This window comes from Aplidium turbinatum, chromosome 1 (assembly GCF_918807975.1).
Source record: "Aplidium turbinatum chromosome 1, kaAplTurb1.1, whole genome shotgun sequence".
NCBI lineage: Eukaryota > Metazoa > Chordata > Ascidiacea > Aplousobranchia > Polyclinidae > Aplidium > Aplidium turbinatum.
In genome coordinates, this window is record NC_137472.1 from 8,537,831 (window position 1) to 8,607,931 (window position 70,101).

Consider the following 70,101-nt stretch of genomic DNA (forward strand, 5'->3'; position numbering starts at 1 on the left):
TAACATTTCATGAAACTATTAAAATAAAATTGACAAGGATTTTTATTAAAATTGATTCTGTAGTCATGAAAAAAACACAGAACACCAATTCAAAAGCTAACTTGATGTCCAGATCCATGTTTTGCGATACTTTGGCTTTCTTTCAAATAGGCTAGCTATGTGACTGAAGGACTGGGAGAGTCTTTTTTCGGAATGAGAAGGCATATTTGCAAGCTTCATCCTTAGCCGTTTTGCATACTTCTAGACTCTAGAGGCATTGAATCAGTGATGCAATCACGGTCACCGAGATTGCAAGAGCCAAGATGGTAATAATCTCATGCAGTTTAGTCCAGCGTAAGTTTGCCAGTTCTTTTAATAGGGCTTAGATCTCTAAATTATTGTTGTACTAACCTTTTTAATGTAGATATAAAAAATGAAATTACCTTCTTTTATCAAACAAAAAATAAAACATAATTAAAATAAACCCTAACGTTTTCGCTGCGTACTTGTGTCCTCATCAGGAATTACTTTATATCTGCAATATACCCTAAATCAGAGTTAGAAGATAAATCTGACTATGCACTACATTGCAAACGAAACTTTTGTAAGCTACCACAAACACGTATGTCTGTGGTACAACAAAGCAACTTCTTTACCAAACCTAATACCAAAAAAATATTTAAAATTATGTTTTACTGTTTTCCATCTGATATGCTATTTCGTATGCTAAAATCCCTACAGATATTTTTAGATTATATTGTATTTCATGCACAAGGTTTCAAATTTAACAAAATGGCTGTTTTAACTTCACTCACAACTTCATTCTTCTCATTTCAGAACTACAAGCATAAAGATCTGGATAGTATTTTCTCAGACAGCTGATTTTTACAGTAGTAAAATATCATTTGCATCAACTGCCTTTTTATCGTATCAACCGTTTGTACACAGTATGTCACCATTCTCTATATTCTCACCTCAATCGTATAAGATATCCGCCAACACAACAGATGCTTATTGTATGCAACGCTATTTCCGTTTTCGTGGAAAAGCCTTATTGTCGATGGCTCGTATGTTGAATAATATATTCAACACTGGAACGAATAAAGCAATGGAGAAACATCCAACACAACAACTCATGCACAAAAACATCATCATTTTCAAATAATCATTCACAAAATAGCAAATTTTAGAAACGTTTCACAACTTGCTGTTGCAAAAATGAATTTATTATATGATGAAATTATTGGTAGCACCACCCAGCACAAAATTTAGTGCCTGCAACGTTGGATATATTCCGCGCATATGTGCAACACTAATTTCAAAAACGCAATAATTTTTTTCCAATCAGCTTAAGTTTTCAAAGTATGATATGCCTCCTGTGAATTCAGATTTTGCATAGTTTACATATTGTTAGTTGCAAAGCAACTAAGCAGTCGATTATGTTTCAGCCCCAAAATAACTTGAAGCTTCATAGATTCCATAATTTCCATAAATGGAATTTTGAATGGAAGTCAAGTACCACCAGACTCTATTCGTTCATCTCCGACGCAAACACACGCCCCATCGGCCTGACACTACAAGAACAGGCGTGAGTGCGCCTCAAGCGTTTTCGAACGAGTGTCGGATTTTTCCGCTCAACCATGCACCAATGGCGAATAGCCTCTTCTTTGAGTGAATGTGGTGCCAAAGAAGAAACCACAGACAACATCATCAACGACTGTACCATCTTTAAGCCACCTAACGGAGTAAAAAGTATGCTCATCTGGGATGATAAAACCAAAGACAGGGTGCTCTCTAGTAGCCTTCCATTATAAACTGGGAACATCGTAAATCTGGGGTGATAAAGGATAGACCCTTTGCCCTAGAGGCTCACACGACAAATAAAAAGAACAATTATAAGAAGAAAAAGCTTTATAGATAAAGGCGATTACAACAAAGCTTCAAAGTCTATCATAAAAAATATCGCGTCTGGCAAGCACAACTTGGGGAGTAAATTTTGACACTTTGCGTACTGCAATCTTAGCTCTGGGTCTTCTCCGCAGCATTTTGGCAGAGGCTCCCTATCTCGAAAATTGACGAATCAGAAATCATATAGTTTTGTTACTTCATTTCACATACAAATTACGTTTTCCCATCTTGGAAAAACGGTTTATTGGTTTCCTCGCTGTCTAGCAGGTTGGGAGGTTAAGCTGCCAAATTGACCAATTAGCTTAGTTTGTTTAGTGATAACCTGCTAATATTGTACTAGCATAACTTGGGCTACATCACAGATCATACTCTTAAAATAAGTTTCACTTAGGCCGTGGAGTGTGGATATCAATTACAACAAGCAGCTGCACACACATATGAAAAAGGTCTAAAAAATTCTGGTTTTAAACTTGGCAAGTAGTCACCACAATGCAATAAAATGGCTGACAAAATTTTAATTATATTCTCCTGCACGGTGAACACAGATGATCTTTTAACAATAAGGCTATTCATGCAGAACACAACTCTTTGAAAGCGCGGTCTTATCTCGAGTGAGTCTTCTCTTCCTCACGCAATCTTGAGACGCCGCTTCTGACGTAAATCGAAGCGTCTTCTGATTGGTTAGTTTTCGAGCTAAGAAATCTCAAAAATAAAGAACTCTTGTGTAAATATGCACTCCGGCCACTTCAGTTCAACAGGCCCGAGCCCTAAGAAGGGCCGTATGCATTACTTACTGCCCATAAGAGAAATCATGGGCTATTTAGGCTATAAGTGAAAGGGAGGCACTCCATAGACGCCATGTCTTTACTTGTCATGCCAAAGACACAGCCACTTGCTTTTGAGCGGTATCGAACCGGTAGCTTTACGAATGTCAAACCTTATATAGAAAATCAATCGTTTCTTACATTGATTCAACGTCTGCAGAGGTTAAATAGCTTTATTAGGCCTAGTTGCTTCAAAAGCTGAAAATTATCCGGTCCCAATTTGGGCTTAATAAGCGGGGACGGCTGTAAAAAAATTGAATTGTATTGATGTTAAATTGCAAAGTAGCCTATTTTGCCCAAAATTATGTGCTTCTGAAAGGTTTGGGTTACGAAGATTTAGAAGGATTGTTTATTGAGTCGCGCCAATGTCGTAATTGTCGTATTTGTAGATCTCTGCCTTACAAGATCATGGAGTGCCTTCTTTTGACCACACTCAACCCTGTGATTGATGTACAGTTGCCTGAAGAGATTGCTGGATTCCGACACGGACGTTGTTCCATTCACCAAGTAGCAAGCTAACCAATGACATCGAAGACAGTTTTGAGATGGGTAACAAGGCAAGAGCGGTTCTGGTTGACCTCACTGCTGCCTAATACAATGTGGCATCAAGACTTAACGCTTAAGCTTGTCTAAACAATTTATGATAAACATATGGTGGGTTTCTTCACTAATATCTTGGCAAGCAGAACTTTTGTTTTGAAGAGTGGCAACGGACAATGTCTTCGTCCCCGTCACCTGAAAACGAAGTACCTAAAAGGTCGTATTGGTCACCAACGCCCTTCAATATTTACATTAGTGACATCCCGCAAACTAAGTCAAGCCAGTATGGTTATGCTGATAATCTCGCACTACTCTACTGAAACAAACAATGGCATGAGATTGAAAAAATTCCTACAGCCTATTTGGCCCTAATTTCAGAACATTTTAGGCTCAGATTGACTTTGGACAAATCCACCGTAACACCATCCAGACGGCAACTGTCTGTCCACATTAACGATAACCCACTCCCATACAAAACAACACCCACATACCCAAAAGTGCAGCTACTGTAGGTCGATCACTCACATATCAAAAACATATTAAAGCTCTCCGCGCCAAAGTGTCAACACGAAATAACCTGATGCAGAGCCTGGCTGGATCGTCATGGGAAGCTTGCACTGCAACACTTTCTACAACTGCTCCTGCACTTGGTTTTTGGCTTGGTTTTGAATCTTTATCCTCGGACTGACAAAGCCTTAATTGATAGGTTATTTCTGGTAGTTTCGCATGCTTGTAAAGGCTTTAGACGCAGGGCCGTTTACCGAGATTGGCAGAGTGAAGTTTCCGATTGTTGAAGTGTTGTTGCCGGGAATTATTCCATCCATTAGATGCCGCTGGATGGAGAGCAGTCTTGAAATGCGTTGCTCAAGCGCACACCCCGAGAGTCGAACCAGCGCCGCGTGATCGAGCCGGGCGCGTAACCACTGAGCTAACGGGGCGGACAATAGCGGGCAATAGCACTTGTCTATAGCACAGCCGAATATGCTGCTCCGGTCCGGTGTCGCAGTGTGCAAGCTACCAAGGTTTGATGTTACCCTCAATGACATCATGAGGATGATCACCGGTTGTCTTTGCCGAACTTCCATTGACTTCCTGCCTGCACTGTCAGGGATTTCCCCAGCCAACCTGCGCAGAGACAAATTGGTGCACCATCTTACAAAGCGAGATCTATTAGATGGAGATTATCCCTTGAATCAATTGGTTCTAAAGGAACAACTTAATTTAAAGTCTCAATTCTCAAATGTGTTTGACTTTTCACAAAAAGATGGTGCCGTTTATACATGCAAAACTTTCAGTAATTCTTTTTTTAATATTGGCAACACTTTTATATTGTCCACTGGGAAAACCACCGAACTGAAAAACCATTCAGAAACAAAATTACAATGAAAATAAAAAAATTCTCTGAAATTAATCTTGAAGGTAAGCTGAACAAAATATAAGTAACTGCAGCCCTCAAGTTTGATACTGCAAACTTCAGATTATTGGATGGTTTGAATCCTTACCACCAGCGAAGGTTTTACATTGTCGGTCTCAGTGATCTAGCTTGGATCTATAGTGCAAAGTCTCTAATGCGGACATTGCAAAGACGGCTCTCTGGGTTTCAAGATGAAAACTACCACGGCCATAACCACATAGCACATTTTCATGTTTTCATTATAGAAAGCAGTGTGTGTAGAATTGAATTTGCTGGTGTCGGAATGAGAACAATATTCACCATTACAATTCTAAAATGACGACATTGCAATAACGTTATTTTATTGTGTAACACTTCAAACCTTATCACTTCCCAGCACATATATTTAGATTTGAGATGGAACATAAAACTAAAAACATGTAACTATAGGCAATCTCTTTGGCAGAAAACTGATAAACACTGCTTCATTCTATTGCTACGCTATTGTCGAAATGAAACCATGAAATGAATCTCATCTGGGTTTTCATGGAGGACCAAGAACATTCACAGTGATGTTTGTGTATAGAATGTTGTCTTCTCTTTCCACAACCTACAACAAAAAAGAATTTTCACTTTTTCAAAAACTAACAAAATGACAAAAACGTACTAAGCCTAGCCCAGTGTTTCCCAACCGATGGGTCGCGACCCATTTGTGGGTCGCAAAGCTATTTCAGGTAGGTCTCGAAGCATTTCTAAACGTCACTGGATGTTAAAATTTTCTGAAAAATGCGACATTTACTATGGATCTCACAAGCCGCAGTTTGGTCTTACAGTAGGCTAAACAGTACTGCGCCTTCGCCACCGCTACTCTTCATTTGTTGACTTTCCATTTTTATGAATTGTGCACCCTGTTTATATTAGATAGGGAAATTATTGCATTATCATTACGTAACAATTATGCAACAGTGTAAAAAAATGTAACAGTTAGATGTGTTGTGTCGCATTAACTATTTCAGTACCTACGACAGTAGTAAGGTGCCATAATAAAGATGTCATATCTCGTTGTGGGTCGCACAATAAAACTTGCATTAACAAGTGGGTCGCAAGCTGAAAAAGGTTGGGAAGCACTGAAGATGGAAGGGCAGTATTAATTTAGGACTATCACACTGCAGCTGCATGCACTAATACTGTACTTATTTTCAATTTACGCAACCACTGATCAATCTCTCTGGTAGGCGAATTAGACTTTAACCTTAAAACAAAGAAAAACTTTTAACATAACTTTGTAACGTGAAATAAGTAAGAGTATCTATTTTTGAATTTAAATTGGTGCTCATAATATACTGCAAACACACTTTGTATTTGAGGCTATTCAATCCATCTCTTCGCATCTTTTGAGATGTTTTTGTAATGAGCGTCATTCTTTCAGGATTTGGTTCGTTTCCTCTGTCCATTCTATGCTGTATCATATGGTAACTGAAAATAAGAATTAATAATAATCGTTTTTCCTCAAATGCTGAGTCCTCAACCTACAGTAATGTGCAGTATTTTATACAAAAATACGTTTTCTATTACAGACCAAATATTTTCATGCAACCTATGGCTGCTTTGAGAAAGCACATTATTGAGAAATTGTAAAATAGTGAAGTTGTAACTTTTTATCTTTGTTACAAGGTTACAGGACAAAGTTTAAGTAAAGACATCAAAGTCGTGGATTTACAAGAACAAGATACACAAAATTAACTATTTTTGAAATGGAAACTTTGCATGGAAAACTTCAATTGTTATTTGTAAAAGAGTAGAACAAGAAGCCGGAAGAAAAAGTCAAACGAAGATTGGAAAAAAAAATTGCATTATTTTTCTTTAGCCCTAGAAATACAGAATATTTTTTCTTCAAGAACTACCAAAGGGTTCAATTGCCTCTAGCACTTAATATTGCTTGAAAACAATTTCCAGGATACTTTGCTGTTGAAATAATCCTAATTTAAGTGTATCTGAAATCAGTTGACAACAAAAGAATTCAATTATGTGATCAAATGATATTTAATTAACACTTTAGTCTAGGGATTTTTAACCGGTGGTGCCCGCACCCCTTTGGGGTGCGAGAGCTGTTCCTGTGGGATGCGGGAATGCTGAATGATTAGTGTTAGTTAGGCTTATAAAGGAATAATTAGGGAATCAGGATATTCCTGCCTGCTTCCTATAAAAAACAAACAAACGTTGATTCGATTCTTGACTTGCGAGTAGTAGTTAGCACAAACACACCACGGTTAGATGCCATCATCAACAGGAAACAACCGCAAAAATGTCGCTGAGCTTGTTGCTTAACCATCACTACGGAGAAACTATTTTGCATTCTTCACATAACTAGCAAAATAAAGGCAGTTTTGGAGCCAACTGCTGACAATTGATAAGGCAGAGTTCGACGTTGTTCTGGACTTTTGCTATCGTGGCATGATTAGCCAGTCGGGAGGCTATAAGTAGGCTATGTTATGGTAGTGAGGATGCAAATGGCCTGAAAGAGTTTCCGTGAGCTTATCCCTATTTTTATGGACAAGAATATTTCCTTCGGTGGTCGAGGTCACATGCATAATATGTATGTAAGGAATGTTCTACTGCATGCACGTGAGACATGATCCACCACTCTTGAAAAGCGAAATCGGCCATGTTGCAATGATATTGCCATGGAACGACGGATCTATTCCAAGTGCCTTTCTGACTGGATGGCGATGGAAGAGCTGAGATCCATTTTCTGTCATCAAAGTAAAGGCCTTCAGCTATTGTGCCGAGCGAACTGGACGCGAAGTGACTCGTCTGTAAACGTAACTGTTTTCGTGCACGAACGAGCTTGTTTTTGTCGACTATCATCGTCGGATTGAAATCATCTTTTGTGTCCAGGAATGTTGCGGTTGCAAGAGCAGCTGCTGCTAGACTCGGAATGTTTTACGCGCCCTCGGCGCAAAAAACTTTTTTTCACGGGCTCCCCCATCTAAGAGTACCCCAGGCCCCCATCAGTTAAACTCGCCCCTAGTTGTGCACCGTCTTTATGGCGTTCAATTAAAAAATGGTTTTCGATTTCGTCATTTACTCGACGAACCTCCTAAGAAACTCGAGTTGCTAAGCGATCTGTTTCCGACGGCCCTCCCTAACGCACAATCGCACATATACGTAGAGACAAACGGCAGGAGTGTGGTTACTGCTAACTAAGCCATAATAATGGTGTATATTCCGCTCTAAGTTTAGGCTAAGCCAAAAAGTGTGAAACTTTTTCCATAAAAGCAAGCCACAAAAATTTAAGAGTCAAAAGATAATTCAGCAAATTTTTTCTGAGATTTGAAAGAGAGGTGCTCGGTATTTTGTTTGTGCATTGCAAATGGGTTTTGGATCCAATCTAAATTGGTATTGTCTAATTCTAGAAGAAAATACTTTTTGAACTCTCACAGTCTTGACAAGTGTCGACAACTAGAGGATTAATAACATTTAATTCCACGCCATTATTAGCCAAAAAATGTTCAGTTAATGAGAATATTTCAAATAAATCATTATCAATCTTTTGTTTCCAGATGTTTAATTTTTTGATGAACGCCCCAACTTTAGATTTCAATGTAAAAACATAAATGTTTTTACCTTGGAAGGACAAATTAAATTCGTTCCCCTTTTTTAAGAAAACCTGACACATAGCATGATTTGAAAAGCGTTTCCAAAAACGTCTTTACAATAACAGCAGACAAAGTCTAAACTTTTTTTCGTTGGAAAAATCACGACTTATTTTTTTAACACTAATAACTTTTGAAAGCGTTCGCTTTAGTTTTGAAATCCACGTTAACAATGCAGCAAAGAAGGTTTTAAACTATTCTATATTTAACTATATAAACTTACAAAATACGAGCAGCCTATTGAGTGCGCGACTCTTAATAAAGGTTATAACTTTCACAGCATCTTGCACATTAGTGTTAATGTGCAGTGGTTTGTGTAAAATTTGAATAGACTACTTTCTGCGACGCCCGAAGTTCGTTTCGCGACCCCTCAAGGGGTCGCGACCCCCACTTTGGAAAGCCCTGCTTTACATAACATTTTCTAACTGTCTTTTGCACACTAGCTGACTGTACCAGCAGCACCACACAACGCTCTGAAATTTGAAAAGAGCGGCATCTTTGACGCGATACCAACTGACGCTATTTTCGTGTCGTGAGAAAAAGACAAAGCGAGCCTTTGTATCGCCTTAAGATATCCCTGGGTTAGAACACCTTGTTGCAACAGGCAATATAAAAGAGGTTGGTTTTTTATTTTTTGAAGTTATGCAATGAAACCGATTGGACGAAATTTAAGAGCACTCGTACAATTGTCTGCTGGTTTTTTCAAACAAAAAACTCATTTAGGTTACCGTAGGCTACTTAATTTAAAATATTGCAAACTACAGTATAATAATGAGGAAGAGAAAAACGTTTTCCAATTAGCAAGTGTTCATTCTTCATGAAATGCGCCTGCAATGTTAAAAGTCTGTAGGAAAAGATAGCTGTTTAAAAGTATCCTACATAGTTGATGAAATGAAGAACAGTTTTTGTCAGTCTGCCAATACAACTTGCAAAAACGCAATCAATGCAACAACTTACCTGGAAATGGTTGCTGGGTATCTAGATATATCCATGCGACTACTCCTCACCCTGTTGTACATGTCATCATCCTCTCCTCCCTATCCCCAAAACGAATTGGAATATCCGTTTACAGCCTTAAATTGTTCCTTCGTAAACTCTGTTACACCACCTGAAACGATAATCTCATATTGTCGACAATTATGAAAATATTCTTTCTTTGCTTTGACGATAGTATCAGATCCAAGAGGTTATTGGTAGGATGCCCCTGAAAACCTAAAAAAAATACAATAATTGTTTGCTAAACGTGAGTTTAATATGTAGGCATTTTTAATTTTTATTTGATTAACCAGGCTTTTCAAACATTTTGCTCAATCATATACTGTTTCTCAGTTTTTTCAAATTGTTCTCACTCCTGTTGCTAGCTCAATAACATTAACTTAGCAAGTGGTGTAAAGAAAGCGAGTTTACAAACAGCAACTGAGGTTAAAACTAGACTAATTTGTTTCAAAATGTTCTGGAGCCAAGGCTCTCACAATCCCTGGACACTGGACAGTTGTGTACTTTGCGTAATTATAACAATCGTATAGTCCATTTTCGTTATGAATGTTTTCTATGAGGATTATACCACCGGCATTATTATTTATCTGTGTAGAAGAGTTGGTTCAATTGCAATTGAATATAATTTATTGCAAATTTTCATGTAATTAAATCCAGGTATGTAGGAAGGGCCTAAACTCCACAAGTGGGTTTTTGAAATGAATACGTTTTAATTATTTTGGTCATTTGCCTTTCTGATGGAATTTCGATAATGATTATATGCTGCTTTGATATACCGGAAAAAGTGTTGCCTAAACATTTTACTCTGTTAAGATTCTGTGGAAAAACGATAGAAAAGTTAAAGCTTAACTGCTGGAATTGGGCCTTTTTAAAGTCAATGAAATCATTGAGGGGTATTTTTCATGTTCAGATTTGACAAGAGATAGATCTTGAGTTGAGTTTTTTATATGCTTTTTGTTAAAATGTTTAAATAACTAAATGTGTTTTCTTGCTATTTCTGTGAGCATGCTGAGTGATTTCACCAAAGCGTAATGTAAAATTGAAAAAAGAAACCAGGGAAAAGAGAACCAATCGATGCTTGGTGAATTTTGCTGAATCATAACTAGGGTTGCTCTATTAACCATACACATACGATAGACCAAGAAACCAAAAAGAGACAAAATAAATCAGAAATTTATATATAAACGCAACAATCCTTTGTTGCATATGTCGTGCTGAAATCAAAACACATGCAGTAGGGAAAGGACAGCCCTAAGAGCCAATTTTTAAAAAATCTCAGATATTTTTTGTTTAGTGTTTAAGTTTCGCCTCAAAGTTTACATATATTTGTCTACCTTCAGTCTCCATGCTTAAATGGATTTTAGCATGATCCGGCGGAAGCGGAGTTTCCTAGAGCAAAAAATGTAATGTACTCCAAAGTGGTTCCTAGGACTATATGCAACCATATGTGCAGGCACAGTTTAAACTCCTTGAGGGTAACGTTGATCCTTACTTGAGAACAGCAATTTTACCGGCTCATGCATGCCAGAAGTTGCTAACAATGTTACGTGGTTGATCTACTTGCATTAAAAAAGATAAAATTAAAACTTTTTGTTGCCGTTTTGTTGTACGCTGCACCTTCTTACACGCATTGATGTGTGAACATCACCTTGAAAACAATCTTTGCCAACATCTGGTGGTGGAGATTTCTCTTTAGCGACTGCCAGCACCGTTGACAGGGGTTCAGGAAGTACTATTAGATTCGTGATTGGGATAATTTTAGTGGTCTCTAACCTTTTTAAAGGAAGGAAACAGAAAGGCGAAGAAAGCACCTCGTATTTATGGATATGGTGCGTTTTTCTCACAAGCGACTTGATTTAGGACCCAATGATCTCATTACTACCTGGCCAAAATAATCCCCACAATGGCCATAAGAATGAGTCACAGTAGATCATTTCACTAAACAAAACTCTTACCAAAAATTGTATTATATGGAAGCTTGTAGTTAAACTTATCCACAGCCACGGACAAATGACGTGGCTTTTCTGGACAGCTGTATATCGCGTAATCGTTCTCCAATATAAGATCAACGTCGTGGAAGACAAAGCAATCGAAGTCAAAATCTTTAGAGGATTCTGCATATCCTATATTCATAAGCTTTGCTCTGTTGAACTTCCCATTGCCAAACTGTTGATAATATTAAATTACATTATTCACTACACCAATTAACTAACAAAGTGGTATTCAACATAATTACTACAATTTTGGTAGAGAGGTGACTTTCTTTAACCATATACAGATCAAACCAAGCAACCACACAGTATTTAACATCATACAATTAGAGTGAACATATAGTTTATAGTTATATGTTCACTCTAATTGTATGATGTTATATGCCGTGTGGTTGCTTGGTTTTATCTGTCTAACATAATTACTGCTGCATAAACATTGAAACATTTATTTTTAGTAATTCAACTAGCCGAAATGCAACTAATCAATTTACCTTTACAAAAATAATGGTACATATGCATCATATAGTACATTGTAATGTATTTTACACCATTTTGCAATGCATTCATTTACTCCAAGTATATATTCACAATATACACACAATTGATTTAGGGTATTGCAACAAAAATAGAGTTAAAGTTAAATTATAAAGTATTATATCATTACCACAGAGTATCCCGTGATAATGATTATTCAGTCTGCCCCGTTAGCTCAGTGGTTACGCGCCCGGCTCAAGATCACGCGGCGCGAGTTCGACTCTCGGGGTGTGCGCTTGAGCAACGTATTTCAGGCTGCTCTCCATTCAGCGGCACCTAGTGCATAGAATAATTCCCCAGCAACAACACTTCAACAATCGAAAACTTTCACTCTGTCAATCTCGGTAACCGGCTCTGCGTCAGGCGTATCTACATTCTACAAGTATGCGAAACTTCCACGAATAACCTAGGAAGGCTTTGTCAGTCCGAGCACAAAGATTCAAAACCAACCAATCATGTACGATAGGTTATGAATTACATACTTATAGGCCACATGATACGTTCCCTACTGGAATTGTTTAGTAGTTTGCTTGGTACCACTTCACCAATGTATTTAAGCCACGATGAAGATTGCTTTATTGGCGTGTAACAAATGAAAAAAAACAAAAAAAAAACTGCTTTTTATCAATTTGGTTTATCAAACACTGTACATCCTTTTGAATCATTTGTCGGCTGCATTGCCAAGTGGTGAGAGCCCTGGAACGACGTTCGAAAGGGCTCCGGCTCGACACCATGAAAGAGCATGTGGCTATGTCTTTGGTAAAACACTTAAAGGCAGGCCTGAAGGTGGTCACGAAGATTGGCTTCCTTGCCTTACCGTCCACATAATCTAAATCTTCAACCACCAGGTGTAAGCCTGGATACGACAAACAAAAATCATTGCGGAATCTAAACAAGAATTTATAATAAAATGTTTAGTGACGAAGTTTTGGTTTTTGACTATGTTGTTAACTCGTTGGTTACTGAGGATTTCATAAATCTGCTTTATACCAAGCCAGATTGTTTTTACTAGAATTGTATAAAACGAAAATCGGTTTCCCACTCTTCATCACCTCACAATACATTCACCTGGTTTATGATGTAGATCCTATATTCCAACTGCTGACGTTGCAAAATTGGATGCATGTAATGTAGGAAATATTGTAGATGCACGTCTCGATTACGAAAAGGAATCACAATTGCAACCTGAAACAATGCTATGGCATCGCGATGACGGCAAACTTCTCTGAAATTCCTTACATTTAAAATTAAAAGTCGACTTTGTCAAGTATTGTGAAATATCAGGCTTTAATTTCAAATCTTGCGGTTTTATCAAGGTAAATAAAATAAATCTTTTTTTAAACGTTACAAATTAAGTCTAAACATGTCCCGTATTACTGTAATATGTTATATCACCTTCCACCTAGCTTTACATTCGGGTGGCCTATAGCGACCCCCATCGATCACTAGAGGATTATTTTTTTCAATTGTGTTGTAAAATGGGGGATTTTTTGGCTCCGGCTTGACATCTTTTTGTCCCTAATAAAAATAATGCTACTTTATGTGTTTGATATTACTATTTTGATTAAAAACCAAACTCAAAAATTTATTAAGTCACTAAACAGGAAATTGCGAACACTCCTTTGTGATTTTAAAACAACTAAAAATCAAAGTGGTTTAATAAAAGTATTTCAATATAAGTGTCTTGTTTTCTTAGTATCCTAATGAACGCGAAGATAACAAATGAACATAAAACCGTAAAAGTTATAGTCATTAAGTTGATTACACCAATCTCCGAACCAACCCCAAATGTTTGATGAAAAACTACTGTTACTTTTTCATGCATTCATTCACAGCGTTGGAGCCAGATAGAACATTGTTGATAATGTTTCTTAAGTCGTTGTCATCACAAGATGGGCCAAGGGGGCAGTTGTTAAAGGTGTGTTTCAGTCCCTCGTTTCATCGCCTGCTCGTCTACTAAGCCACAATGACACATTGGATCCGAACTCATCTTCCATTGAAAGATGTTGCTTTTATCACTCCTGACTCGGCAGGAGGCTCTGTGCAACGCCTCTCTTCCTTTAAAGGTGGGAGCTTGTTGAAAGGTTTCGAAAGTGTCGGGATTAACAGGATCTGATTTTCCATTCCGCTTCTTTTTTTCAGAACTTCAAGACTTCTCCACATCCAAACTTTTGTCCAAAAATATTTGAAATTTGTAGACAAATTTCTGACAACATTGCGTTACATAGATTTCGAAAGCAACGATTATAAAACAGCTTAAAATCTGGGTCATCATAAGGTGCATATTTATCACTCGACAATCTTGAGACATCAATAAAGGCGATGTATGGCTGTTTTACTGCTGTAAATCCGCTTAAAATGAATTTAACTGGAGACAACAAAATCCGTTGTGAAATGCAAAAATTGTACGCATTTCTGCACCAGTCCCCGAACCAGCGGCTAAGCTAATTATCCACAGTAGTATGTACAAACCATATGACTTTGTCAGTGAAACACTTTTAAAACCATATATAATAAAATTAGAAACGCTTACTTACTACAAGAGCAGGTGGAGTTTCCGGGCATAAAGGCAAAGAAGCGACCTTGTCGTTAACCAGTGAAATGTTCAGTTGTTTGACAGTTGTATCATTTCTGACATTTGTTTCTTTTTCACTATTGTTTTTATTATTTTGAGAAGTTGTTTGAGTTATCGATTTCAATAGAAAAGGTTTTTTTTTTATTTGCACGTACGATGGTATCTGAAAAACAAACTTTGTTTACTCTTTTCCAAACAACAAGCTGCAAAATGTTCTTTTGAATGTCAGTCATCATCATGTTAAAATATTGTAAACTCTCTACACATCACTGTGTGAGAGAATGTCGTAGCCAAAGCCTAGCAACGTTGTGAGCTAAGCATGCTTAGTTACCCAAAACAGTACACACTACTGTAGAAAGCACGTGACTTCGTGAACGATGGAGCTTCAAGATTAAACGGAGTTGGCTCAACTCTCGGGGTGTGCACTTGAGCAACGCATTCTAAGGACTGCTCTCCATTCAGCGACACCTAATTAATTGAATAAATTCCCAGTAACAACACTTTAACCATCGAAAACTTCACTCTGTCAATCTCGGTAACCGTGCTTGCGTCAAAAGCCTCCGCAAGTATGCGAAAATTCCAGAAATAAGCTATATCAAGGCTTTGTGAGTCTGAGGATAAAGATTCAAAACCAAACCATGTTGTTATGTTGTTGGCAGTGAAACAATTTTTGAAGCCACACACAGTAAAATATGGTTCCACACTCATTTACTGAGCTTCTGGTAAGATTGTCATCACCTAAGCCTTCGGTACTAACGAGAGTAGGGTGGCCAGTACCTTTCTCTCGACTGCCTTTCCTTCAAAAATTACGCCCACCCAATTCATTACACCCTGGGTAGAGATGAACGATGTTTGTCAATAACTGAATAGGGTGAGGAATCAGGTTTTGCATTATATTGGAAAGATACCGCCTTACTCACTGCGCCATGTTAGCGCCTAAATGCAGTCTTTCTCAACCAATTTTGATTATCTTGGCCATGAATTTATTGCAGTAACTTCAACAACATAAACTGAAAATAATATTACACTGCATCATTTAATATATGGTCCGGCAATCCATGGCCCGCCAAGGAAAATTATACGGCCGCAGCTTCATTACGAAGTATATTAGTATATGGTCTGCCCAGTGGTATGTTATTTTACAACCGAATAAAAAAACAAGTACTTTTCATTGATCAGTTTGTTAGGCGTACGTCTTTGATTTGAAGCGTTTTTGTTTTTGTAAACAAGGAATTCAACATAAAGCGCCACAATGACACAAAACGTATTAATTTTTGAAAGGTAGTGAGTCTACACAAGGAAGGACAAACTTAATTTAATCAAAATTTGCTTCAACAAGTAAGATTCTTATAAGTTCTAAAGGAAAACCGATGAAACAGTAAATGATAATTTTGCCAGCTACAAGGTAGCACTAGCAATAGCAAAAGACAACTGAACGTTTATTGATGGCAAATTTGAGATAAGGTTTATGATGGATGTTACTGGAACCCGTGTTACTACAAAAATTCAAATAACCGTGAAGAACCAAGAACTGCACCAAAAACCTTAACCTGGCGATTAGAAAAAATGTCTGAGCGCGTAAAATTTGGTCAAAAAGATTCTTAAATATCTCCAGTTCTTCTCAATGGCGACAGATGAGAGAACAGACACGACAGATGCAGCTCAGCTGGCAACACTTGTGCGTCAAGTAAACATTGTATGTTAAAACCTTGTTCTGCTGCTTCCTGTCAAGGATACTGCCATAGGAGACGATATTCTGAATACATTACATCAACGCATCAAAGTGATACATCCGAATCTGTCAAAACTGGTGTTAGTAGGCTACGGCCAGGGGCTCAAGTTGTCAACCTCCTAGTGGTAAGCACTTGTAATTGATTATTGCAATCAAGCGAATGACAACAAATGGAGACAGCAATTGTAGCTTACAAAGCTCCTGTAGAGAGTGGTGTTGACCCAAAGCATGCGCCCGTCTAATAGCTGTTCAGAGCGGGCAACTTTGATTGTCGTATTGGAAGGCATAACCTTGCTGCAGTTGAATGTGGAAGGCCTGACAAGTCTAAAATCCACATTTAGAACCAGGGGTGTATTCCTAGCATTTTATTTGGGGAGGGGGGGGGGCTCTATTAACACCTAGCTATTTTGTTATAGACAAATTTTGTATAGGCCTAGGTAATCGGTGTACTGTAGGTTAGCCAACAATCTTTATTTTTTTTTAAATGAAACACTGTTCAGTTTGTTTTTTATTTCTGAACATCATATCGAAAAACAACCCATGCTAAAACATATTTTGAGGTACAGAAAAAAGTAGAAGCAACAAAACGTGGTTGAATGCGAAATAAAATTATAAGTTTGAAATTTGGACTGGTTGCTACACTGCAATCTCCTTTGCTTTTTCTTTACTGCGTAGGCTTACTCTTGAAACTCGCTTTGCATGAGCTAATTCCAATCTCTTAACTCAATTGTAAATTTATTTGTATGAGCCAATTCTAAGCAAACTTGCAAAAAAAATGACTATAGGAAAGTGAGGATATGCTTTTCTTGAATTAAGCGCTTGTGTTTGCAGGTTTGCTGGTAAAACCCAATAAGCAGCCGATGTGATAGTTACACTAATATCTTATTTAGTTAAGAACAGTTTAAATAACTCCAAATACAAGAAGCATATTCCAAGTTGGTGCAAATCTAGAATGTCAAAAGAGTAAGAAAATTTGTTATGTCATTCTTTATTGCCCTATTTGCAAAAGTTTGATTTACTATACAATACATGTAGCCTACAGTAGGTTGCAAGATGGAATTTAGCTAACTATAATATGGGACCTAATCACGGAAAACGGCGAATGCTAATAATTTATCTTCGTGTTTTTTTGTAGTTCTGTTTTTAGAAAGCCGAACGTGTTACTTGTTCAGTCGAGAAGTTATTGTTCTGCCAGAAGAGCTGAAAAATGGAAGCTTGAACGATTCCCCCTTGAGCCCCCCTACATCAAGCCTTTTCATATTTCGAGAGGCTGAGCCCACCGAGCCCTCCCCCAGGAATTCAACCCTGCATAAAACAACTAGTGAAGGGCACCCAACAAACGGCTATTCTTTTACAGGAGACACACGCCTGCCAAGATCTTGCAAAATTTGATTTTGCCCCGCAGTTAGAAAAAGATCGCCGACTCCGGGTTTAATACATTAACCTATAAATTTAATCAGTTGTCATTTCGTACAGTAATCGTTTTGCCTTGCAGAAAAGCAAACTCGTAATCTGTTAGTGGCAAAACTTGTGAAAAAGTGAAAATGATCGAATAGCTTGCATGCCAATTTATTTACTCTCAATAATACCTCAACCAATCTTAGTATAGTTTAATAGATTATAAAGGTTTAAAGATTTTATATAGGCTATTTAATTCTTACCTGAGTTGTGAAGAGAATTTTTGTCACAACAGCAAAGCAAAGAACCACGAAGATTGTGTTCTTGTGCTTGTAAAGCACGTTTTGGAGATTTTGTAGAAATTCCTTTAATAACAAACTTTTCTTTGTTTGAGTTTGTTCCATTTTGTTTAGTGGCAAATTATTCTTACGTTTCTACTTCACAGTTTTTTTTATGTTGTCTACACTTACAACACAACAAAAACGATTTTTGTTACAAAAATTAATACCACAAATTTTATTCGTCCGCCCCGTTAGCTCTGTAGTTACGCGCCTGGCTCAAGATCATCCTTCGCAAGTTCGCTTCTCAGGGTGTGCGCTTGAGCAACGCATTTTCAGGATTACTCTCTATTCAGCGGCACCTAGTGAGTGGAATAATTCTCCGGCAACAACATTGCAACAATCGGAAACTCTACTCTACCAATCTCGGTAAAATCGGCCATGCGTCAAGGGCCTCTACAAGTATGCAAAACTACAACGAATAACCAATTAAGGCTTTGCAGTCTGAAGATAAAGATTCAAAGCCAAACAATACCAACTGTCATTTGCAAGAATTAGAATCACAGTTCTTGTAATTGTAATTAAGATCACAGTGTTTGTAGGTCACGGCGTGTTTTTAACCGGCTCGGTGACTGATGGTTTGAGTGTTCACTGATGAATCGGCACACTTTGATTTTATACTCAAAAGGCTTGAAGGTGGACACAATGACTGTCTTTCTTGCCTTCTGTTAAATTTACTTAAATCGTCATCTACCTGGTAAAAGTCTGGATACAACGCCTCAACCAAAAGATGGACTAGGTTAGACTGACTCACTATCTGACAATCCGACAACGTCTGCTTTGCATTTGAGAACATTCGAGAGCAACGACAACATGCGACCACTTTACTATTGGTATTATAATTTTGTAGTCAATGTATTTTTGCACTGACCATAAGTGAAATTTATTGTAGTTTATAATTATTTACAGATTCCTGATGAGGACTTAAGTTAAGTCGAAAACGTTTGAATGTTGAACTATTTGTAAATATGTAATATACTGTTGTAATGCTCAACCCTGTGTTATTGTTGTGTCTTGCCTGTCTTTTGTATATTATTAATATGATCAAATTAGAATTATTATCTTAAGAAAGCAAAACAAGATACAACAAAGCAGAATGTAGTTGTGTCTTGATAGGAAACACAAATACATTCTTGATGGCAGGAAAGAAGAAAATATTTCTACCTTCCAATTAAATTCTCGATAAACAAGCTTTAAATTGGCTAACTTTAATTGCATTGAGGCTTTGCTAGTTCTTTTGCAGAGCTTACCCTTATATTTAGGTCATGTACAATAGGCTAAGTAGAGAAATGGATTAGGTTATTTAGATAACTAAGAGTACATTTGTTTTTCTGAGTCTTATTTTAACCTCTTACTCTTTTTATTATTTTCACTGTTTTTCTTTTCTATTGTTTTTCATATTCTAATTAATGACTTACAAGGCCTACAAATAAGTTTAGATTAAGCTATACTGTATAAACAAGTTTTCAAAAACCATAAGCTGGCTTGACTTTAGTAGCGATATTTCGCTGGGAATGCAATCATTATTGGCTTAGCATCCTAAATATCAACAGCAGCATCTATAGCAGCAAGAAAACTTCTTTCTAAAGCCCTAATATATATTTCTTTATAGCTTCAACTATTTTAGAACTCCATTCCATTTATTCCCACCTCAGCAGTCTAAAAGACTTACCACGTCTTGTCGTTAATAACACGGCATATGCTTATTGTATAGGACGTTATTTCCGCTTTCGGGGCAAATTCTTATTTGTTGAATGCTCATGCTGTACTATGTTAACAATGCATTGATGGTGATTAAAGTCGTGGCAAAATATACAATTTAACACCGATCTAAACAAACGTCATTTTTAGAAAATCCATTTTCAAATTCTCGTTATTAAATCTTGTGTTTTGGAAAATAATTTGATATCCCATTAAATATTGGAAAGTTACAGTTGTTGTTAATACCCAAACTGTTGCAAAGAGAATGAGATTGCTTATTATCTGTAATAGTAGGCTAAAAGATAAAAAATAAATATTTACGTAAGTTTAGTAGAAGTGTTTACTTTGCGTCTCAGTAACTCGTTCCATGAACCCGTGATGTCCAGAAATCCATGAGGCCTTGAAATTCGTAAGTCCCAGCAACAATTGGTTCATCATTCTACTGATTTAGTGTCAAGCCTGTGCCCTTTCCAGTGTTGTTTCCAGGCTCTCTCTACTCGGCTATGAAACTGATACTTAATGGAATCAGTAGAATTGTTAATGGAATTTAAAAATTTGTCAAGGTAATTCGTTTCAAAAACTGAACGCATTGCATACCGTATAGATTTCTTCTTCAATTGCCTTGCCTGAACCAGGCATTGACGGCCTCAGATGAATAATTAAACAAAATATTCCTACTATATGTTGCATGGATGATTGTTTCTGTCTTGTCGTTAAATTGTTTCAGATGAGTTTGTCTTTGCCTGCCATGTACCCGCTTTTCAAAAATTTTACCAGTTAAAGAGAGATGCTCCAGTTTTTGCTTTTTTACATGGGCGAGAAATTTAGATTGTCTGGTTTTCATATTTTTGAACAGAGATCTGGTCTGATTCGCTTGGTGTAAAACTTCTTTATTTGTCTTCTTTGCCAGCCATGAAACACGTTGCATTCTACAGAAGCACGACATTTCAAAGGCATTCATTTTTTCTTTTCTTTTTTTTTTATAGACTAGAATTTGTTTAAATGGGTAGCTTAAATTGGGTTTTTGCCAATGCACAACGATAGGTATGGTTCGAGTAGGTTAGTAGCTTTGTAGATAGCACCCAGACAGACAGTTTGTCTGGCTCAGATCTAGCAAGGATTTGGTCAGATCCTTACCCGATCTAGTAAAGATCTGGACCAGTTAAAGTGGCTGTCTGGACTCTGGGTAGGCTATAGTAGTCCTTGATTTTAAGCTCTAGTAGCTATATTGATTTTGCATGGTTCGTGTGCTAGATGTTATTGTTCCAGACAATTTCGATTTTAAAGTTCATTTTATCAAGTTTATTTCACGAAAAAAAGGACCAATGAAGTATAAATGGTATAAATATGAACTGAAATGGCGATTGGTAACTTTGTCATTTTGTCGTTTTCACTTGTGAAAAAACGTGTGGTTATAAGACATGGGTCACTAATTGTCCACAATTATACCGAAACAATGGTGATTTGTAAAGTTGCAAAAACAATGGCATTCTTTGCACTGTTGAAGTTGTTGTCTTGTTATAACCCGAGATAGATCGATTAAAGCAAGTGCAATAAATGTCATTTTTTTGGTTTGTAAGTGAAATGATCGTTTTGCGAGTCCTTAAGTATATTGGCAAAGATCCGCGTGGTCTACAAATTTTAAAAACTTTAGAACTCAACCACCGGCGTAATTATTTTTTTTAGTGCAATTTTTTATTACATGCTGGTGCAAAATAAATATAATTTAAAATAATAAAGCTTTGGTAGAGAGTTTGCTTTGGTGAACCATAGAGAAAAAAAAAACAAACAAACTTCAGGTTGTAACTTTGATTGATTGAAAGTAACTTCAGCAGGTTTAACATGATGTATTACATACACAAATATAACATAATTAAAAATAACCTCTAACGCAGTGGTTCCCAACCTGAGCGTCGCAGGTCATTTTATAGGGGATCGCGAAGCTGTTGCTCATGCAACAACAAAAGTGAATGTAAGTAGGACGAGGTACCGGTCCGCTAGCCATTTCATTCGGATTGCTTGTAGCACAACATTATTGCATCAGTATGCGTCCACAGTGATGTAATAAACGTGGCGGTAGGACCTACAGTCACGCTTATTACATCACAGTGGACGCATACTTTGTAGGACTATTCGCTGTAAAAGTGTAAATTGAAACTCTATTAACGAAGCAGCCTTGTATTATTAGACAACAGAGATCTGTCAATACTCGAGATTGCTAAAAATAGTTAAAGTGAGCATCGTTCCATGGAGAAAAAACGAAAATACGTTGAAAAGTACATTAACCTTGGCTTTACTTCTTTATTGACCAATGGTGTTGGGAAGCCACAGTGTGTACTTTGCAACGTTGTTCTTAGCGCAGAATCATTGAAACCATCAAAATTGAAACGCCATTTAGAAACCAAACACCCTCATGGCTTCAACATACTAAAAAGGATGCAGCATTCTTTCAACGCCATGAAGCTGGTTTCAAGCGACAACGGCATGACGCTTCTGGAAACTTTCATCAGGCAAATGTTCAGGCGTCCTATGAAGTCGCACTGGAAATTGCCAAAGGAAAGAAACCTCACACTATTAGGGAAACACTTGTGAAGCCATGCTTGTTAAAAACGGTAAAGCTGGTTCTCGGGGATGCAAGTGCGGCGAAAGTTAAACATTTTTAGAGTTGCCTTTTGTTGTATTATTTGTTAATAGTATACTTGCATTTAGGAAAGAATATAAGTGGAGGTTGCGGCATCTACGAAATTTTTTAACGGGGGTCACCAAGACGAAAAGGTTGGGAACCACTTCTCTAACGTTTTCGACACGTACGTGTGTCCTCATCAAGAATTAAATCTGCAATATACATAAAATGAAATTTGTAAGGTAAATTTGACATTGCACTATAACTGTAACTGTGTACTAACTACACTCCAAACTGAAAAGCACAAACTGAACGAGTGACACAGGAATGATTACAAGTAAATTATACGGTGGAAAACAGATCACATGAGGTGTAAACTACAAGTATTTGACAAACAATTAGAACACACACAAGAGGAACGATGAGCCACAGGCGAATAACTGCCGGTTGAGAGACGGATTGTTACGTTTAATTCTTAAGGCTTTCATGATCTTAGTCTGAAATTCAGATCTGCCTCGAGAGATGATTTTTATTTGGTCGCTTGAAACACTGTCAGTGTCAATTTAAAATAAATTGATATCACAACCAAGATCGCCAGAAGCGGGGGTCAGGGGGACGGATGCCCCCCTGCCCCCAAATTTTTCTGTGGATTGGGGGCAGGGGGGCAATGATGCCATTTTGAGGTTATGTAAGCTACTGCACATTTTGCAATACGATATAACAATTTCAGCTATTCGCTTTTAGCCTAATTATAATCTTTCATTTCTGCCTCAAAATAATATTCACGGCACAAAATTCTCTATCACAGTAGGTTAGCCTACAATCCTACATCATTACAACATAGCATGATGTCCTTCCGTGCCATTGTTTTTTGTATATCGGACACTTGTATCATTACTCGATAATGATCTGATAGATGAGCATTGTCGCTATATATCTTATCTTAAACTTTAAAAAAAAAAATGGCCTTTCAGCAACAAAAATGCCCTTTTTTCATAATTCTGCTCCTCCCCAGTCAAAAACCATTCCGGCATCCCTGATCACAACAGAAGGTGCAACACAACAATTAGAAAGCAAGGAATGTTATAAAACGAATGCGACAACATGTGTGGTGTCACGCTTTCTTTCTATCTCTTACCAGGAAAAAGACTTGGAAAGGTTCAATGACGTAGTTTAATGGGTTATAACCGAAAAGCAGTCATTTAAATGTCGACTAGTTCTACTAGTGAAATGATATATATGAAAACGCTTGAAGGACTCCAACGAATGGTTTACCACTTCCAGCAATTAATCAAAGTAACAGTAAGCAGCAATAAATTCCAACGTTTGCGGCTTTTGATCGAGTTTAACGTGATCCACTCACAGCTTCTCATACGATTCTAATTTTAATCAGAAATTATAATAGCATCAACTTTGCTTTACTCGTATTCAATACTTCAACTCTCGATCAACAATAATCTTTGCGTCTATTAACAACTGCTACTACTACAACAATGATCTCTCATCACCAACTCATCATAATAATCATTACGAAAATTACACCATTATTTATAGAAGGTTTTTCGGTATAGTAACTTCGAGAAGGTTACGTAATGTTACATCATAGGACTCATGGTTCCGTCAAGTTGCACTAAATCGTAAACAAGCCGAAGTTTCTAGATTGTCACGTAGGGAATATGATTCTAGAAAATACATTGCATAAAAATGATTTCGCAATCAGAGATCCATTGGTAAACATCCTTGTGACATCATGACAAACGATATTTGGTGATTGAAAAAACAATAGAATGTTCGAGGTTCGCATCTTACAGAATGGTCCAGAACTACGTTACATAACAAAGATTCGCAATCAAAGGTGACTTCAGGTCATAACCAATAATAACACATTGCACCAGAATTTTACAATCAAAACAACACGCTCGTTGAAGACACAAAGCAGTCCATCGCGAGGCCTTGCACATTGATTGTGACAATGTGGCACGTGTGCCAAATGAGGCACGAGGAGTATCTGCGAATGACACTCGAGCCCTTGCAAAAATTAATATACAGAAATATAAGATTTGTTACACATTCAGTTGTTGTTCAATTATTAGTTTTGACAGTACGGAGAAGCAAGTATCACAAAAAAATGTTCTTCTGAACTAAGCCACAGAATTATATTCTAAACGTGTGCACTAGTCAGCAAGTGGCTTTTAACGTTGTTGAAAATTTGCTGAGATGGCTCTTTCGGCAGACAAAAGAATAGTGGTTGCGAAGAGTTGGAGTGATATTGTTTCATGATAATATTAGAGCATGATGGTAATTACACTTAGGTTTGCATTCACACCGTTCTGTAGTTTGGTGTGCAGAAGCACTACGCAAAAGAAAACGACATGAACCGGTAGGGAAATTTCATGATAGGAATAAACGTTGGCCCGTGAGTCGGACACACCTGCTGTATATTAAATTGCCTTTTTCAGATTCTTCGATTGGGATGTGTCATCCTATTTCCAAGACCCATCAGCTTTATCAACAAGGCAGCCTACATTTGCATTCGCAGTTTGAGCGAGATAACTTTTCAATTCACGTATTTTCAATATTAGATCAGACCACGCAACATTGTAACAATTCGTTTATTGTTCATCTTCCTAAATGTCATCTACGGCAGCAGCGTATCTGTTATTGTATTGTCTTTTATTCTAAAAAAGGAGGAAAATCAAAGATAACAGAGGTCGGTGATATGAGTTTAATTTCGGCTCATTAAAAGCTTACTACTGTTACAACTCGACTTTCGGGGTATGCGCATGAGCAACGCATTTCAGGACTGCTTTTCATTTAGCGGCACCTAATGGATGGAATAATTCCTTGGCAACAACACTTCAACAATCGGAAAACTTCACTCTGCCAATCTTGGTAACCGGCCCTGCGTCAAGAGCCTCTAGAAATATGCGAAACTACCAGGAATAACCAATCAAGGCTTTGTCAGTCCGAGGATTAAGATTCTAAACCAAACCAATCAAAAAATGTCTTTGAAAACACTGTGGACACAGGCGTATTAAATTCATAAGCAAGTACTGCCAGATGTTTAATTTTATTTTTTAGTAATCTGCCATATTCTTATGGCGTTCCGTTGCAGTGATTCCCATCTTGAGGTAATCTTTAGAGTAGAGGAAGTTGACCATTTTCCTTGGGACCAATTTTCTTGAGGTCTCACTTAAGAAGTTATATCCACAGTTATATTTGTGTAAAGTGGATGTTTCTCGTAGTATAGTCTCTGCAAATAAATGCAAATTGTATCACTAAAAAAAACTAGTTGTAGGTTGTTACCAACAATGCGTGGTAAAAATATTATATAACAATGGCATAGGAAATAATTTGTTAAGATAGTTCTTCTATCCCAATAGCAGAGAAAACAAGGGTATTTGGTGTAACCACCTTGCTGTCCTAACAGAAAGTTTATTATTTTTATGTCCACACATAATCCCCAGCCATCATCACTGTACTTCACTGTTTCCAGCACATCCTTAATGCTTTCATACTTCTCTTTGAGTGTCACAGATTATCCTACTGGAATTGATGCATATTTATTTCCATTGTGAAGTAACACGCACTTCAGGTTTCGTTTTGAGCTGTCAATAAACACTAAACAGTCTCCACTCATCTGGTTGATATTTACAGTAGCAATTCATAATTGCAAAAGAAGACCTTCAATAGTTCATAAACAGCTTTTCTCAATTCCGATAAAATGTGACAGTACATCCAGGCTGGAGAAGGTTTTTTCCTGGAGCTGTAAACCTAGCAGTTCTGAGGCATGTTTGGAAAGGTTTAAGTCACGGATTAAATCGTTCAGTTCCGACTGATTGAACAATAAGGGCTGCTCTGAAAAGGAGCTCGAAGGTTTAAATCTAAATCTGAAAATTCTTCATCAGTTTGTGGAGAATCAGAGGATAACCTAAGCTCTTCTTCACTATTTTCGGGCAGATCAGTAAAGGAGGGCACAGGTACTTCCTTACTGTGTGCAATAGGACGCAAAGCAGAGGCAAGATTTGGATATTGCAGCTTGTGTTTGTTGCTCTTGTAATCTTTCACACTGACAAGATAAAAGTAGCAATCATCGATATGATTTTTTTGTTCTTGCCAGATCATTGGCATACCGAACTTTAAATGTCTGTCCTTGCCCTGAGACCAATACTTCAAACTCTTCTCTCAAGTTTATGAGGTGCCCAACTTTTATCTTGGTCTCCTAACTTCACCTTGAAGTAAGCGAAATAAGCCCTTTTTACAGAATCGGTAATTTCACATCGTTGAGAAGAGACAGTGAAGCACTCACAAATGTAGCAATGGAGTTTCGTAAAAGTCAGTTCTGTGAATATCTATGACCACCGTCTTGGCAAAACAAGTAATTATAAACTTGAATGCAAACAAGACTATGTATTTATTTTTTTGTAGAAATTAAAGATGTTTATTTTATGTTAGATACAATTATGCAAAATTACCTTGTAGTTTAGGCTATTAAGTCCATCTCTTTTCATTTTTAGACCCACAAATTTTAAAAGACGAAATCGTTGCTCATTTACTTCATTTCCTACATCTAGGTTGTGGGAAAACATCAGGTATCTAAAATTAAAACTAAAATAAAAAGCTAACTCGGTTTACAAATAATCTATATAAGGTCTTAAACTAAATATAAACAGGCTACAGTTAATATCACAAAAAGTGCTCAATGTAAAGCAAAAAGCCAAGCAGGGCGAATTGCATTCAATACAATTATTTTTAACTAAGAATCTTAGCATATTCAAGAAAACGAAATGTCTTCTGACAAGTGTCAAACCCACAACAATGCTTGATCTGAACGACTCGGTTACATGTCTTGTAATGCAAACGAATCTATTTTCACACGAGTCAGTTCAATCATAAACAACCAAAAATCGATTTCGATTACCTAGTAGCTAGATCATTTTTAGTTAAGCTTATTCAAATATAATCAAATAGTTTCTATTTGAATAAGCTTAACTGAAGATGATCTAGCTACTATCTGATCTAACTTGATTTTTGGTTGTTTATGATTGAACTTACTTCTGTGAAAATAAATTCGTTTGCATTAGCCTACAAGACATGTAACCGAGTCGTTCAGATCAAGCATTGTTGTGGGTGTGACACCTGTCAGAAGATATGTCATTTTCTTGAATATTTATAAGCATAAATTTGTTAGTATTATTCTTAGCATACTGTTTTACCCTTATTGGGATCATCACGAGGTTCCAACAAAACATGCAAATATTGGAAATTGAAAATGCTATTATTTTTTTACTGATGATTGTATTACTATGATTACAATATTGCATTATTATTTACGATGATTGTATTACTATGATTTATAATTTTTGCATGTTTCTCATAACCTTATGATGATCACAAAACGAATGAAACAGTCTGTGAAGCTTTTTAGTAAATAGTAAATGTCTTGAACTATATAACTGAATTTAACTCTAGAACTCTCAAAGGGGTCAATTGACCCTTTTTGCTTTGTTTTTTCTAAAATAAGCAAAAGATACAACATAGCAGGTTGATATATTTTGAATTTTTCCGATTTTGGTTACACTTTCTTGCATAAAAGCTCCCGAAAACATAGTTCTATTCCAAATTGATGCATTCTTCGCACATTGATGTTAAGCATATACCACAAACATAGCGAGAGCTATTCCCACTTATTGTGCGAATTTTTGTTATTTCGATCTTATAATGAGCTTCCGGTAGCACTTCCCGCAAGCAATTGCAATCATCTATTGTTCAGTAATTATTTTCATGTATACGCCCCATGGCCAAAACCATGGCTTTTAAACCTCCTTTTGATAACTGCCAATAACTTCAATTACTGTCTTTCAACTCTTTTTTAAGATATCACGCAATAGTTCTGACTAAAGGGTAAATTAAATATCGTTTGATGACATAATTGAATTCCTTGTTGTCAACTGATTTCAGATAAAAATAAATTAGAATTATTTCGACAGCAAAGTTTCCAGGAAATTGTTTTCAAGCAATATTAAGTGCAAGGGTTAATTGACCCAATTGGTAGTTCTGGTGTTTCTCGGGTTAACAACACTATAAATATAAAAACTAGTTTTTTTGCGCAATTACATCTTCTTGTTGCACCTCAAAATAACATTTTAGCAGAATTTTTGCTGCTCAATTTTGGGACTAAATTATGAATTATACAAAACAATCTACCAGATACATAAAAAAAACTTCAAAATTAGTTTTTGAAATAATAAAGTAAGGTAGTTGATATTTCTTGTTCAATGCAATGTTGAGATCAAACTTTTGTGAATTCATTAATCATCGACATGAACCATTACAATCAATACTAGATATTTTCGTATTGTTAGGATGAAGCTTATGTATTATTTATGTCATACATAATCATCCACAATACATAATGTCCATGTAATCAACGACACAGTATATGGGTAGGTCTACTGAAAATTGCAAAAAAACAACTTTGCTGTATTTGAAAACTGTACAATTAAAAAAAAAAAAAAATGCATTTTTGGACACAGAGGCCTCAAAATACACCCAAAATATATCAAACCCCCAATACCTCTAACCCAAAAAGTCTCGCACATGCAGTGCTTTTTGGATGTTTTCTATTGGCCTGTGTTATCAATGTATTGTCAGTCATAAGCCATAAAAATCAACTGCTGCTTTCTTCGTTTTGCTCCATATGTTTTAAGAATGCTATCTATATTTTAAACTGACAACGCTTTGTTTGGGCTGTTTAAAACAAAATATTTTGATTTGGTGCGCAATTATTTTTTTTGATAATATTCTTTTTATGGCAACAAAGGAGGCAATAAAGTATTGAACGTTTTTTGGTCTTGCCCATCCTTTTTACCATCACACAAAAGCTTGTAAATAATTAGCTTTTTATGAAAGTCATCTGTGTATTGCACCTGGATATTTCAATTGGGTATCTGATGACTTTCATTCCAACTGCACGGATTCTAAGCAAAAACTCGTCGTCTTCACCACCCCATCCCCAAAAATTGTTTGAAAAACCATTTATTTTTTCAAATTGCTCTTTAGTCAGCTCTGATGCGCCACCTGCCGACACAGTTGATAAATCCTGTCAGTTTTAGGATAGTCAAACCAAGTCAACAAATGTTAATTTTTAAACTTAAAAAAATTAATTTTATAAAAGTAAAATTAAACAAGTAAAGTTTAAGCATAATAAAGTAAAACTTGAAAAAGTTAAACTATATCAAATCTAAAAGTTAGATGATAAATTCAAACTTCAAAATTCATACTTCTAAACGTTTTCTCGGTATAAAGATGAATATTAAGCCGAGGACTACCCCTTTGCTCTTTCTTCGAATGTTGTGTATAAATTTAGTTGTTTGCGTGACGCAAACCAGACATACATTATTATGTCAACCAGACATTTGTTGATAAGGGCCGGAGAACACTTAAATCCAAACCTAACAACCAAAAGTGCAATTAAAGAGCACATCGCCTCTTGTGAAGCATGCACTGACGATATATCGATCGACCCCTTTAAAATCATCTAACGAGGCAGATCTGATTTTCAGACTAAGATCATTGAAGCCTTAAGAATCAAACGTAACAATCCATGTCTCAACCGGCAGTAATTATTTGTCTGTGGCTCATCGTTCCTAATGTGTGTGTTCTAATTGTTTGTCCAATGCCGGTAGTTTACACCTCATGTGATCTGTTTTCCACCGTATAATTTACTCGTAATAATTTTTGTATCATTTGTTCAGTTTGTGCTTCTCAGTCCAAAGTGTCGTTACAGTTATAATGCAAAGTCAAATTTATCTTACGATTTTTTATTTTATGTAGGGGAAAGCCGTGTATTATGAACCTCCTAACAATAAATGTTCCTAATTTCACAACTTCAATGAAAATATGGACAATATTTACAGAACAGCAAGCTAACATGCATACCTATTCCCCATCAATATATTAGTATGTGATATTTTGCAATAAAAAAGTTATTTCAATTTTACTAATTTACCAAAAAAGTTCATATTACACAACCCTCTGTGTAATATGAACCCCTGTGATGTGTAATATGAATCATTACTGAATAGAGGTGGATTGACTACACAAAAACTGCACTAAAGCAAGCCACATTACATGTGCAGCATAACAAAATTTATTACCATAAGGTTTTCAAATAATTTACACCAATTTTAGTAAACATGCACTACTTTTTAAATGCAAGCATTAAATTCACAAAAAGATAAGCAACATTAATCGAATGACGTGCACTGCATTGAGAATGCTGGTAAAATTGAAGTCTGAACTTCAGTTTACAGAACCACCCCAGTTTACAGAACCCCAGTTTACAAAAATTCATTACACCATCATAAAGCACTTGGTAATATGAACCTGGGTTCATATTACACATTCAGCTAGGGTTCATGTTACACACTTGTGGTGATTCCAGTTAAAATGCTGATAATCAACTAAATAATGCATTTTTTAAACAAAACTTGTTGTGATTTCCATCATCACGTTTATTTGAGGGTATATTAATCAAAAAAATACAAGTCCATTGATATACTGTGAAAAAAAACAACAATTTCTCCATCTGCAAAGTAATATCACACAAGCTTTAAACCTTCATACCCTCAAAACTTCAATAACACGCCAACTTTCAACAAGAACTTTTCCGGTCGAATGACTAGCAAACTTACTTAATTCAAGCTGTTAAAAGTCAAACCTTTTTATTGCCACGTTTTCTAAAAACAACAGAGGTTTCATAATACACAGCAGTTCATATTACACGGCTTTCCCCTAATTGCAGATTTAATTTCTGATGAGGACACACGTACGTGTCGAAAACGTTTGAGTCATTATGTTAGATATTTTGTTTTATATGTAATACACTATGTCATGGCCACCTGTAGATGCGGCCTGATTTGTCTCATTTTGCTGATTTTGATTACAGCTACTGCTAGTATTTGACTAAAATTTTCTGAGGTTTTATTACTTTTTGCTGTCTCCAAATGTTATAAAAGCTTTTTTTTGCCTTGGAAAAGCAATATAGCAAATGAGAAAAAGTAAGTTGAAAAACGCTAAATCAGACTGTTATTTAAAATTAAAAGTCTGACTAAAATCTTCGAAATCAATTTTTTTTTGTTTTTCAACATGTGAGGATGTTAAAACCTATTTTGTCATCTGGGAAAAGCAGTATTGAAAGTGTAAAAATATAATTTTAAGGAAAATTTATTTAAACATTTGCCCAAAGTTAGCAAAACCTGGAAATTTCTGTAAAATGTGACAAATTGGGCCGTATCTTTAGGTAGCCATGACTATGTTAAACCCGCTAAGGTTACTTTGTTTTGCTTGTCTATGGTTCAAAAATACAAATCTCTACCAAAGCTTTATTAAGATGAAAAATCCACAAATCAACTAATTTTCCAACATGTTGGCCCAACAATTCACTTACCAAAACAATCACCGTAGGCCATCTGATATTGAAACTTGCTTACAGCTGATGCAAGATGTCGTGGTTGGTCAGGACAACTGTACAATACATTGTCGTTTTCCAATATCAGATCAACATCGTGGAACACAAAGCATTGGAAATCGTAATCTTTGATGGCTTCCACAAAACCGACGTTGAAAAGTTTTGCTCGATTGAATTTACCCGTTCCAAACTAAATAGGACGAAGAACAATACAGACGTCCCAGACAACCACTTCATCTACTCGTCCATATCTGGTAAAGAACTAGACCAGAGAAAATGGTTGTCTGAGATTGTACTGTATTGCAGAAATAATTCTCAATAGAACTATTTTCAAATACCACACTTAAACGGAATTACAGCTATCGAAAACAATGTGTTATGTGAAATTATTTTTCACTGACCTAAATGATTAACAATATGTTTCAACTAATCCTGAATGTATCAATGGGCTGCCCATGTTCAGCCCACGTTATTCGTTGGCGTAGAGTTCCGTTTTTAAATAATGAATATAAAATAATGATCTAACAACAAATATCAAATCTCAACTTTTGTTCAATTTATTAATAAACATCAGAAATTTTATTTCTGTTGTCCCACCCGGCGGTACGAGCCAAGATAGATTGTTTGGAAGCTCGTTTTGCTCATGTAAAATATTCTTGGGCAAAAGTTGAAATGGCTACGACAAAATAATAATTCATCTGTGGCGCGGCTTGACCATTTTTTGGGTGATTGTTTTTTGTGTGAACTCTAAAATCATACAGCCAACTTGTAGTGTAGCCTATTTAAATGCAAAAAAAGGACAACAAAAAGAAACAGTAAATCTGAATCGGTTAAATCGCACCCAGGGATCCTATAAATAGAGACTATGCAGACTTATAAATGTAAACTGACATTTGCTGAATAAAGTGAACACTTAAATAATGGTCACGCTTCACCACAGCAATTCATCAATCCTCTCTATATGCGAACTTTAATATGAAAATGCATCGTAAATCTTACATCGTTTAGAAGAACAAACATTTTAAACGCTATAAAGCCTACAGAAGAAAGCGTCGCTACCACGTCATAACACACAACAATGTTCATTTAAAGTGTATACACAAATTTGTTTCTTGCAATAATTGTAGTCAGGTATTCTGTGATACGTAGCCTACTGTAAACCTAATGCACGACAATTATAACCATTATCTCACGATAAGCAACGTGATCACAAAATTAACATCATCCTTAATTGTTTTCTTGCAACAAATGAAGATTGTTTAAACTGAGTATTTTCACTTACTTGATTAATCACATAAATCCTGTAATCAAGCTGCTGTCGTTGCAGTATCGGATGCATGTAGTGAAGAAAATACTGCAAATGGGTGTCTCGGTTGCGAAACGGAATTATTATTGCCACCTGGAATGGTTCAAAAAACTATAAACTGCCACAGTAGCGCTGGCAAGTAATAACAATTCTAAATGCATATTAATGGCATAAGGTTGAAATAAGTTACTTCAAATCTTGAGTTATCTTTAGTTAGAGAGCTGTAAGCTGAAGCTGTACCAAGAAGAGTAAGAGTGGATTAGGAGAAGTTCAGGGAATATGAAATGCTTTACAAAAGAAAGTGATCGTTAAAAATAAAAGAAAAGTGTATCAGAGCTGCGTGCGGCCTGCAATATTGTAAGCTACGGCAGCGAAACGTGAATAATAAGAGAAAGAGAATATCGTCGGCTGCGTTGCCGAGTAGTTAGAACGTTTGCGCGACGTTCAGGGTTGCCACTTTAAAAAGTTACATTTTATTATGAATTTATGACAAAATGGAGTGAAAATTTATGCCTATTTTTTATGATTTTATCCCAAATTTTATGAAAATTTTATGCTAACCGCCGAAAATTGATGCTTCATTTAGGGGATCTTTCAGAGCATTTGCACACTGCTCTTATACCTTGCGGTTTTCTTGATAAATGAAAAATGTTCTGCTTCGGAAGGAAGTTTAAGAAATTCTGCTTTAAGTTGGTATATTGTTCTAATATACCTACTGCAACATATTTCATCGATAACCATCTAGTTTCAGTGTGATGAGTGACATAGTGTGCAGCAATATAGATTACATCTGCCATTCGATTATAGTCCTCACGCATTGCACCGGACAACTTCAAAAATAATGCAGGTAGTGAAAAAAGGTATCAATATCAAACTAACAATTCATTTTCGAAAAGCTGTGTGAACTGGATGAAGTGTGCAGATTCCAACGTCAAACATGGTAGTTTGCAACGTTTCTTCCAAATACACCTTGCTTTAGTTTTCTTTCAAAACTTAAAATTACATTTGGCCCATCCATTCCAATGTCCAAAATCAATTGTGGGTTTAAAGATAGGCTTTGTATAAACTGTCCCAAGTGTTCCAGAAGAAGGTCACTGTTGCAATGGGCCAGAAACAATGAACCACAATCAGCACTAACAATTTCATTTTGTTTGTTACTCCAATACTACACATAATCGCCATATTTCTTTTTGACTTGAGAGGCTGTTGTTTCATCAAATTTGAAAGAGAATGGTGTGCTGCTCACATCATAGATCAATTCTGCTTTAAGAAAAGGAGCATTGTCGAACTGAATGTTATATTTAACTTGTCCATAGTTTTGTGCAATTATTGAATTCGGAAATGTTAGTTGAAACCTCTTACCATCAGGATTAGCACTCAAAAACGAGTAATTATACTGAACAAAATGCAATGCCTGAAGAATCTCGGCATTAACCACTTCGTCTTCCTAAACAAGAATTTCTGGCTTTGCTGCAGAAAGCTCTACTGTGCCATTGCCAGCCAAAACAAAAGTGTGTTGCAATGATGCGGAATGTGAGATTTAACTTTTGCAACACCACTGCCATCAATCCTAACCGTTTTTAACATTGCTTACAAAATGCTTGGTAGGCCTATACATCATTCTTCACATGATCAATCTATGGTAAGTACCCTCCCAGGAAAATTGAAACTTAGGTTTACCCATTATCCTACTCTAAACAATTTCTGAGATAAAAATGCACATAAATAAATCATTTCGCCACATCCAATTAGCACAGGAACCAAAATACTAGGAAATTGATATTGTACAATTGTGTGAGTTACGGCAAGAAGGGGTTCAGGGAAGTTTAAATTTCTGGTGCTCCTGTGCTGATCGGATAGTAATGGTTAGTGTTGAATACAGAGTGATAAAACTATCCTTCCACAATCAAGTTAGTTAAATACTGGTAGTTATCAACTGCCAAACAACAAATCCGACCAAGTCTGCACTCTACAGACAGTCCGACATATTACAGTATATAATATCCATAACCAATTGGTTAAACCATGCAGTTAGCTGCAGTAATCACTTTTGTTGTTGCACATAAACAAACAAGCAAAGAATGATGCTTTTTTAATGTGTTTATAACAGATTAGCAATTGAAACAACAATCAAACAAAAGTTTAAAAAATATTTAGCGTCATGTAATTATTGGAATACCATGATTTTTCAAACATTTTTTTACTTTTTATGATGAAGTATGATTTTTATGAGTTTTTTATGCTACACGGTGTTTTTGGAAAGATTTTATGATTTTTTATGATTTTATGCCGTGTGGCAACCCTGGACGTTCGAAATGACGTGGGTTCAATACCGCTCCAGAGCACGAGGCTGTGTCTCGGCAAAGACACTTAATTGCCTGCCAAAATAAAAAGACCAGTTGACACAACGCCTTATACGACACTTCGAAGCGTTTTGTTGTTTGTTGTACGGCATCTGTGATCATAGTGCACTGAACGTTTTCGCTATTGATGATGATGATGATGCGTATGAGCGATCTTTCCAGGCTAGATTGGAGAGCAGGAAATCTTCAGCCATTCAGCAGTCTCGTCGTCCAGGAATTTTTTTGTTTTCCAGTCTATGTTTTCGCTATTGGCGCAAAATAAAACATGACTATTGTTGAAGTACTGATATTGAAAATGGAAAGTACAATAACAGGTGAAAAATGAGGCAGACAGAGTCGGCTGAAGGAAGAAAATTTAAAAAATAGAATACGGCGATTATATATATATATGGCAATATTTCGGAACAAAAATCATCATTTTAAAAATCACGTCATTTGCCAGCCTTATAGTTAAAACGTCCAATGCCTGACTGGCAGGCACGACCGCAAGGATAACACGTGAAGCCTGCCACCGGTGATAATGGAAAATTCTGACCATTTTTTTATTATAGTATTGTTTGTATTATTATTGCATTATATTTGTGATATATCATAATATATTATATTGTAATATATTTGTATTGTTGGTCTATTGTGACGCTTTTCCTTTTGGTTGGTGATACGCGTTTCTTCATACTTGAAGACGGTCTCATGCACAATGAGCCTCTACGCGTCTCTATCTTCTGTAAGGTTAATCCAGGCGAGTGTTAATTCAATGTCGATTGTCTAAGTTGCATAATTTCAGTGATTTCTTTTAGGATGTCTTTGAGACACTTTCTAGGGGCACCAACATTGCGGTTGCTTGTTTTCCAAATAAGGTGATCTTGGGGAGTCTGTGATTGTTCATCCCAAAACATTGCTGTCTCAACGTAGTTGTCTTTTTAACAGAGATGACTCAATCTTAGAGATAGATGCCTGTTGAAGGACTTCAGTGTCTGGGACATGTTTGCTCCAGTGATTGTTCAGAATAAATCTATGGCAATGCTGGTTAAAACGTTCTAGGAGTCGTAGAAGTCGTAGGGATAAGAGTGAACCTAATCGTTGTTACAAAACAATCGGCGACCACCAACCAGTGGAAACAAAACCGAATTTAAATGATGATGGTACAGAAACTGTAATCTCAGAATACAATTTGTGTGTTGGCCTAAGTGCCTCTGACTATTAGTCATAACAACTCATCTATTATCAAAAATCTTTAAAATTTATTAGCACTGAACTTTAATTGATGATATAACAAGCTATTAAACTACGCCATCACTATTATTCTACAAACACGAGCAAAATTATTATATAAATATTCATTCCTTGGCGATGGAACGGTGAAGCAATCATTTTTTTTAACGAGCTTGTATACATTGCAATGATGGTTGGTTATAACTTGTCAGAAGACTTAAATAAGTTTTAAGAGTTGCATTGTTTATAACGTTATCCGTCGCTATTGTGTAGTAAAACCAAACTATTCTTAATACTCCATAACATAAAACAAATAAAGAAATATAATATTGACTAAAACCGGTGCATCACACACAATTCAAGCCAAGCTGTATTTGTAAGCTTAAGACGTTTAATGTAAACGAAAAAAATGTTACAATAAAATATGTAATGTTCTTAGTTACAGTAGCTGTCGTAATTTACCTTCCATCTAGCTATACAGTTGGGCGGCTTATAGTGACCTCCATCAGATACAAGAGGATTTTCTTTTTCAGTTGCTTGGTATAGGGGCGGGATGTTTGGTAGCGGACTGGCATCCTTTCTCCCCTAACAGAAAACATTGCTTTAGTGTTTGCAAAACGTCATTGACTTCCAATACTTCAGTGTGTGATGTGAACACATTTCGCTTAAAATCCGGACTCCAAGAACAATAAATTGCAATTATCCCTGTGTTATATTAAACAACTGATGAAAGTGATGTAGTCTATACTACATTTGGTCTGGATGAATCATGAACAACATAAGCTTAAAGTTTAACTGCAGCAAAAGTTTTGCAAGCATTATCACCAGTTATAGGATAAATAACTTAACAGGTTGTCAACACAGTTCTAATTCCTACTCAATTTTATATCAAAATCACAATGCTGTTTAACTGACAATACCAAACAAAATCATATATTTTTGTTGCTATAAAGCAGGGGTGGCCAACGTCTCATTGATTGCGATCGACCAGAAAAATGTATTAACCACCAGCGGTCGACCGGTCGGTGATAAAGTCGCCAGGCCAATTTTTCCTGTGACACCTTTACTGTAAAGGAGTTTACATTTATTCCACATCTACCATCGTCTGCAGTCGTCGTCGGCTTAAGCTCGTGTCCGAACATTGATTTTGTCTTCAAGCAGTCGGATGAGGCTCTGGAGGCCCAGTCGGTGACAGAATTGTCTTGGGAAAAAGTCATATTGTAGACGGATGGTGGGAAACGTGTTTTTTAGCTTTACTAATGTTTTGTTTATCATGAGCCTTTTGTTTCCTGTTTGTTTGTTTTTTTCGAAAAGTTTCATGCCATCCCTATTTTTCTTTCTTCAGATTGATTTGTCACTGGAAAATTATTCCCACGATTCCAAATCAATGTTAGTGAAATTAGGTTCAAGGATACTTTTAACTGATCTTCATATCGAATTTTTGATCTTCCAACGGGCCTTTTCCTTGTCCAGTTCCCCATAGAGTATTATTAGAGGAAGCCTCGTTGGGTCCATTCGCAACATGTCCTGTCCAGCAGAGGGGGAATTGCAATTTGGTGGCTTCTAGTCTGGTCAACCTAGCACGATCTAGGATTACAATGTTAGTGAGACAATCTCCCCTTCAATTGCCTGGTGGCCTACTTGCCTCAGACCATTGTCAGCACTGAGCAGTAGGCTATATTCATGTTTTTGTTAACTTAGTAGAAAAAGACTAGGCTAGGATACGGCTGCAATAAATGCACTTAACAACACTTGTAAAAATAATTAGCATCTTCTTTTAACGCAAGCAGCAATCAAGCTTTAAAGTTACTGCTATTTCTTTGCCAAGTAGGCTACCTGTTTTTTAGCTTTGTTTAATGATAATGTGCTTCAATAGACGTGTATAACGGGTACTGTGTTTCAAGCCTACTAAAGTTCTGATTAAATTTATCCAATGAAGTAAATTGTCTGAGTGAATCCACAAATTTTCTCTTAGGACTACGGGTATTAATTGAAAAACGCGAACCCTTTGTCTACCGAAAAAAGATGCAAGTTTTACCGTTGGGGTCCATTGGACTCCAAATGTTAAAGTACTTGTTTTGGACCAAAAATTAGCTCCAATTATGAAATTAAAGCTCAACAGGAAAGGACGAAACAGATTATATAAACCATAACTTATATACGTTGCCGAAAAACCAAAAATGCACGAAATTTAACGAACAAGTCATACAGTAGGAATTGGTCTATTCGTGAGCGAGCAATGGTCAAACTATTGAGAGATTTGTCTACTCTAAAAAGCGCATATTAGGCCATGGCCACCTGGAGATGCGGCCTGATTTGTCACATTTTGCAGATTTTGATTACAGCTACTGCTAGTGCTTGACTGACATTTTTTGAGATGTTTTTTACTTTTTGCGGTTTCCTAATGACATAAAACTTTTTTGTCTTTAGGTGGCCATGATTAGGCCTACATCGTTATGTCCTAGGTTAGTGATAAATTTCTGTCTTTTTCTCAAGTTTTTATTTTTAACAAATTCCAGTCATTGCTTAGCATAAATTTTCTCAAAAAAATCACATCTTCTAATTGATAGTAAAATTACGTTTCGCTGGAGTCTGAAATCAAAAATTATATCAATTCTCATTGGTTTATTACATCACTCTCAGAAACCATCTTCTCAAGACTACTTTTCACTTTCATTTTATTACGCTGAAGAGATCGGAAGATCGAAACACTGGCCACTGGCTGTAGTTACTTTTTATAATGTCTTTTTAGACATTATTTTTAAACAAACATAAGGTAAAGCGGTGGTCGAATAAATTTGTGGCAGAATACGGTGCGATACTGATGAACCCAGCCTCATGGGCGAAACACGTGTCCATCGCTGTCAATTCTTGCTACAAATCGGCTGCCGAGAAACATATTGTTCATTGGATGGTCTGAATGGCTAGCGTGGAAGCTACACCGTTATGGTTGGCGAATCGCAGCTGCTCGCTGTACTAGTGAGTGCTCAGCCTTGTGCTGATAGCCGGGAAGAACGCCCCTTTCTTCACAATGTCCTCTGCCTTGGCGCCTGCTGGTTTTGTTGGCTCTTTCTTTGTTTCCACAAAAATAAGAGTTAAACTGACTGGTAAAGCGGTGGTCGAATAAATTTGTGGCAGAATACGGTGCGATACTGATGAGCCCAGCCTCATGGGCGAAACACGCGTCTATCGCTGTCAATTCTTGCTACAAATCGGCTGCCGAGAAACAAACATAAAAGAGTTAAAATGTTTTTCTAGACATAATTTTTAAACAAATAAAAAAAGAGTCAAAAGTCATGTCAATTTCATTTTGTGTGGAGCTACATCTACTTGAGAGGTTACTGTTATTTTTTTATTGACTTGTTGATTAATGCATATCAGTTTGTATTCTCTGTGGATCCTTCTCTTGTATCATGCGCCATTGGGCCAATCCTATAGATGTTTGCTGGTACACCCCTTCACTTTTTTGAATCTTAGTACAGAATTGTCTGCATTTTCGGTCTTTGTGTTCTTTGATTTTGTCGCCTGATCTTCAACAGCTGTCCTTTTTATTTTGTTGCGAAGTTAGATGTCTTGTTGATATTGAAGTCGAAACCAGTAATTCAGCTAGCATTTTTCTTAGCTGGATCAAAAAATTTCTCTTTCATGCTGAATGTGCTGCTATTTTCGCCTTGCAATTGATGCCATATCACAAAAGCAGTGACAGCAGTGACATCGATCATGTTGTAAAACAGAGTTATCGACCATCTTCTAGTCATTTTCTTGGAAGTGTATTTCCTAAGTATTCTGTCAATAGTTTCGCCTCCACTTTTGGTGCTGTTGTTATAGAAGATTATTTCGAATGCAGCAGGCTTGGGGTCCATTGGACCCCGCGGTACAAGACGCTAGCCTATTATTTTTGTCTATGCTACAAGCCTTTGCTTAAGATCAATAATTATTATATTCTCTTGAAGATCAAGCAGAGCTGAGAAAAGTCAAGGTATATCAATATCGCATCTGCTATATGTCCTGAGAATTCGCAGAACAAAATTTGTTTTGGGGTCCATGGGACCTCACTGTAGACAAAGGGTTAAAAATCTTATCAAAACACAAAATCCGACGCGATCGACCAGTTAAGTCGATCGCGATCGACGTGACCACTTCTGCTATAAAATTCAATTTGTAAAGAAAACAGAGAATAAATTAATTTGTCTCGCAAAGCATGCCTGTTTGCCTAATTATACAAAACGGTATAATAGGCTATATACAAACCATATTGATATGTTGTAGTCACTAAAGCACTTTCAAAGTCATAGGCTACACAGCATATTAGGAAACGTTTGCTTACAACAAGACCAGGTGGAGTTTCTGGGCATGAAGACAATGAAGCAACATTTTCAGATCGAACATTTGTTGATTTCACCAAGCCACTGGCGTAGTTCCGTTGCAAGGCATGATACTGTTTTGTATTTAACCATCTTGTATCACAATTCTTATCAGTGCAATTTTGATAGCTATGTCTTAAAATGCTGATAAATGTTTCTTCAGCAAAACTTTCTTTCTTGTTTAGAAAAATTGTTTGAGAAATAGTTTTGTTCGGAAAATTAGTTGTGTTTATTCCTCCGTACGATGAAACCTAAAAATATAAATTAGTTTATTTTTAATAAAAACACATTACAACTAGATAATAACCTTTCATATATCAGCTATCATTATGATAAAGTAAAGTTTGTTTTCGACAAAATCTATTAAAATACAGCATACTGGGTGAAAAAGTTACGTTTTTGACAAATAGCACAGCTTGCTTCGGTGATAACCAAGATTATCGGAATCCTATTTCTAAGCTATTATTTGTACAATTTATCCTTAATTTTTTTAGAGTAGCGTCTTCAGTGCCGTGTTAATCCCTTTATGGGTCCTGAGGCCAAAATAATTTTGCGCCCCTACGGGCAAGAAAATCTATGATAATATAGTGTGCATTTTCACTACATCGATATGAAAAGGTGGTTCACTTCAATAGATATTTTGACCATTTTGAAAACACCACACCAATATAATATGCTAAGCCAAATAATAGCAAACACAGGTCTATTGGATCATAGCTACACTTCTGCTCGGAATAAAAGCCAAAAACATTAAAGATTTTTAATAAGATAATTATTGCAATGTTCATGAACAATGTGGTCATTCAACCCAGAGCTTGTAGCACACAATACAAGCTAGCATGAAAATTTGACTTATTTTTTTTTTCAAATTTGGACAAGAATTGACAGATTAGGAGATTTAATTTGGTTAACTACATTTGAAAGCAATTTTTCCTTAAAATTGCAGTTATTCGAAACCATACACACCTATCATTTTCAAATACGTGGGTGTAATAGAGTAAAACAATTTGGCAGTGCAACAAATATTGCTTTCAACAAAACGAGCATTTAAACACTTTTACCAAACGGTTATTTTGTTTTGCTTTGGAGGTTCAAAGCTCTCTATTGTAAGCTCATGCACAAATAAAGTAACCTGACTGCCAGATATTACAGGGGCACAGCAATTAGCATTAGGCTATCGATTCCAATTAACGACATTTTAGCCTACCATATGTGTTTGCTAACAGTACTTACACAAAAAACTATTTTATTTTGCTACAAGTGACTCTACATCAAATAATTTACAAAAAAAAACAAAAACAACATTGACCAAACCATAATTCAATACCAAAGAATACAGAATGTTAAGTTAACATCATCAAACGAAAACAATACTAGATAATACTGAGAGCAAAAAGCATGCATGCCATAACTAACTACTAACAACGTACCGACCTGCCAACATTGACTGAAAAGCCAAAAAATTATTGACTAAAAAACATTGAATAACAACCACATCCCTAAAAGAAAATAATACTGGTACTAGAAAATATCTTACTAGATAAAATTGAATACAAAAAACATATGTTCTAAAACTAACTACTAGCATTGTACCAAACCACAAACTTTAAATAAAGAGTCGAAAAAACATTGACTGTAAAAATATTGTCTAACAACCACACCCCCTAATCTCTCCGATATAAAGAATACTAAAGAATGGCCTATTAAAGAAAACTCAAACCAAAGAATATACATTTTAAAATTAACTACTAACATTGTACCGAACCACAAGCATTGAATGAAGAGCCGAAAGCCTATCGACTCAAAAAACCATTGACTGACACCGCAACCACACCTCTAATGTTATCGACATAAAAGAATTCTAAAGAATACTGAGAGCAAAGAACATGCTTACTAAAACTAACTACTAACACTGTAATATCTGTGCCAGTTGCTAAAATTACTAACACATGACCGCTCCATTCAAATCAGTAGTTTATTACAAGTGACTCTGCATCAAACAATTTACGAAAAGACATTGACCGAACCACACTTCTATCAGAATGAAAGTTTAAAACAGTACGTCAAACACTTTGTTAACGAAACATAAATGCTTGTTATCTGTAGGCCCACTGAAATGGAGGGTTCAGGAGCTGGGCCTCCTAAAATGGGTATACCTAGAACTACCACACTGGTCAATCGACCTGTATAATAGGGTGGCTCGTTTTTGAACTTTTTTTTTAATTCTTTCGGGGTAGTGGGGAAATGGTGCCAATGAGTGAGAAAACAATCATGACAAAATTTGAGATTTGTAAAAAATTGTCTTCAGCCTCCTCATGGGGCCCAAAAATCGAAAAATGGGGTCAAAAACGCAATTTTTTTTTAAAATATTTTTAGTTTGGGTAGATACAATATTGTTTAGATATATCTAATTAGCCTAAGAAAAAAAATTGGCGTCATTTGAACTATTTCTTCAGCTTCCTCACAGCTTCTGAAAATTTCCATTTTGCTGAAAATTTCGCATTTTTGTGGGTGGTTACATGATACATAATTGCGTTAGACATTTTGCCAGCTATAAAACGTCATTGTATTTCTCTTTATAGACCTGCCCTGAGCTGTTGCGTCATTTTTTAATGAAATTGGGTTAACTTGGTAGGAAAAAGTGACGTCTTTTATTTGAATTTACGTCACTGACGAAGTTTGTAGTTATGTAACCACAAACAAAAATGCAAAATTTTCAGCAAAATGAAAATTTTCAGAAGCTGTGAGGAAGCTGAAGGAATAGTTCAAATGACGCCAATTTTTTTTCTTAGGCTAATTAGATATATCTAAACAATATTGTATCTACCCAAACTAAAAATATTTAAAAAAAAAATTTCGTTTTTGGCCCCATTTTTCGATTTTTGGGCCCCATGAGGAGGCTGAAGACAATTTTTTACAAATCTCAAATTTTGTCATGAGCGTTTTCTCACTCATTGGCACCATTTCCCCACTACCCCGAGAGAATTTAAAAAAAAAGTTCAAAAACGAGCCACCCTACTGTATAAGGTACTTAGCAAATTTTATTAACAATACAGAATTAATATGTTCCACAGTTGCAACATTTGCTTTCAAGTTTTTTTTTTGGCATATATTAAGATTGACATTCCAGTTGTATGATAGGTTGGCATGCAGGGACTCGTTTTTGTCGTTCTGTGGTGCACAACATCCTAATTACAAGAATAAGTCACGGCTTTTGCCCTGTGCCATGCGAATTCATCTGACAGCAGCAAATAATTGAACGCAATTGATAACTGCTCTGATAGTGGCTTATTTATAAATCACAAGCGAGATGCATATCCTGGCGAACACCTTTAAAACAACGATACCTTCGTCTACCGGCCAATTGACTGTCAATAGCTGTCATTTTAAGTGCAACAATTTTCCCGTACTTTCAAGATCAAAACCTTCGTAAAAATGATATAAATAATTGTTTACCAGAAACGTTTGGAAAGCTATAACTTATAAAGATTAAAAGTTATTTAAGATTAAAATTGACCTATTTCCAAATCTCACGCATCAAGCACCAAAATATCTCAATCAATCGAAGTACAGTTCACTAAAACAGCACCGGTAGAAAACTGTTTTGTGGTATTGGTCACAGCGGTAAACAATAATCTCTTCGTGGGAAAATTGTAACATAAGATTCCCGAATCCGTTCGTCTGTATGTATTGACCGAAAAAGAAACACTCCTTGAAACGTCTATTCAATAAGTGTATTCCTGTAAAATTAGCTCGCGGCTATCGAAATCGAGATGCAACGCCGTACACCTCTAAAAAACTGTCACTACGATACAGATTACTTGGATAAAAGACGGAGAAATTGTCCAGCTAGCAAGCACCAAATAAACCAGTTAAATGTGCGACCGACTTCCAACAAACAACTTCAAGAATGAATCAGAAAAATTTGTGATAACTCAAAGGCACGTCAGCAGTTAGTGTGACGCAATATTTCATGTTTAAACAGGTTTCAACTGAAACAGGTTTAAACAGGTTTGACACAAGTCTTACGAACGATGGTGCAATTTCGGCACATTTTCTAGCAACTTCCATGACGTAATATTTAGTAGACTTGAACGGTTTTTATATGACGTTTGATTAGGTGAACAATTGTCTGGAACATAGCGGCCCCTAGTTATGACAGTCTGACATGGCATAACTAAAAAAGAATTGACGACAATTGTGAGCCAATGAATAAAAACACATGATACACAAATTGTTTGAATCACTCACGTTTAAGTTAATACGCAAATACAAAGGGCATGCAAAGAATGAACAGCAATAAGAATAAACACGACGATACATGAAATTGGTACCATAGGTAGTAAGTACACGCAAAAAATGACGCTATATACAATGGTTGCGATAATAACCGACTGTTCTGGGCTCAGACAAGTGTCGGCCACCGCAGACAAAACCAGGCTCAAACCCTAACACTTAGGTGTTCTTTACGGGGCGAGGCACGAAATATCCCTCAACACATAGTCTACTTTCACTTTCCCCGTACTCTCATCATAGTTGCAGAGGGCAACTTTAGCTCTACGAACCACAGGCTTCCCTTTCCTAATATGTGGAACTACCTCATGCACCCTCCCAAGTTGATACTTCCCACGTTTACCAATGTCCTGGAGAGAACCTACCACTACAAGTTGACCAGGCTCCAAATTCTCGGCTATTTTTAGCCATTTTTTCCGGCCCTGAAGACCTGGCAAGTAAAAATCGATCCATTTACTCCAAAACTGCTGAGAAAGTGACAAATTGAACCGATAATCCCTTCTTAATTGGTCACGATCATGTGGTTGCCCAACAGCACAGTATGGGTTTAAGTATGGGGTCAAAAGTGAGGCAGGGGTGATGACAGTAAAATCCCTAGGGTCGTCACTCAAAGGTACCAAAGGGCGTTCGTTCACGATCCGAACGGCACTGCCTGTGTACGTAAGCAGTCCAATAAAATTGGGCTTATGAATTGAAGAGTCCAAAATGTGAAAAAAGTACTGCCGAAATCTAGCCAAGAGATCTGCCAGAGGGTTTAACAAGTCAGGACCCGAAAACATTACATCATTAACACAAGTTCCTCGAAATTCAGACTTGCCATCGTAAACAATGCGCTTTTTTAATTGTGACGTCACAAAGTATGGTAAATACCACTCAGAACCCTTTACATTTCCTGCTTCACCAGCACGCTCAATATAACCATTAGATTTAAGATCTTTCATGGTGTCAGTAAGAAAATCACGAAGTTCAGGTTGTTTTAAAGCTTTCTTTCTTAAAGCAGCAGCTCTATCTGACGCCAACACAAAATTGTTAGGTAGATCAATATCTTCCTTCAACGGAACAGGTATCTCAAATCGACCATCTTTCAACTCAATATTCGGTTCAACAAGTTCTCTAGCCAACTTATCATTGCGAGACAATTCACAGGTTTCATTTTGCAACGTCAAATCCTGAATGACTTTATTCAGGTCTGCTATTTCCATATCACGAGACTCAATTTTACGCTGAAAGCCAGAGATGACATCCGACTCTGAAGACGTCTGCACTCTGCACACTTTAGCAACGCTTTCATCTAAGGGTGACTTACCACCACAAGCCAACCAGCCGAGAGGAGTGAGTAAAGCATGCGGTTCACTACGATTTTCACCAACACGCTCTTCTTTTGCACACATCAAATAAGCGTTGTCGTTGCCAATCAGTACATCTACAGTACTACAATCATTCAAATGAAACATATTCACGTCATGAAAATGACGAAAACCACTTAAATCCTGCTTATGTGGTAAAGTTTTAACATCGTCAGCCCAAGCTGGGTTAACCACCGAAGTTATATCACAAAACAGTTCATCTGTCTCTAACGATTGGATGTTGAGTTTGACAAGGTCAGCACAAGTAGCTTTCTGACCAGCCAGGGTATCCATTTTAAACGACGCTTTGTCATACGGTTTAACGCCAAGTTCGCAGACCAAATCACTCAAAACAAAAGTCAACTGCGAACCAGGATCATGCTGACAATACACCAACTTCGATTTGCCAGTCATTGGATTCAAAACACGAGCAGCAGTAACGCGGTTAAAGGCTACTTTAACATTTCCAATCTTAACATTACGCACAGGAACTCTGGCACGAGCATCATCTTTCCCAACCGAATCCAGAGAATCACGTGACGTCACATAAAAATCATGCAGAAGAAAATAGTGTTTCCTATCGTTGTTAGGCCCACACTTACGACAGTTATTTGCATGAACGCAATCCCTAACCATATGCTGGCGCAAACAATTCAAGCATTTGCCAGCTTTCACAATGACATCTCTCCGATCTTTAGGTGTCAAGCGCAATAATTCTTTACAATTAGACAAAAAATGATATTCAACTTGACCACGTGACGAACAACAAATACATGCCGGCAGGTCTTTACGTCTAGCCTCACCACCGCGCGGTGCGCCAACAACAGTCGAGTACTGCGAACTCCCTGACATCACATCATCATGGGGTTTTACGAATGTTTGCCTAACCGGACATGAAGGCAATTTTCCTTTGCCAAACTTTTTAAATTGCTGCGACTCACCAGAATCGCCCATTAGCATAATGCTAAAATCAGTCGACTTACGCGTTTCCTCCCGTACTACAAATTCAAACAAACTCTGAAAAGTAGGCTCATCAGTGCCACCATACTGATCACCTAAAAAGTCAAGATAACGCTGCTTAGCGTCAAACGGGAGTTGCTTAGCCAAATCCAAAACAAAACGTCCTTCCAATTTGTCACGCTGACCATAAGCTTGCGCGTAAAGCAAACACTGCGATAATTCATCTTTAAACTCTTTCAGACCACTGGAAGAGGTCGAAGTCAATTTGCTACCATAGCGAGACTTTCTAATTTCTGGTTCTGCGAAAAGACCTCCACGAACCCCAAAACGCTGGGACAAGCGAGCTAACGACATTTCTATCCTGTCTTCCTCTGACAAGCCAAGGGTGTCAGAAACCAAATTAGCAATCGTTTGCGCAGCTGTTCTAACACAAGCTGCTTGTAACAAAGTCAAACAAGTCCCCTTAACGGGCAAAGCTGCCATTAAGGCCGTAACACGATTTTTAAAGAAGATAAATGGCATATTATTACCATCGTAACCAATCAAGGCCGCCTTATCGAAAAACGTCCTACTATTTTGGTATTCAAAAAAGCAATCCTGTTGTTGAGAACTCGATTTAGCGGGAGAAGACAAGCTATATCCCTTAAGGGGCTGAGTGGGCTCAGTCACATGCACAGCCCGATCACGATCCTCACACACGTTAAAATGAGGAGACGCGATACGCCTCTCACAACCACCCAAATTACGTGTAGCTGGGCGATCAAAACCTAGCGGCGCAGAAAACTGTGAAGGGGGCAAAGCATTACTACTAATGGCGGCCCCGTGACCTGTACGCTCTGGGGGAGGAGTTCGGTTGTAATTCGCAGACCTTGGCTCTACAGCATTCGGAAGACCCTTAGCCGCGGCCCCGAGACCTCCTGAAACAGCTGGAAAACGTGTGGATTGCCCTGATCCACTCACAGGTTGAACGGGCGTTTGGAAAAGGTTATGTAAGTTAAACTGCGATTGATGTTCATTTCTGGAATGCCTAGAAGAGCCCTTCTTAGAGCTACGCCGAGAGCCCACCTCTGATCGATATTCAGCTAAAACTACCTCTTTACGTTGTTCAGCCCTCAACTGAGCGTCTTTGAGTGCAAACTCAGCAGCTCTCGCTTCGGCTCTCGCGGCAGCCTCAGCAGCTCTCGCTTCGGCCTCAGCTTGTATCTGGAGCTCCTCTCGTCTTAGTTGCAGGTTAATTTGTGCCACTATCCGAGACGAAGTCCTAGACATCCTAGTGCTTACATTTGAGGCGCTATCCTCAGGATGTATGTCAGCATCCAACATATCTGAGAAGTCACTTTCTTTTTGTTCAAAGTTATTTTTTAACGAGTTAAATTCGGGATCTACCCTATCACGAAGTTCTGCCAAGATTGCAGAGTTAAAGATTTTAGTCAAAAGAGCATGGAAATGCCGTAATTCCTCTTCTAAAGTAGATAACTTAGATCTAAAAATTAACAGTTCCTGCTTATCACTCAAAGAACCTAGGGCTACAGAAAGTTCCCCAATTTGAGTCAAAATATCCCGTCTAAGATGCCGGGCTTCTCGAACTGACTTAGCCTCATCGTTACTGGGTCCCTCCCCAGAATGGCCTGCCCGACCGCAAAGAACATCATCAGGCTTAAACTCAGTCGAGTCTACGGCGGTCGAGTCCCTGTCGCCACCGAGTGTAGACATATTAAATGTTGGGGCTAAATTAACAATTAAAAAAATTAAGTTACACAAACACACAAAATTATTAGGCTACAGCAGTTATAAAAAACTTAACTGCAAAGACCGTAAAAATACAAAAAAGAATTTAAATGCACGATACCGTAGCTGTACGGGTATGAAGTCCTAAAGTCCACAAAACTTGCTTGGATTCTTCCACTTGAATCTACAAGCACAGATGGATTGTCTTTTAATCTTCTTTCTTGCCAATGAATGTCAAAGTTATTTTTCTTCAGTACCAAACTGAAAAGAAATGTCTTTACTTTTCTTTGCTTCTGTAAGAGTGTAGACTACCAACCAACAAATCTTCTTTTATTATTTCTTGTACTTCTAAGTAGTTCTTCTGCACTAGCTGACAACAAACACGTCGTTTATTTTTATGCCTTCAGGTGCTTCTTGGCCTACCAGCTAACAAAAATCGTCTTTTATTTTTTGTGCTTTAATTTCTTCTTGACCTACCAACTGACAAGAACTCGTCTTTTATTTTTTTTTGCTTTAATTTCTTCTTGACCTACCAACTGACAAAAATCGTCTTTTATTTTTTTATGCTTCTAGTGCTTCTTGGCCTACCAGCTAACAAGAACTCGTCTTTTATTTTTTATGGTCACAGCGGTAAACCATAATCTCTTCGTGGGAAAATTGTAACATAAGATTCTCGAATCCGTTTGTCTGTATGTATCGACCGAAAAAGAAACACTCCTTGAAACGTCTATTCAATAAGTGTATTCCTGTAAAATTAGCCCGCGGCTATCGAAATCGAGATGCAACGCCGTACACCTCTAAAAAACTGTCACTACGATACAGATTACTTGGATAAAAGACGGAGAATTTGTCCAGCTAGCAAGCACCAAATAAACCAGTTAAATGTGCGACCGACTTCCAACAAACAACTTCAAGAATGAATCAGAAAAATTTGTGATAACTCAAAGGCACGTCAGCAGTTAGTGTGACGCAATATTTCATGTTTAAACAGGTTTCAACTGAAACAGGTTTAAACAGGTTTGACACAAGTCTTACGAACGATGGTGCAATTTCGGCACATTTTCTAGTAACTTCCATGACGTAATATTCAGTAGACTTGAACGGTTTTTATATGACGTTTGATTAGGTGAACAATTGTCTGGAACAGGTATGGAACATTTATTTATGTTCTGCTGAGTTTTTAATTTGACATCGACTAGTTGTTCCGTCGTTTTGAGTGAAAATTTCAGTATTTCTGTAAATTTCTTCTTTCTGTACCAGGTGGTAAGTTGGGGCAAAAATGGAGATGATCCGTTCTTTGGGGCTTGGTACCACAGATGCATGTAACTGGGCCCGTGTTGTAGATCACTTTACCATTGTAGATTTAGTACGGTCCACACCGGTTCGGAGTCGAACCACTTTGCCCAGGGCGCGATTGCTCCTGGGAGAAAGGACTCTGGTTTCGAATTGTTGTTTCCATTGCTTAAGCATTGCTTTCTTTTTGTTAAGATGTGGGTGAACGTGTGTTAGGAAGAATTTTCTTGATTTCAACCGTGTCTGTGCAGCAGTTTGTCTATAGACAGTTTTTTTCATCACATGTTTGCTTTAGATTTCAGCTTCACTGTTAACATCTCGTCTAATGTCCGGTTGATATTAAAAAGCCTTAAACCGATTTAAACTAAATGCAGGCTTTTTGTGTTATCCATAAGTGGCAGTGCTTTACCATCATGTCAATGAGGTATCATGTTGTTCATATTTCAGGTCAATGCGTTTGAATGGTTCACCTGATAGTCTTTCACAAAACACTAGTTGGAAGTCGTTGAAGTAGGTAGGCTAGTAGTAGTACAATAGGATTAAACACTTTTGATTCTTACCTGAAATCCATAGAGCATTTCTGTCACAACGGCTAAGCAAAAGAGCACTAGAATTACGTATTTTTTGTTGGAAATAAAGTGTTGAAGATTTCGTAGAACTCTTTTTGAAATCAAGCTTTTTTTTAATTGGGCTTGTTCCATTTTGTCAAGTGAATAATATCTTCTTTGTTCAAGCTCACATAACTTCATGTTAAAATTACACCTTTTCTAAATAGAAAATAGGTTGGTTACAAACTGCTTTGTAATTTCAACCGTCTTCATTAGAACCAAGAATGTGCTAACTTTCTCATGACGTATTTTATTTGTTTGATGGTGTATCTGTGCAGTCAAACTATTTTGAACAATGAATGCGTTTTTATCCAATCCAAGCTATTGCTTAAATGTAGACGATTTAAACGATCTGTCTTAGCCTGATGCTGCGAGTTTGCTGTGGCAATAGTAAGTTGCGCTAGCTTTCGGAACACAGTTCCCTAGTCATGTGCTATGATTAATGGTGTTGAAGTCAGTGAGTGGTTCTTAAGTGTGGTTCTTTCGTTTAGCTTGAGGCTGCTGGTTGTTGAGTTTCTGTGTTGTTAGGCGTTTTTTGTTGCAAAATTTGTTTTCAGTTGATTAGTAGATTAGATGACGTAGTTCTTCCCTTTCGGCACGGTTGTTGATTTTAGGATTTTGTCTGCTGATGAATATGGCCTCTTTGAAACGTAATTTTACCGCGTCATTTACTCGGGCAATTATAGTAAATTCAAAGTCGGTGTGGCATTGTTGTTGATGATTAAAGACCGAGCTTTTGTCTGAGCTGAGATGTTCTTTGATGCGGGAGTGGAGTGGTCGAATCGTGCTGCCTATGTAGCTTTCCCTGCATTTCTTGCATGCGATCTTGTAGACACAGTTCTTGGTGGTACATATGTCATCGTTCCGTAGTGGGCAGTTTTGTAGCTGGCAAGGTTCGGGTTTTTTTGGTTTTTGAAGGGCGTTTCTGAGGGTACGTGAGCGTCGAAAAAGGCGGACTGGCAGATCCAGGTCTTTGAAAATTTTCTTTGCTTTACGGTCCGCGTCGTCGCTCATATATGGAAATTCAAAATGTATTGGGTTATATGGTGTCTGGGGGGTTTGTCTGTTTTGCTGGTGTCGTCGTCGTCTGGGAGTTGTTTAAGAAAGTCCTTGGGGTATCCGTTTTCTTCGATTGTCTTCTCAAATTCCGTCAGGTGTGGTGTTGCTTTATTGGGCGAGGAACATCTATCTTTTCTTCTCTGTGTTTCGTTTAAGAGTATGGTCTTCTTGGTACTTGTGGGTAGGGCCGAGTTGAAGTGTGGGAGTAGTTTTGCCTTTGCTTTTTTCTGGTAGAATTCGTGGTGGATTGTACCGTCTTTGTCGATTTTAATGGTGAAGTCCAGTAGTGAGATGGCGTTGTCTGTTGTTGGTAGTTCTATTTCAAAGTTAATAGCTGGGTGCGCTTGGTTGAGAGCATTTTGGATAGCTAGGGCTTCCTTGTTGTTGACTGTCAGCAAGAATGTGTCGTCAACGTATCGTCTGTAGAGGGTGAGGTTTGTTTGGTTCCGCAGTGTCTGTTTTTCTAGGGTGTCCATGAAGAGGATGGCGAGGACTCCAGATACGGCGTTTCCCCATTGGTAAACCGCCGACTTGGCTATAGAACTTCTCCTTGAAAGTGAAGACGTTGTTCTGAAGGATAATCTCGAGCAAGAAACCGATCTCTTCAGGGTGGAACGGGCTGCATAGTTGTGTTTTTCCTGTCGACAGTTTTTGGATTACGTTGTTGATCGCTTCCTTAGGAGGGATGGAGGTGTACATTGCTGTCACATCCAGGCTGAAGGGAAAGTTGAATTTTCTCAGGGTGTCTCGTGGCATGTCTTTAAGTTGATTGAGTAGTTATTGACTGTTTGTAAGGTGTGCCGGAACTTCTTTCAATAGGGGGTTGAGCAGGGTGCAGACTAGGTGTGACAGTTTGGCGGCTGGCCCGTTTGTGCTTGAGACGATTGGACGAATCTTGATGTCAGGTCCTTCTTTGTGAGTCTTGATCAGGTGGTAGAATCGTGGCATACTCGAGTTGTTGGTGATGTAAGATCTGGCCACGTGATGGGGTAGTTGAGCTTTGGTGGCTATAGTCCTCCATGTGGTGTTAAGCTTTCGTTCTATGGTTTGCGCTTTTGTAATCCTTGAAGCTTTGTATACTTTTGGGTCGCTCAGGTGTTGTTGGGCCGCTGCATCGTAGCGTTCTGTTTCGATGATGCAAAATTCACCGCCCTTGTCGCTGGGAAGATAGGTCATGTTCTTGGCTTTTAAGCTTTTGATGGTCGAAAAGTCCTTCTTTGAGAGGTTGCTACGAGTGTTTGTGACGGAAGTTGTTTTCAAAATGTCTTGTATCTTGATTGACGCAATTCGCAGCTTGTGCTCTAGTTCTTCACTCGCTTGCGGTGGCTTGTGAAGGTCATCGTTGCGAGGAAAGCGTGGTATTTTTGTCGATGGATTGTCGTCGTCTTTGGTTGATCGGTGCTTATTTTCACAGATTAAACAGGAGACTACTGAAGGACCAGCCGCATAACATGACCACGACAAACAATCAATGGACACCTCCTCCTATCACCGACCTATCAAATTCCCTCAACGACCAAGAACGTACCCTGCTCATAAAAGGACCGAAATTTGCCATCAAGAAGCAGCCAGACGAACGAACTATACTGAACATCACATCGTCCTTCTGCAAACTGGCATACCAAGCCCGGTGGAGAGAATACACTGAAAATAAGCACCGATCAACCAAAGACGACGACAATCCATCGACAAAAATACCACGCTTTCCTCGCAACGATGACCTTCACAAGCCACCGCAAGCGAGTGAAGAACTAGAGCACAAGCTGCGAATTGCGTCAATCAAGATACAAGACATTTTGAAAACAACTTCCGTCACAAACACTCGTAGCAACCTCTCAAAGAAGGACTTTTCGACCATCAAAAGCTTAAAAGCCAAGAACATGACCTATCTTCCCAGCGACAAGGGCGGTGAATTTTGCATCATTGAAACAGAACGCTACGATGCAGCGGCCCAAAAACACCTGAGCGACCCAAAAGTATACAAAGCTTCAAGGATTACAAAAGCGCAAACCATAGAACGAAAGCTTAACACCACATGGAGGACTATAGCCACCAAAGCTCAACTTCCCCATCACGTGGCCAGATCTTACATCACCAACAACTCGAGTATGCCACGATTCTACCACCTGATCAAGACTCACAAAGAAGGACCTGACATCAAGATTCGTCCAATCGTCTCAAGCACAAACGGGCCAGCCGCCAAACTGTCACACCTAGTCTGCACCCTGCTCAACCCCCTATTGAAAGAAGTTCCGGCACACCTTACAAACAGTCAATAACTACTCAATCAACTTAAAGACATGCCACGAGACACCCTGAGAAAATTCAACTTTCCCTTTAGCCTGGATGTGACAGCAATGTACACCTCCATCCCTCCTAAGGAAGCGATCAACAACGTAATCCAAAAACTGTCGACAGGAAAAACACAACTATGCAGCCCGTTCCACCCTGAAGAGATCGGTTCCTTGCTCGAGATTATCCTTCAGAACAACGTCTTCACTTTCAAGGAGAAGTTCTATAGCCAAGTCGGCGGTTTACCAATGGGAAACGCCGTATCTGGAGTCCTCGCCATCCTCTTCATGGACACCCTAGAAAAACAGACACTGCGGAACCAAACAAACCTCACCCTCTACAGACGATACGTTGACGACACATTCTTGCTGACAGTCAACAACAAGGAAGCCCTAGCTATCCAAAATGCTCTCAACCAAGCGCACCCAGCTATTAACTTTGAAATAGAACTACCAACAACAGACAACGCCATCTCACTACTGGACTTCACCATAAAAATCGATAAAGACGGTACAATCCACCACGAATTCTACCAGAAAAAAGCAAAGGCAAAACTACTCCCACACTTCAACTCGGCCCTACCCACAAGTACCAAGAAGACCATACTCTTAAACGAAACACAGAGAAGAAAAGATAGATGTTCCTCGCCCAATAAAGCAACACCACACCTGACGGAATTTGAGAAGACAATCGAAGAAAACGGATACCCCAAGGACTTTCTTAAACAACCACCCAGACGACGACGACACCAGCAAAACAGACAAACCCCCCAGACACCATATAACCCAATACATTTTGAATTTCCATATATGAGCGACGACGCGGACCGTAAAGCAAAGAAAATTTTCAAAGACCTGGATCTGCCAGTCCGCCTTTTTCGACGCTCACGTACCCTCAGAAACGCCCTTCAAAAACCAAAAAAACCCGAACCTTGCCAGCTACAAAACTGCCCACTACGGAACGATGACATATGTACCACCAAGAACTGTGTCTACAAGATCGCATGCAAGAAATGCAGGGAAAGCTACATAGGCAGCACGATTCGACCACTCCACTCCCGCATCAAAGAACATCTCAGCTCAGACAAAAGCTCGGTCTTTAATCATCAACAACAATGCCACACCGACTTTGAATTTACTATAATTGCCCGAGAAAATGACGCGGTAAAATTACGTTTCAAAGAGGCCATATTCATCAGCAGACAAAATCCTAAAATCAACAACCGTGCCGAAAGGGAAGAACTACGTCATCTAATCTACTAATCAACTGAAAACAAATTTTGCAACAAAAAACGCCTAACAACACAGAAACTCAACAACCAGCAGCCTCAAGCTAAACGAAAGAACCACACTTAAGAACCACTCACTGACTTCAACACCATTAATCATAGCACATGACTAGGGAACTGTGTTCCGAAAGCTAGCGCAACTTACTATTGCCACAGCAAACTCGCAGCATCAGGTTAAGACAGATCGTTTAAATCTACCTTGTGAAGTAAGCAACGATCATGCTGCTAAAAGCGAAACTCAATCAATTGTAGACGATTTACTTCAGTGTTACTGAACAGAAAAAAAAGTATCAACCATCAAGTATGCCATAAAACGTGTTGCAAAGTAAAAGTCATGTGCTTTTAGCAAGTGTAGAAGCAGCGTCCATTGGAGCATCACTTGGCACTGTAACATCTAGATTTATTTCTGATGACATCTCATTCTTCTATCTATCACGTAGGATGCCATTTGTACAGCATTGAAAATTAAACAACAAACGCAAAAGTTATCTTAGAATTACACTGGTAAACTCATGTGTGGTTCATTTTGCGATAAGTTTCTGTCCTTCTGAACAACCAATTACGATTTTCATTAAATTTTTTAAATTCCTCTGGAAACCTACAGTACAAGGTGCAACCAAAGTTTCGATCTTGGATTCTGTGTAAGGCCCCAAAACAAGTATTTATTTCAGTATTGAAACATTACATGATTTTGTTAACGTTACCTTACCATAAAAACTGAAAGATGACTTTCTCGCAGTTATCAATTCACAGACAATTAATAATAATATTTGTATAATTGTATTATTCAGATTATTTTTCGTATATGCAAAACCTAACCTAGTGGTCCCCAATCTGGGTGTCGTTTACAATACTCAGAAGTGCCGCAAGCTTTTTCTTATATTCATCTGTCTGCTCGTTAAATCGGTGGTTATAAAGGCTCGATTCAAGATGATCGAGCGGCGCTGGTTCAACTCTCGAGGTGTGCGCTTTGGCAATGCATATCAAGGACTGCTCTCCATTTAGTGGCATCTATAGTAGATGGAATAATTTTCAGGCAACAACACTTCAACAATCGGAAACTTCACTCCAACGTTGTTTCAGGCTACATCAATATACTGTATGGTTGCAATACCAAAAAGAAGAAATGAAATGCGAAGAAGCGGTGATTGGCAAAGTTTACGCGTGGGTTTGCTCACCTGGAAAGATGTTATTCTAAGAAAGACACAATTTAAAGATAAGAACATGAATTAGAAAGAAAGGTACGGGTATAGTCTAGAATTTCTTGATAAAAGCAAAAACGTATAATATTTTTTTATAAAGATTGTTGGAAACACACAAAAAACGACAAAATTAACTAAATGAAAAAACTTAGATTTCCTTTCTAAGAAGCGTTTTCTGAAATGTACGTTTCTGCGGACAAATTGTATTCTGACTAATACAGTAGGTTACTTTATTGTAGATTACAGCTTATTAGGATGACCCCTACTGGACTGCAGTAAGCCTAGACTGCTGTGTCGCGATAATGTATTTGAACCAAATGTGAACAAAGAATTTCATCTTCATACCCAAGTTACATTTCTGTTGTGCTGTGGAATCTAAGCGTTGGAATCTATTGCTGTTCACTGTTACTGTTATTTTGATTAGTTGCTGGAAGTGCTGAACCATTTGTTAAAGCCCTTCAAGAATTTTCATTATCATTTCACTAGTAGAACTATCTGACCATTTAATTGACTGTTTTTCGGTAATATCCCATTAAACTACGTCATTAATCCTTTCCAAGTCTCTTTCCTGGTAAGAGATAGAAAGATATCGTGACAGATTGATAAGTTGTTCGTCTGCTACAAGGCTTACAATTTCACTCCACTGTGTTGAATCAAGATGAAGACAGACTGTACGTCGCTTTCTTTCAAGTTGTTCTTTCCTTCATTTGATGTGTCAGGTAGATGGAAGGTTTTCGTTATCTTTTTCGCCAGTGTCACTTAGCAGACTAAATTCACTGTATTTTTTCTGTTCAGAAACTATTGCGTGATCTATTTTTCGTTGCGTTTCTTTTTTTCACCTGCAAAATCTTTTTCATTTTTTGCTTGTTTTTAGCCAATGGCACTCTGTCCAGTGATGAAATTGCACCTTCTCAGTTGCTTTTCATCTTTTGCAAGAATTCATCTTCTTGGTTTAAACGATTATCACAATTTGGTTGAGGGACCCAAAATGTTTTCTTAATTTCTATTAAAAAGAACCTCTATTGTCCAGTTGTTGCTGTGTTGTTTTCAACCGTTGCTTAAACCTATCTGTAGCGACACGGGGCATTATGAGGACGCCCTACTCTAGTGGTGAAATATTTCACAGAAGGAAATATGCTACACTTTTAGTTTTTATTCTTTGCGAATTTTCTAAACCTAAACTGTTCATTTTTCTACCTTCCTGCCTTTCACAATAAGGATTTCGTCTCAAGTGGCTAGACATTTTCGGGCAATGCTAGTTATACATAATTATGTTAATGTTAGTACAATATAAAGTTTAGTGCAATTACTTTTAAATGTAAAAACGCCCAAAAATGTCTTATATATATGAGAAAAAGTGATTTTTTGCTTAGTTTAAAATTACTTTATGTTATATATTAAAACTTTTAATTTTGAAGCTATTTTGGGAAATTAGAATAAAAACCGACTTTCCGACGTTTTTTCATCTCAAACAATTTATTTCAATACATTTGTTGGGTAAAAATTTAATTTCTATACGCACAATGCACATGGTTATTATCTTGTGAAATATTTTAGCTTTGTGATTTTCATCGCTCCCGTTATTAGCGATCAATTCATCATCATCAACAGTATCATAGCCGATGCGGCCTTTGATGAACTAGATGCTCAGTTCGTAAATTTTTCCAGTGGTCCCTTTGTCGCGCAGTGTTCCAAAGTGTTCTTGGTTGGCTGATCGATGTATTGAAATTGGATATAAATGTTGTTCGTTGTCTGCCACGAGCACGTTTCCCGAGAAGGCGGCCGCTTAGACAGAGATTTTCGAAATCTTCTTTTCTGATAATGTGACCGAGAAATGTGACCGATCGATTAGCGCTGTGCTAAGATAGCCCGTGACGTGCTTTCCGTATAGAAAAAAACTTGTATTAAGATAAGGTTAAACAAAGCTGTCCAATCCTTGTGAATCTTTAGCATCATGTTAATTACAGCATTATTAGATTTTGTGGGGATGCCAGCTTTTTATAACCACCACTTCTTAACATTTCCAACTACAAGTTTCTCGTACAAAACCACAATACTTCACTGGCCGCGAAAAGGCTGTAAAATCAACTAAAATGACACTAAAAGCATGCACTAATTAGTGGATCTCAGACTTGGAGCAGGGTAAAGATGTTTGATATGGAAGTTAACAAAGGAAGTGACGTCAAAATCACGTGGTCAAATTTTGGGAAATCCCCTGATCAGATACTGGTAAACCACTTCGAATTTGACTATTTTTTTTGGAAAAATTTAAAATTACTCCTTGGGTGAACCAGGGTCAAAGGTCAAAACCAAACAAAAATTTTTAGTTTGCAAACATCAGCAAGCAATATGGAACATTATTCTAAACTGACAAAACTTTTAAAGAACATCAAGGAAAATGAGCCACCCTAAGTCCCTCATGCTGGGAGCGGGCCATCCAGAGCGTGAAATATGTCATGGCTGCTATTGTGCACAATGGGCTTACAGGACTACCAGCGACAGGACTACCAGTGGATTCAGCAAGTAGCCTTAAAAGGGAAGATTTTAATAAAAAACAGAGCTTTGTAAGAAATTGAATAACCATTTTACAATCTTCATATCTCCAGATAAATTTTCTATCTTTTGTGAAAAGATAATAATAATGAAACTCATAATAAAAGAGTTATAAGCGTAAAAATAAAAACCTAGGCGTACAGTAATATTAAGAGTACGTACGTACATTAAGAGAAAAGATTTTAATAAAAAACAATGAGGCTCCTGGTTCAGGCAGAGAGGCAATTGAAGAAAAATAAGTTTTTTGACAAGCAACTTTTTGTTCGCAGTTTGTTTTTGCTGTTTTGTATTTTCTGACATTTGTTTCTCATATTTTGCTTGTTGGTTGCATGTCATGAGATCTGTTACTTGCCTTTTTGCGCAGTTTTCTACTTTTGTTTCTTGTAGTTTACCTGCTGTTGAGGTCTTAATGTTTAACAGGATCGCTCACAGTCAGGTTTTTTAGTGATATAAGTAATATATTTTGTGTTTTTGGTTAAATATCTTCAAACCGATAAATGCTACTTCCCTTTTCATCCATGTGCTTCAACAAGATTAACTCTCTACCAATGCTCTATTATTATAATTATATGTATAATCTGATTAATATTTTTGTTAAGTGCATTATTTCACTGAAAACTGTTTCTGAAGTGATTACGATGCTGCTAAATTTCTTTCTTTGTCATATCATTTCAGTATGCTTGTGAAATGATATTCTACCAATGCAATGCAAACAATGCAATTCTACCAATGCTCAATTATTATAATTATATGTATAATCTGATTCATATTTTTCTCAAGTAGCCTACATGATTTATTGAAAACTATTTCTAAAGTGATTACGATGCTGCCAAATCTCTTTCTTTGTCATATTATTTCAGTCTCGAACATACCTATTTTGTTTGTAACTTTTAGTTTTTGTCCTATCTACTTTTACTTGAACTTCCGCTTTGTTGACGAGTATTATTTTGTCTGTGAGGGTGCTAAAAAAAACGAACAATAAACTGCACTAACTTTCATTGTGTCCGAACTACTGTAAACAATTTCAGATATGAATTATAGCTACAATGACTGCTTTATGCTGCGACCCATACAACAAAATCAGCCCTTTTAACATTGATCCAACGTCTTCAAACGTTAAATCCATAGCAAAATGACGTACTTAATTTGCCGTTTAGGGAGACTTGGTTTAAACTCTTGCTGGCTCAAATGACATTAAACTATGTTGTGGCTTTAATTAACGGAATTAATTACAAAATTTATAAGACTTCTTTTGTAGATTAGGCTACTAACTGCTGGGAAGGAAGCTATTAGTTTGCCTCTCGCACTTCGAGACAATTGTTGTGCGCAGCAAAGCCGCCATACTCTGTTGATCATGCATTTCAAACGATCGAAATGTTTGTCCAGAAAGGAACCTACCTGGTAAGGAAATCAGTAGCCCACCTTTTTTTAGTTTTTTTACCGCTACAGATGTTCAATCAATGAAAAAAAATGTTTTCTGGATGAGTAGCCAATATGTCTATCCTAAATATCAGTTTACATTTGTTAGATTGTACATATATTCTTCTGATTTTAGAGTTTAGATACTTTCTTTAACAGTCAATTCTATTGCTTTTAAATGTTGAGGGCAGGTTCATGGCAAAATACAAAAGCGTGGTGATGTCGAAAACCTTAGTATAACAATAGACCTTTTGCATGACAAACCAACAGAGCGTGACGTTGGAGTCGTGAACGACCAGTCGTTGTTTACAATGCTGTCCGTTAGGGTTGGTGGCGTAGTTGCAGGCGAATAAATTGATTAACGTTTGCTTGAGCTGTTGTTTTGTGTTTTTTACAGGCGTGTATCAGTGTTTCAGTATAATTTGCCAGAAAATAAAATTCTTTGTAGGCAACAGAAGTGTTGTCAAAGATGGTTGGTACCGGCATCGACTGCACTGTAGTGTGAAGTAAGTCTCGAAACACCATCCTCACTTCACCGTCAGTCGCAAACGTACTCGAACTATAAAAGTACTAACACTGCAAAGGCATTAGTGGGAGTTGATCCAAATGGGGGTATTATGTTTGTATCTCAGTTGTACACGGGTAATGTGAGTGACAAAGAAATATGTCAGAGGAGTAGCTTCTTTCACCTTTCAAAGCAGAAAATAGCTGCTAATGAAGTTAATGAACAGCACTTCAATGATGCTGTTATGGCCGATAAAGGGTTTCTTATAGAAAAAAACTTAGGCTACATGACATTGGTCTACATTTGAATATCCCACGTACCGTTTCTAGGTAGAAGGCCTCAAATGAGTGAAGACGAGTGTTGAATACACGAAGTATTAGGCTACACGCCACCGCATCATGTAGAGAGGGCCATAAAAAAATTCGTCAATTTCATATCTTCGACAGGAAAATACCAGTGACTAGCCTATGCTTGGTATCATCAATCAAGTGTGGTTGGCTTGTTGCATGTTAAGCACTTTTCAAGAACCTATGTTGATTGATTGATGGAATCTTTATATTGAACTCAAAAAGAAACCAGCTCTGGCAGACTGCTTTGTCGTTACTTTCGCCGAACAACCCAGCAAACATTATTTAGACATCGCTGAAGATAAATGGTTACATACAATCAAAGCCACCATAAACATACAGAAACTGATTCGACCAACCACTTAAATCCCATGTCATCAGCAACCTCCGACCCCTGTGGTGTAGATTCTTCAACTATGCCCATTTAAACGTATTCTTTTTTGACGCTTTGTCTATGTAAGCTTATGGCAATGGACTGAAATTAAATTGCGTTTTTCTTTGCATTCGTCTTGTTGAACTGTTGTAATTTACTAGATGGATGCCCATTTACACTTATTCTTTATTGACGCTTTATCGATATAAACTTACGGCAATGGACTGAAACTAAATTGCGTTTTTCTTTGTATTCGCCTTCTTAAACTGTTGTAATTTACTAGACGGATGATCAGGTTAATGTATTTCTTGAATTTTGTATCAGAATATTGTTGGAAATCGTGGGAGAACACCAGTTAAGATTTAGGCTTGCAGGTTTTGATTTTAATATTATGTAACCATCTATTTAAAATATAATTTTTATGCGTGTTGATAACATCGGAGTTTGCTTTATTTGTTCGTTTTACGTATTTTTCAAATTTTCTTCTTCTTTTTTTACATGTGCTAGCTGAAGATGCTATTACTATAGCGAAATCGATTCTTAACTTAATAAATTACACTAAGAGGTTAGATTGTTGTGCAAATGCCAGCATTTGATGAATGCAAATTAGCAGTACCATCCTCGGACTTGGAAAGCTTCTTGCAGAGCTTAATACTGGCAGTTTCGCATACTTGTAGAGGCTTTTGAATCACTGACGCAGGCCCGGTCGCGAATTTTTTTCCCACAAAATTTCTGTCTCATTTACATATTTTGGTAAAAGTTTGTATTAAAACCGTGTGAATGCAACGTTTTCTCGTTGGCACGTTGGTTCAGTGGTTTCATCTTCTACCTAGTGATCGTGAAAACGAGGGTTCGACGCCTGTCGAAGTCAATCTTTTATTTTTTCTTTAAAGTAATTTTTGCGGTGCACAAGAGCTTTTAAAAAAAAGAGGGTTAGGGAAAGTTTATATTTTATTATCATTGCAAAATTTCATTGGTAAATAGTTATTTCGTAATCTGAATCAACCAATCTCTCAAAACACTTTCGGAAAATCTTACTTTTAGAGTGACTAGAATCAATGAGACAGAAATCTCGTGGGAAAAAAAATTTCGCGGCCCGGTCACCGAGATTGACAGAGTGAAGTTTCCGATTGTTGTTGCCGGGGAACTATTCCATCCATTAGATGCCACTGAATGGAGAGCAGTCCTTAACGTGCGTTGCTCAAGCGCACATCCTGAGAGTCTAACCAGCGCCGCTTGATCTTGAAGCTTCTTCGTTCTATGAGAGAAAAATTTTGCGCACTCTTGAAACCCTGCAAATCTTATTTCAATTCCAGAAGTCACGCGCTAGCCAACTGAGCTATCGGGGCGGACTTATGTTGTTTGAACAAACTGAAGGAAACTAAATAAAACATGCCTCAGTTTTATCTGCTTATGAAAACTTTCAACACCATGAGTTTTAAGACCATGAGTTTTAATTTATTGACAGAGAAGAGGCGATGCAGAATCAAAATAAAATGTTGCAAGACAAGGTACCATTGACGTGGTCCATATAATAGCTTACTCGATCAAAATGCACACGCTCCACAAACATTGTTTAAACCTAGTTGTCCTTGGATCTAAAAATAGTAGCCTAGGCTATTCATGTGTTGTTTTAAGCTGTAGCCTATGTCGCCATCCAAGACATGAAGGTAAGAATCCTTGTTTGTAGTCATCTCTTCTATGGTGCTATTCCTCCACTTAATGGACATTTTATTTCTAACAAACCAAAGTTACTTCCAGGTTCATACTTTGATATACAATCCACTTAGATATATCACTTATGTCAAATGATGGCAGTTTTTCTAATGATTTCATCCAGTCACACGTTGTAGCTTATATCACATACTCTACAAAATAGCATTTGTTAATTATGCCTATGGGCTACTACAACAATTCATAAACACAAAAAATTTACTTTCACTTGCCAGCGACCTCACGCTTGCTTGCAATGACAAGAAACGCCTTCATAAACCGTAGTAAACAAGCGATTCTCAACCCTCAGACTTCGCGTAACTCAAACGTCAAGCTCTGGTGATTTTGAATGTGCAAAAGGTCTATTGTAAAATATATATTTTAGCCATGCCATCTAACCACATAAAACCTTCTTTGGAACCACAATAGGTTTACACCTCTAACTCATGGGTTTGCAGACTTACACGTCTCCCCTATAAGGTTACAGACGTGCTGGTTTGAAGTTAGTAACAATTTTATTAATGAAAGTATTCTATAAACAATATGGAAATGTTTGTTGTGTATGAGATGCTTCTAAAGGAAGATATTGGGAAAGGGGGAAAAGAGTTAGTATTTTATTTTATTGAAGTAGGCTAACTAAAGAAAATAGTGTATGCGCTTTGTTTTTAAGGAAACTGATTGACGAAAGAAGTCCTGAAACCACAAATCTAAAATGAAATAAAATTAAGCAACACCACTGGATTTGACACATTTTTTTGAACGTAGAAGAAGTAAACAAAGAAGAATAAACATCTTTTGCTTTTGTCTACATCGGAAACCACAGGTCTGTCCGATCTCCACCGTGATGCACGATTCCGCTACTCATCAAGGATACAACCACAAAGTATGTTTCAATACTATTATAATTTGTGTTAAATGATATTTGCCCACTAAAACGTTATTTCTGATTACGTCACTTCTTATCTTTATCCTTGCCGCACTCTATTTGCAAGTTCAATGGTTGAATCCACCTTTATGTAGAATCTAGATAGCAGAAAATGTCGACTCCATTGATGAAAAATGCAAGCAAGCATAAGAAAAGGAATAAAGGAAAGGAATATTGGCGATTCCATGTAGCCTTTATGATTTTAAATGTTATAAGTGAAATGTTTATACTAAAGTTCCATTTTATCAGTGTTTGCACATTTTTCCTCACCATATACTCAATTGGAAGTGGCTATTTTTCCAGGTAGGCACTTGAACAAACAGATTTCTAATAATCCACGCGCGTTTCCAATCCAACCACGAACCAATGAGATGCTACGTTATCTGTACGTTATTTACGTTATCTGTTATTGTGACCATTCCAGCATTCAGCCAGAGAATTAATTATTACTTTAAACTTTGTTTGGTAATTACAGAAGAAAAAAGAGCGATTTGGGATTAAAGTTAGGAAGGGTTAAGGTAATAGGGTTGGGGTTAGGAATAAGATTAGCGTTTTGATCCTTGCCTAGGACTAAAAAAAGTTTGTTAACCATGTATCGTAATGTTTCATAGTGAATTCATCACGAATGGAAGGACATTTCAATCTTTCAACTATTATTTCCTTGTCAAACAAGACTGGTGTAAATTTCTTTCAACAGATTAATATAAATACTACTGTCCCAAGCAAAACACTGGAGAGGTGAAAACTGTATTTACAAATTTTTTTTTATTAATAATACAATAAACAGCAAGATAACTTTCATTTTCATTAAAAATCATCAGGCAAGTGGTCATCGATGGCTTCTTTGTATCCTTCGTACTGGCCATCTTCTTCAGGAAATCTGTTGCGGATTGCAAGGACTGCACAGGCAGGAATTACTTTACGCCTCTTTCGACCCAATTTTCCATATATCCAGAAGTTGAAGCTGCGATAGCACATATATGTACAGCCTGTGTGATTTACCGAGAAGTGTAAAATTATCATTTTTTTTTCATTGCAACATTATCAGTAAATCACAATGTAGAAAAGCCCTAGGCTAGAACTTTATAACATAGGGTAAGAATGGAAACCTTGGGATTTGTGACCCAGGCAAGGGTGCATGTACAATAGTACCGGTAGCAGTGCCGGTCTTGGGGTGTGCAAACCGTGCGATCGAACAGGGCCCGCAAATTAGGGGGCCCTCAATTTACTGAGAAAATGCAGTAATTTATCATTTCCAATGGAACAATTCAACAATGGAATTAGCAACAAGAAAACACAGAGATGCAACCTATTTCGTCCCCTGAACATTTCGTCCTAAAAAGACCGAGAAAAAAACAGAGCCGAAGTCGCTGATTGGAGTTGCGTAAACATTTCAAAATTTCTCGATCTTCTCAGGGGACGAAATAAGTCGAAATTTGATTTTGTTACTCCGATTTCAGGGTACGAAATCGGGGTACGAAATAAGTTGCATCCAGACTCAACATAAGAGACATAGCTTTATTTCCAAAAAATGCCAAAGAAAGCATGATATTATCCTTTTGCTATGCCACTGGACAGCACCATTTTGCAGTAATATTCATACCCAAATTTTTGTTGAACATGCTCTCAGAATGCCCCAAATTCAAAGTAATTTTTCAAAATTTTGAGGGGGAGGCCCCCCAGACCTCCCGCCGCTAGGCGTCCTTCGCCCACCGACCGTCAAACCACCTCCCTTTCCTTTCAAAATACATAGCTACGCTACTAAATTGCATCATTGTCATTGGGGCCCGCAAAGCATATTCCGCACAGGGCCCGAAATACCCTAAGACCGGCACTGCCGGTAGCGGTAGGCTAACTCTGGTCTCTGGATTTTTTACACTACTATGGGCTAAGTGTAACACACATATATAAGAACAAAGTTCACCATGTGGGTTCTAAAACTGCAAAGTTTGGACAATATTTTATAATTTATAAACTGACTTGTTTGAGATTGGATCTCGGAGATCTTCGCCGATCACATCCTTTAGTGCAGCCATAATTGCTTTTAAGACCTCTGTATCCAGGCATATCTTTTCAAAGCTGCCGACCTGGTTTATGCATTGGGCTATGTCCGTTTTGGCTACCACGGCGTCAATCTCCTGGCAACATTCATTTTTCATCATTGTTGGCATGATGGCACAGTTTCCACACTTACACCATTTCAAATTCTCCATCCGACTGCTGTCGGAGTTTGTTTTTTGTTGTATTTAGTCTACTTTATACAATTTGCCGCACTTTGCAGTAGCCAAAACCACTGCAAATACAGTACATGATGTCACAATTACTTCAACTGTGCAACAATTTCACGTTGATACTATTGCGACACAAATGCACAATAAAGCAAATCATAAGTGTCTCGGTTCTGATCATAAGTGTCTCCTTTTCCACACAGAGGTCCGTTGGCTTTCCCGTGGAAATGTGACAATGAGGGTCTTTGAACTTAGGCATGAATTACTGACATTTTTCAAAGAGAAAAACCACGACTTTAAAGATGATTTGGAGAACGTTGAGTTTATCTCACGGCTGGCCTACTTGTCGGATATTTTCCATTCTCTTAACTTTGTGAATCTTTCGTTCCAAGAATCGAACAACAATATCAATGTTTTTATTACAAAGCTGGAAGCATTCATTTGTAAACTAGATATCTGGACTAAAAACGTGGAGAGCAAACAGTACGGAATGTTCAAACTCCTTACCACTCTTCCAGTGGACCCCAGTCATAAATTATCTCAGGAAATTGGTGATCACCTTAAGCTGGATAGCATTTTGAGTTGAAGTCTTTGTAGTTCAGTGAACATATGTGTTGATGTTAACATTTTCAGTACTGCTAGACTTCAAACAGTACCATTACCTTCTGTATTGGACTTTGTGTCAACACGTGTCAGTGCACGGTCGTAGCCCAAGGCGGTCAGTGTAATTGACACTGCCTTTAAGTCTAGCAGACGGTATGCTCATCGACTATTGTGTTATTTTTTGCAGCAACAACAAGTTAGGATAAAAATGAGATGGGATAAAACAAAAGACAAGGTTGTTAAATGGTAGTCTGACGTCACGGTTTAGGTTTTGTTAAGCTTCAATTCCCATTTCTGAAGGTTTGCCGAAAGTGTCGACATGTACAGATTTAGCAGCCCTTCTAATGTTTCGACAAGTGTAGAATGGCCACGTCATCGGAGTAGGGGTAGTTCGCAAATACTGTGTTTTTGGCAGGTCGTGAGTGTACATGTTGAACAGAAAGGAGAGCCAGGACAGATCTTAAAACCAGGTAATTTTTAAATTTTAGCAGCCCATCTTCGGTAATTTTTTTCTACATCCATATGTAATCACCTTATTTTTCTCTTTCGTTTTCTTTTCCGGCCGGTCATCATTCTCATCTGGTCTCTCCTACTCATGTAGTGGCAGGGCCTCCGAGAGAAATCAGGACTGGACGGGAAACAATACCAAAAATGGGCCCCAAAAATAATTTTTAACAAAAATAAAAGCAACAAGTTCTATCAAGCGTTGCATGTTCGTCGGAAGCTAAACTTAACCTACTTTTCTCAATGTAAGATTGAATTTCTTCAAACTTCCGAATTTAACAAAGTATCGATATGAAAAAAACTTTCTTTGCACATGAAAGTCTTTAAAAATTACTCGACTACACTTGCAGAAAAACTGAGATGCTGCCAACTATTTGTCGAGATAAAACTGGAAACACACATAATAAAAGCAAGGAAAATAGCTCAACAAAGCGTTCAATTTAATTCTTTCCGGACCTTTTGCGAAGCAAAGTTACGGATTACGGCATCAAAAAATAAAGAGTTTGCAATGTCTGAATTAATGCACAACACACATAAGCTGTTCAAGCGGCTTTCAGTCATAGAGGAGCGTAAACAATTTTTCACAAATTTCAGTGTACTAAATCCACGTTCTCCAGTAGCAACTGATTGGAGGTATGCATAAAAAAATTCTCAAAGTAACAAATATATTTGGAAAAACGTTTTGCAATTGCAATCAATGATTTCCTTGAGCAGAATTCGTGGGGTGGTGCGTACTGGTTTGCAGCTGAAGTTTGCAGTGTAGCTTCCTTTCAAAAGTACCAACTCATCTAAAATATCAAGAGAAATGTCATTGTCATGCAACTTTTTTAATTTTGTTCCACATGCCCGCAACTGCACATCAGACATATGATAGAATTTCCATAGAACTTCAAACGTATCAACAACATGTTCGAGTTTGTTGATACATTTGTCAATTCCAACAACTAGCGAATCCATTACATTACAACATAATAAATTAATATATATTTTGCTTGAATGATTCAGCTGGTGAAGCGGAGTTATTGGAGCGTTCTGTCCTCAGAGAAGGAAACTCTTTTTCTTTTAAATTCATAGATGCTGCAACAACTTTAGCTTGCGAGTAATACTCTTCCCAGCTTTCTCTAACTTTGAAAAAATCTTCCTTCAATTTTATTAAATTCATCAGCTGATTGTCCATTGAACAATCCTTTCGCTGTATAAATAGGTTAGTGGAGTGAATCTCATTTAGGACTGTACTCCAGATAATACAGAGGAGCACAGATTTGAATCTGTTCAAGTACTTCAGCACTGACTCAGCTTCCGATCTAGCTCTTGGTTCTAAGTTGCTGTATTTAAGTACGGTCTTTAGAGCTTCAATTACAAAAGGGTAATGCAAAGCAATGGGTTTGACTGCATCGTGTCTTGACGACCATCTCGTAGTAGAATTCCTTTGCAAAGATAATGGGACAGATTTCTTTAGAATTTCCCATCTGGCTGGGCTAAAACTGAAAATAACATACAGTCGATCAATTACTCCAAAAATGATATGACATCTGGACAACACTGTACAGTGTACACTATGAACTCCAACTAGATTTAAGCAATGACATCCACAAGCAGAAAATAGGCAGGAAGGGTTTACTTCCTTTAATCTTGCTTGGACACCTTTCACCTTCCCAGACATGTTAGATCCATTATCATATGCCTGGCCAACGCAGTTTTTAAAGTCAAGGTTTAGTTGGTCAAGCACAAATAATATACGATTGGCCAAAGCCGCACCAGTTTTCAAATTGAAGCTATCAAACAACAGAAATCGTTCAGCGATGCAGAAATCATCAACAGCATCAGATTTTACGTCTTGAAGCAGTTTAACATATCTTAACAGGAGAATGATTTGTTCTTGATGAGAAACATCTGGAGTAGCATCTACAACGATGGAAAAATACTAAGAGCTACGCACTTCATTCAAGATTTTGTT

General features: G+C 37.4%; 3 protein-coding genes and 1 pseudogene across 5 annotated transcripts; 1 reads left to right on the forward strand and 3 right to left on the reverse strand.

The window, feature by feature from the left end:
- Nucleotides 1–4,923: 4,923 nt before the first annotated feature.
- On the reverse strand, nucleotides 4,924–17,930 carry LOC145772046 (beta-1,4-galactosyltransferase 1-like; annotated as a pseudogene). The gene is made up of 8 exons (XR_014289277.1): nucleotides 17,790–17,930; nucleotides 14,359–14,559; nucleotides 13,217–13,339; nucleotides 12,890–13,006; nucleotides 11,252–11,462; nucleotides 9,258–9,408; nucleotides 6,000–6,120; nucleotides 4,924–5,254 (listed from the first exon to the last, which is right to left on the reverse strand). The product of XR_014289277.1 is annotated as a beta-1,4-galactosyltransferase 1-like (transcript).
- Nucleotides 17,931–23,378: 5,448 nt separating this feature from the next.
- On the reverse strand, nucleotides 23,379–51,279 carry LOC145783272 (beta-1,4-galactosyltransferase 1-like). Of its 2 annotated transcripts, XM_082598226.1 has the most exons (8): nucleotides 51,086–51,279; nucleotides 40,869–41,156; nucleotides 37,004–37,126; nucleotides 32,943–33,059; nucleotides 31,640–31,850; nucleotides 29,118–29,268; nucleotides 26,664–26,784; nucleotides 23,379–25,441 (listed from the first exon to the last, which is right to left on the reverse strand). In XM_082598226.1, the coding sequence occupies exons 1-8, from the start codon at nucleotides 51,272–51,274 to the stop codon at nucleotides 25,382–25,384; spliced, it is 1,260 nt and encodes a 419-aa protein (XP_082454352.1). In that variant the 5' UTR covers nucleotides 51,275–51,279; the 3' UTR covers nucleotides 23,379–25,381. The 2 variants fall into 2 exon arrangements, with proteins under 2 accessions (XP_082454352.1, XP_082432012.1); XM_082575886.1 differs by lacking the exon at nucleotides 40,869–41,156.
- An 864-nt stretch (nucleotides 51,280–52,143) lies between these two features.
- On the reverse strand, nucleotides 52,144–53,368 carry LOC145772131 (uncharacterized). The gene is made up of 2 exons (XM_082584007.1): nucleotides 53,000–53,368; nucleotides 52,144–52,830 (listed from the first exon to the last, which is right to left on the reverse strand). Exons 1-2 carry the CDS (start codon nucleotides 53,366–53,368, stop codon nucleotides 52,144–52,146), a joined length of 1,056 nt encoding a protein of 351 aa, XP_082440133.1.
- Nucleotides 53,369–54,492: 1,124 nt separating this feature from the next.
- LOC145772230 (uncharacterized) lies at nucleotides 54,493–56,234 on the forward strand. The gene is made up of 2 exons (XM_082584121.1): nucleotides 54,493–55,072; nucleotides 56,119–56,234. Exons 1-2 carry the CDS (start codon nucleotides 54,493–54,495, stop codon nucleotides 56,232–56,234), a joined length of 696 nt encoding a protein of 231 aa, XP_082440247.1.
- Nucleotides 56,235–70,101: the final 13,867 nt, after the last annotated feature.

Bases quoted from the DNA above. Each gene is read 5' to 3' on its own strand.
- LOC145772230 (XM_082584121.1), top strand. From the start codon at position 54,493: ATGCCACGAGACACCCTGAGAAAATTCAACTTTCCCTTTAGCCTGGAT. The intron at 55,073-56,118 runs GTACCAAGAAGA...ATGTGCTTTTAG, and splicing joins CAACTCGGCCCTACCCACAA to CAAGTGTAGAAGCAGCGTCC.
- LOC145772131 (XM_082584007.1), bottom strand. From the start codon at position 53,368: ATGACCTATCTTCCCAGCGACAAGGGCGGTGAATTTTGCATCATCGAA. The intron at 52,831-52,999 runs GTTCCGGCACAC...AACTGTCGACAG, and splicing joins TCAACCCCCTATTGAAAGAA to GAAAAACACAACTATGCAGC.
- LOC145783272 (XM_082598226.1), bottom strand. From the start codon at position 51,274: ATGAAGTTATGTGAGCTTGAACAAAGAAGATATTATTCACTTGACAAA. The intron at 41,157-51,085 runs GTAAGAATCAAA...TTATATTTTTAG, and splicing joins AAATGCTCTATGGATTTCAG to GTTTCATCGTACGGAGGAAT. The intron at 37,127-40,868 runs GTAAGCAAACGT...GTTTTCTGTTAG, and splicing joins AAACTCCACCTGGTCTTGTT to GGGAGAAAGGATGCCAGTCC.